Source organism: Ahaetulla prasina, chromosome 9 (genome assembly GCF_028640845.1).
Source record: "Ahaetulla prasina isolate Xishuangbanna chromosome 9, ASM2864084v1, whole genome shotgun sequence".
NCBI lineage: Eukaryota > Metazoa > Chordata > Lepidosauria > Squamata > Colubridae > Ahaetulla > Ahaetulla prasina.
Genome location: NC_080547.1, coordinates 3,823,561 through 3,895,649, shown reverse-complemented (window position 1 = coordinate 3,895,649; position 72,089 = coordinate 3,823,561). Strand labels below are relative to the sequence as shown.

The 72,089-nt window shown below is 43.6% G+C and overlaps 1 protein-coding gene across 3 annotated transcripts; it reads left to right on the top strand.

Annotated features, from left to right (window-relative positions):
- The first annotated feature begins 14,094 nt into the window (after window positions 1–14,094).
- Window positions 14,095–41,429, top strand: LETM2 (leucine zipper and EF-hand containing transmembrane protein 2). 3 transcript variants are annotated; one of them, XM_058194789.1, is made up of 12 exons: window positions 14,095–14,128; window positions 17,951–18,041; window positions 20,279–20,717; window positions 23,565–23,708; window positions 27,216–27,353; window positions 29,255–29,458; window positions 32,167–32,286; window positions 33,866–33,976; window positions 34,570–34,656; window positions 35,804–35,905; window positions 38,201–38,278; window positions 40,320–41,429. In XM_058194789.1, exons 2-12 carry the CDS (start codon window positions 17,995–17,997, stop codon window positions 40,368–40,370), a joined length of 1,521 nt encoding a protein of 506 aa, XP_058050772.1. In that variant the 5' UTR covers window positions 14,095–14,128; window positions 17,951–17,994; the 3' UTR covers window positions 40,371–41,429. The 3 variants fall into 3 exon arrangements, with proteins under 3 accessions (XP_058050772.1, XP_058050774.1, XP_058050773.1); XM_058194790.1 differs by having other exon boundaries at window positions 14,114–14,209; XM_058194791.1 differs by lacking the exon at window positions 34,570–34,656 and having other exon boundaries at window positions 14,096–14,128.
- The last annotated feature ends 30,660 nt before the right edge of the window (window positions 41,430–72,089 follow it).

The following is a 72,089-nucleotide window of genomic DNA, read 5'->3' as shown; positions in this document are numbered from 1 at the left end:
GAGATTCACACTTTAGTAAGACCAATGCAGTTTAAAGAGTGCTGTGCGGTCTTAACTCCACTCTTCTTCCAGCTAGATTGAGTCAATTCCTTCCAAGTTTTTTCAGAGCGCTCATTTTCCATATTTTGACCAATTCTACTGCCCTCCCTGGAACCCATTTATCTTGTTGAAAAGAGTGGCATTAGGGTTTGACAACTGTATTCCAGGCGGAAGTCTGGCTAGAAGGATTAAAGGTAAAGGTAAAGATTCCCCTCGCACATGCGTGCTAGTTGTTCCTGACTCTAGGGGGTGGTGCTCATCTCCGTTTCAAAGCCGAAGAGCCAGCGCTGTCCGAAGACGTCTCCGTGGTCATGTGGCCAGCATGACTCAACACCAAAGGCGCACGGAACGCTGTTACCTTCCCACCAAAGGTGGTCCCTATTTTTTCTACTTGTATTTTTACATGCTTTCGAAACTGCTAGGTTGGCAGAAGCTGGGACAAGTAACGGGAGCTCACCCCGTTACACGGCAGCACTAGGGATTCGAACCGCTGAGCTGCCGGCCTTTCGATCGACAAGCTCAACGTCCTAGCCCCTGAAAGATTACAAGGGAACAATTATTTGTACTGGCTTGGAAGCACATTATGGTATCTACCATGGCATGCATTCCCCTTTACCAAATCAAGTTGCCGATTTCATATAGATATGGAACTTAACAGAGCATCCTAAAACCTCATTTGTCCTGTATGGTTCTAACTTGCACATTTTTTGATGGACAGTTTGAAAGAAGCTAGCCTGTTTATGGCATTCCCTACTGAGTGCTGGCAATGGAATAAAAGACAGGAAATTCAAGCAGGTGCCAACTTCAGTGTGTATCTCTGTGCAGGCATCTCTGAGTGGAGGCAGCTGATACGCTGGGCAAAAATATTTAGCACCGCTCTCATGCGGTTATTTATTACTGGCAGGGAGATTTTTTTCCACATATGGCATAGGAAAGAATAATGCTGTAATTTTTTCCCCACATTCTGGAATCACTTTAAGAAGCTCTTTGTTATCATCTATGAGGTTTTACAAGGAGGCCGCATCTGAATTTAGAAAAAAAAAAGGTTTTAGAGGTAAAAGCTGGATTGGAAGAAGTAACAACGACAAAATCTGTTGCCTTCTCATAACATCAGGTTTCTTATATATTGCCTTTATTCTAACTTCCTTAAAGCCCCTGACTTAAGTCCTGGATCTGAGAAATGCAAAATTCTTAACCGAGCTGAACAAAACATTCAGGAGTAATGCTCAATGCATATTATTCTGAAACAGAGATTCAAATGGCTGAAGGTATGAATCAGAGTTTTTAATGGTTTCTTTTGAAAGAAAAAGAAAAAAAAACACCCACCTACAATAAGATAGAGAAGGACAGGACACAGATAGTCTTATCTGTTTACATTCAGTTTAATTTCCAACACATAAGAGTACACATAACTGTGAGATATAAAAAGGTATCTTTAATTACAAATTAGTTGGTCTTAATTGCCTTTGCCTTGCCCAAAAGCAAGTATAAAAAGTCTAGTATTTGTATCTGTGGGCTTGGCATTTGGACAAGATAAGTTTTGCATGGAGAAATATACAGGAAATCATTTGCAATTCGGTCTAGGGTAAATACTGTAAATGTTTGGGGGATTCAAATCGCTTGCATCAGAGCCAAAAAGAAAAGAAAAAACAATAATAAAGCCAGAAACAGCAATAGCTTAGTAAACAAATAAATGTGATATGGATTTGGAGGAGATGTGAAAGCAATCATAATCAGCTAACGATGCAAAAGTAACAGGAAGACAGACACGTTCTGATGAAAGTGAAATAATCTTATCTGCTTTCAACAGTAGCTGAACAAGGGTTTTTTTTTTGTTGGTTTTTTTTCTACTGGTCAGCCACTAGGATATTTTTTTCATCTCTCTAAAATTTGTGGTGAAATCAATCTCTGCTGAGATGCATCTTGAAGCAGTACTTCTATTTAAATTAACCGTTTAGCTATGGAAAAGGATAAGTTACGATGTTCGGGGGGGGGGGAATTTGCTTGCTCTCTCTACTTTTTGGGAATTGTCAAAATGTTTTTGCCTGAGCAAGTGGCTGAACTAATTTGAAGGGGAAAAAATTGTGAGAACGGTTTTATTTTATGTTGGAGGAGTCAATCTAATTAAATGTAGTTGGGCTTCTCATTAAACCTGCATCAATTTCAGGATCATTTTCCAAGCGCATTTTTTTTCTGGCTATATTTCCAAAATGATATATATAACATACTACACAATCTGGAATCCTTAACCAGATTTCTCAATGCCTTCACAACAACAGCAGAGCTTCTAATGTGCTTGCAAAGTTCTTAAAAATTCAGAGAGCTATCTTGTCTTGCAAGTAGCCCATGTTGAAATATATAGCTCGGTCAAACATCAAGAACTGACCTCTGGAAATGTTTTATTAACAGGGGTCTCCAACCTTGGCAACTTTAAGACTTGTGGACTTCAACTCCCAGAATTCCTCAGCCAGCTTTGCTTTGCTGGCTGAGGAATTCTGGGAGTTGAAGTCCACAAGTCTTAAAGCTGCCAAGGTTGGAGACCCCTGGTCTAGGATGCATTGCTTTACAATTTAGAGGTTGCAGACCCAAGAATTTTAGCAGTATGTAGATGATACTATAAATGTGCACAGACATATGCAGGTGTGAATATATTCATCAGATTAATTTCGCTTTTCTTCCCAGATGACTAGGAAGCTGTTATTTAAAATACAAATCATATTCAAATAGTATGTAAAGTTTACATACACATTATGCACAATACAAAATACGGTTATGTAAAACATGCACCATAAAAATTCTGGATTGTGCAGAGATGGATGAATTAACAAAAGAAATAAAAGAAAAGGAAGAGACAGAATACTATCAAGTATGGACCAAGCCGTACGATTGGTTAGAGAACAGGAAAACTAAATATGAATAAATGATGGAGGTGACAAATGTATAAAACATTGTAAATGACTGAAACTAGATATAAAGGGACGATAAAGATAATAAAAGAGGGGGAAAGGGGAATATATTAAGTAGAAAGCATGTGGAACAAAACTGACATGTAAAAAGAAAACACATATTATGTGTTTGTGTTAGGTTTGTGTTGTGTTATGTTGTAGTAAGATAAAGGTAAACGTTCCCCTCACACATATATGCTAGTCGTTGCCGACTCTAGGGGGCGGTGCTCATCTCCGTTTCAAAGCCGAAGAGCCAGCGCTGTCCGAAGACATCTCCGTGGTCATGTGGCCGGCATGACTCAACGTCAAAGGCGCACGGAACACTATTACCTTCTCACCAAAGGTGGTCCCTATTTTTTCTACTTGCATTTTTACGTGCTTTCGAAACTGCTCGGTTGGCAGAAGCTGGGACAAGTAACAGGAGCTCACCCCATTACACAGCAGCATTAGGGATTCGAACCGCCGAGCTGACGACCTTACGATCGACAAGCTGAACGTCCTAGCCCCTGAGCCACCCTTCTATGTTGTAGTAAAATCAATAAAAAAAAATTGGACTATAAAAAACATGCACAATAAAATAGTAACACACGCAGCAATGATGTATCCCATAGGTTTTAGAATGTTTATTTTAGGTACATATATATTAGTTCGATAATAGTTTTCGGTGCCTGCACTCTGATCTTAAAACACTTCAACTGTGGTTAGAAAAACCTATCCCATTTGATTCTCCTGTTTTAAACCATTTAGAGTCATTTCCAAGCAAAGGGCTGTCATTGCATTCCAGCACATCAGTTGCGATTGACAGATACTACCCTCCCCATCAGATCAGGGGTGAAATGCTCCCAATTCGGACCGGATCACCCAATCCGGTAGCGATGGCGGCGGCTGGTTCGGAGAACCAGTAGCAAAAATCCCTGCCCGCCCTCCATGCCCAGCTGAGCCGCTTGATCATCAGAGTGTTTTGTTTTGTTTTACTTTTAAAAGCATTTTTTCTTTGGCCGAAAAAAATGCTTTTAAAAGTAAAAAAAAAAAAAGCCTCTCATGATCACGCGGCTCAGCTGGGATCGTCAGAGGCTTTTAAAAGCATTTTTTTTTACAACCTCTTCAGCCAAACAGGCTGTAGAAAAAAATGCTTTTAAAAGGCTCCTCTGGCGATCCCAACTGAGTTGCCTGATCACCAGAGGCTCTTTTTTTTTCTTTTAAAGGCAAAAAAAAAAAATTTTAAAAGAAAAGAAAAGCCTCTGACGATCAGGCAACTCAGAGGGGCCTTTTAAAAGCATTTTTTCTACCACCACTTCAGCCGAATAGGTTGTAGAAAAAATGCTTTTAAAAGTTAAAAAAAAAAAAGTTGGCTACGCCCACCCAGTCAAATTACCGGGGCCTCCCCCCACCAAGCCACGCACACAGAACCGGTAGTAACAAATTTTACATTTCAGCCCCTGCATCAGATGCTTCGGTTCACACTTATCAATGGCAAGAGGGAACAGAGGGGGACTTGAGAGACTTATGAATTCATTAAAAATTAAAACGATGAGCTTATAAAGCCTCCTTTCTAAGCAATCCAGTTCAGTGTTTCTCCGTTGAATGAAGAATTTACAATGATGCACTCCGAGCAGTTTGTAAATATGGGTAGTCCTTGACTTAGGACCACAACGGAGCCCAATTTTGTTGTTAAGCGAGACATTTCTAAAACTGAGGTTTGCCCTCATTTTTACTATCTTTTCTTGCCGCAGTTGTTAAGTGGATCACTGCAGCTGATAAATTATTAACCCGGTTGTTAAGTGAATCCACCTTCCCCGCTTGTGAGAAGGTCATAAATATGAGTCAATTTGCCAAGCATCTGAATTTTGATCACATGACCACTGGGGATGTGGCAACGGTCGTGAGTGTGAAAACTGGTCATAAGTCCCTTTTTTTTCAGTGTAACTTTGAACAGTCACTAAACAAACCGTTGTAAGTTGAGGACTACCTGTAGAGCATTCAGTAGGACTCAATCAAAGCCAAAGCGTATTTGCGTAGCCCTTTCTGATCGTTTTTAAAATATGACAGGACTTAACGGTCAGCCTGCTCTCCCTTCCTAGAATTTCAATTATCATTCTAAAAAAAGATACTGAGAAATGCACAATTCTTCTGTTTATCCCGCTTCCTATTTATGTGTAATCATCAGGCCATCAGCAAAAGGTAAAAAGCAAGTTAATTGTAAGCCAAGGAGGAAACAAATGTGAACAGTCATCAACAGAAGGCATTTACTTATCAATTCATATGCCCAAGGAGCTGCTGATCTAGTTCTACAGAGGAATGATTGAATCTGTCATCTGCACCTCCATAACTGTCTGGTTCGGTTCTGCAACCCAACAAGACAGACACAGACTTCAGAGGATCATTAGAACTGCAGAAAAAAATAATTGCTACCAACCTGCCTTCCACTGTCAAACCATTCACTAATTCTGCACTACTATTAATCTTCTCATCATTCCCATCACCCATCTCCTTCCACTTATGACTGTAACTTTGCTGCTTGAATCCTTACGATTTATATTGATATTGATTGTTTCCTGATTGCTTATTAGTAGCCTATGACTATCATTAAGTGTTGTATTATTAAGTGTTAAATTTGTACCCTATGACTATCATTAAGTTTTGTAAGTGTTGTACCTTGATGAAAGTATCTTTTCTTTTATGTACACTGAGAGTCTATGCCTCAAGACAAATTCCTTGTGTGTCCAATCACGCTTGGCCAAAAAAAAATTATATTCTATTCTCTATGTCTTTAATTGGCATGACTGGTCAAAATGTATAATGAGATCCCTGTTGCCTTTCAAATGAGTATTAGAAATTCTTTAAAGTTTTCAATTCAAATGTTTCAATGTTACATACTTCAAAAACCAAAATGGTAAAACATACGCAATACATCGCACTAAATGATTTTGCATATCATTTATACCAGAGGTCTCCAACCTTGGCAACTTTAAGACTTTATGGGAACTTTAAGACTAACTTTAAGACTAATGGGAAAAGCAGTTCCCTGCCTCTTAATTGCGACCGGAATCCTTATGATCCATCCCATAGATCAGGAGGTTCCCAAGCTTGGCATGTTTAAGATATGTGGACTTCAACTCGTGGACCTGCCAGCTGGTTTTTGGGGAATTTTCAGGCTGTTTTCCAGGCTGCTTTTGGCTTGAAAACGCCCAAAACAGAACATTTCTGGCTAGACTGTGGCACCAGCAACCTTTTCAAACTGAATTAACTGAGTAAACTCCCATTTTGATTAACCGCTCCTGATTGCAGAATCCGACTCTTTGCTCACATATCTGTTTTTACATAACTTGGGAGATGGCACAGGGCTGTGGTGGCAAACCTAGGGCACACATGCCAGAGGTGGCGCGCAGAGCCCACTCTGTGGGCACGCATGGTGTCACCAGCTGCTCTTCCGGTTTTTGGCGCACCTGCCAGCTGGTCTTCGCAGGAGCCAGGGTGCCTGAAAACGGCCCAAAAACAGAACATTTCTGGGGCCATTTTCCAGCTGTTTTTTGGGCCGTTTTCAGATTGTTTTCTGGGCTCTTTTTAGGCCATTTTTTGGACTATATTCAGGCTGCTTTTGGGGACATTTTTAGGTTGTTTTCCAGGCTGTTTTCAGGCTGGTTTTTTTGGGGGGAATTTTCAGGCTCTTTTTGGGCCATTTTCAGGCCGTTTTCCAGGCTGCTTTTGGCTTGAAAACGGCCCCCAAAACGGCCAAAAACTAGATCATTTTTGGGGCCAATTTCTAGGCTGTTTCTAGTTATTTTTGGACCATTTTCAGGCTGTTTTCCGGGCTGTTTTCAGGCTGTTTTGGAGCCATTTTCAGGCTGGTTTTGGGCTGTTTTAAGGCTGTTTTGTGAGCTGTTTTTCAGGCCATTTTTTGGGCTGCTTTTGGCTTGAAAACGGCCCCCAAATGGGCAAAAAACCAGATCATTTTTGGGGCTGTTTTCCAGGTCGTTTCCGGCTGTTTTTTGTGCCATTTTCAGGCTGTTTTTGTGCCATTTTCAGGCTGTTTTCTGGGCTGTTTTCAGGCTGTTTTACGGGTCATTTTCAGGCTTGTTTTTGGCCTGAAAACAACCCCCAAAATGGCCAAAAAAACCCCCACAGGATGCTTTTTGGGACTTTTCAGGGCAAAAATGGCCCCAAAATGGCCTGAAAACAGCCAAAAAACCAGCCCCCAAAACAGGCATGTGTGTGCCAGCCAGCTGGTTTTTGGGTTTCCGGCGCTTTGGCCGGTATACATGCACACATGAGCGCCCAATCTGGTTTGGGCACTCAGTGCCCAAAAGGTTCACCATCCCTTTAGTGAAATACTCGATCGAATCTATAGGTTGCAATCTGGGGCTTCAAACCAACCCAGAATTTCACTGACCTAGCTGGAATGCTAGCTGCACACTCTAATTTCTTTCTAAGATCTCCAAGGCAACCTGCGCTGTACCACAGCAAACAAACGGGAACCTAACCAAGGGAAAGGACATTACTTCCCTCCAGAGATTGCCTTCCCTATAAATGTCAAACGTCGTTTCAAGGCAAATTTGCAAAATTGCATTAACCTCTTGCAGCAAAAACAAATTAATAAAAGAGAGCAAGACAGAAGACGGGAAAAAAAAAACCTGATTCCCACAACACCTAGCCAGAGCTCTAACTCTGGCCAAAACTAGGGGCCTCTGTGGCTCAGACTGGTAAGACAGTCTGTTATTAACAGCAGCTGCTTGCAATTACTGCAGGTTCAAGTCCCACCAGGCCCAAAGTTGACTCAGCCTTCCATCCTTTATAAGGTAGGTAAAATGAGGACCCAGATTGTTGGGGGCAATAAGTTGACTTTGTATATAATATACAAATGGATGAAGACTATTGCTTAACACAATGTAAGCTGCCCTGAGTCTTCGGAGAAGGGCGGGATATAAATGCAAATAAAATTTAAAAAAAACTCCATTCCTGGGTCAAAAATAGCCCTTTACGAATGGAGAGTCTCCACCCGCTTTCTTCAGGAAATGATTGACAGTGCTTCTGGCAGTTACAAAGCAAAAAGAAAACTGTCTTCCACAACTTCCAAGATTGGAACCCTGACAGCTTCTTTATATCAGGGGTCGCCAAACTTTTGGACCTCAGGGACCACTAAATTCATAATTTTAAATCCCGTGGATCACTAATATGATCCGCCTGATGATCAGCTGGAGTAGACGTGGCTAGGTGGTCATGTGACTGGGTGGGTGTGGCCAACTCGATGTCACTCATCTTGAGGGGTGTCCTGTGGGACTCTACTCGCCCCTCCCAGTGCTGGGTTTCAAAATTTTTTACTAACGTTCTGTAGGTGTGGCTTGGTGGGCATGGCCAGGGAAGGATACTGCAAAATCCCCATTCCCTCCCCACTCCAGGGGAAGGTTACTGCAAAATCCCCATTTCCTCCCGATCAGCTGGGACTTAGGAGGCAGAGAAAAGATGGGGTAGGGCCAGTCAGAATTTTTACTACCAGTTCTCCAAACTACTCAAAATTTCCGCTCCCGGTTCTCCAGAACTGGTCAGAACCTGCTGAAACCCACCTCTGGCCCCTCCCCTCCCAGCCCTTCCTCACCTGCCCGCCTGGGCTCCTTAGGACCCCAACAGGAAGCAGTTGTTGGAGCTAAGCAGCCACATGAGAAAGAGTTGGCAAAACAGCTCAGTTCAAATTGGATCTGACCGAGAAGGAGGCTCAGCAGAAGCACCTCACTGAGGACTAGGAGCATAGGCTTTCCAAGCAGTGCAAGGAGTGCAAGGCCAGGTATCGGCGCTTGGAGGCTCAGCCGGCTGAGATGGTCAGCCAGTTCCAGGCCATGATGCAGTCCCAGTGGAACAAGGCCCTCTGGCTCTTCGCCACCAGCGGCATTTTCCTCCAGCCTTTACCCAAAGCCCTCCACCAGGAGGCTGAAGCAGACCCTGAGTCGGAATTTCTTGCCCCCCTCCAACCTGCACAAAAAGACCCCGAAGGGGGAGACTCTCTGCATTAACACAAGCGTTCATTGCATATATCCAGCCCAGGGGCCATAGTTTGAAGACCCCTGATTTAGTGCAATATAAAAAAATGGAAATAGTTTTTCTGTGGACCACCAAAATTTTCTCGTGGACCACCAGCGGTCCACAGACCACCAGTTGGTGACCGCTGCTTTGTATCATTATTCCTTTCTCACATCTTTATCACTGCCACAGTCAAAAGATTCTCAGCAGCCTGCAACACAACTGACAACAATTCAGAGCACACATGGTAATTAGTAAAATCAACCACCGCCAAAAAAAAAAAAAAAAGGATCTGGAGCCACATACAAAGGAATCAATCTAACCGGAGCATCAATCTGCTAATTAAAGGCGCTTTTCAAAAGAACTTTTTTCATCAGCCTCTGGAAAGTAATTTGGGGCAAACTTCGTCTCTGCAGAGCACAGGGGACGGAAAGACAATGATTTCTCAGGAGCAACAAACCACAACCAACTTTTCATATCCATGTGAGCCAGGATAATTCTAGTCCAGGAGGGCAGTCTGGCACATATCTCAGCTCCAAGGCCTCCTTGCCCTGTGACTGTGTGGATGTGGCCAACTCAATGTTACACATGTTGATGGGTGCTTTGACTTAGCTGTTACAGTGTAATAAGGGTTAACTAGAAAGGCTGTTTCTGTAAGCAGGGCAATAAAGATTAGGCTAGAAATACCACCAGAATGTTGCCTTCCTTACAGGATTAGCCCTGTAAAATGGAAAAAAACAGTTTTCTTCCAACAACCATTTTTCTTAACTGCTTAGGAAATTGACAACCGGTTCTCCCGCATAGGTGCGAACTGGCTGAATCCCACCACTGGAACAGGGCTCTCCAACCTTGGCAACTTTAAGCCTGGTGGACTTCAACTCCCAGAATTCTGGGAGTTAAAGTCCTCCAGGCTTAAAGTTGCCAAAGTTGGAGACCCCTGGATTAGAAGACCTCCAAGGTCCCTTCCAACTCTGGTAAGGCCAATTTGGATTAAAATCCAGGAGCATTCCATTGGCCAAACAGAAGAAAAGATACTGAGGGGCAAAGCAAAGAGTGCTGGTGCCGCTGCTAGTAAGTAGAAAATTAAAGAATAAAATAGGGATACTTCATTTTCTTCAGTTTTATCCTCTATCAACCTTAGCTCTGTTTCCCTAAAGCAGTGATGGCTAAACTTTTCCGGACCGAGTGCCCTAAGTGTGCGCACGTGCCCGAAACCCCCAAAATGCAATGAGTGTGTCCCCGTGCATGTATCCCTGCCAGTGGTGAGTTTCAAACTTTTTTACTACCGGTTCTGTGGGTGTGGCTTGGTGGGTGTGGCATGGCTTGGTGGATGTAGCTTATTATTTATTTATTTATTTAATTCGATTTTTATACCGCCCTTCTCCCGAAGGACTCAGGGCGGTGTACAGCCAAAAGTAAAAAACAAACAATACAATATACAATTTAAAATACAATTTAAAAAACTTATTTTATAATTGGCCTAAAAACTTTAAAATATATAAAACTAAAACCCCATTAAAATTTGTAATAGAAAATTTAAAATCGATAAAATTTAAGCCAGCCCCGCGCGAATGAAAAGATGTGTCTTCAGTTCGCGGCGGAAGGTCCGAAGGTCAGGTATTTGGCGTAAACCCGGGGGAAGCTCGTTCCAGAGTGTGGGAGCCCCCACAGAGAAGGACCTTCCCCTGGGGGCCGCCAGCCGACATTGCTTGGCGGACGGCACCCTGAGAAGTCCCTCTCTGTGAGAGCGTACGGGTCGGTGGGAGGCATGCGGTAACAGCAGGCGGTCCCGTAAGCTTGGAGGGCTTGGCAGGGGAATGATACTGTAAAATCCCCATTCCCACCCCACTCCAGGGGAAGGATAATTTATTTATTTATTCATTTATTTATTCAGTCACATTTTCATACCGCCCTTCTCCGAAGACTCAGGGCGGTGTGTACAGCAAGTAAAACGACAATAATCCAAAACCCTTTAAAATATCATAACAAAGTTAAAAATCTAATTAGACTGCTGTAGGCTTAAAACTATTAGGTTAAAAATACAAAAGATTAAAAACCCCTGTTAAGAAACTCGCTAAAATCCCCAAATATTAAAATCAATCAATCAATCAGGCCAGCCCCGCTTGGTGGAAAAAGAAAGTCTTGAGCTCGCGTTTAAAGGTCCGAAGATCAGGGAGAAGACGGAGTCCCACCGGCAGCTCGTTCCACAGAGCCGGGGCCCCCACAGAGAACGCTCTTCCCCTGGGGGTCGCCAGCTGATATTTATCGGCTGACGGCACCCTAAGGAGGCTCTCCCTGTGAGAGCGCACTGGACGTACCGGACAATGGGAGATAACTGGCGGCAGCAGGCGGTCCCGTAAATAATGTAAACTCTCCATTCCCACTCCACTCCAGAGGGAGGTTACTGCAAAAATCCCCATTCCCTCCCGATCAGCTGGGACTCAGGAGGCAGAGAATAGATGGGGAATAGATGGGGGCGGGACCAGTCAGAATTTTTACTACCGGTTCTCCAGAACTGGTCAGAACCTTCGCCAACTTCCCGACCTCCGAACCTTTCGCCGCGAGCTTAAGACACATCTATTTATTTGCGCAGGACTGGACTAGATTTTAAATTCAAATTGGTTTTAATGGGGGTTTTATTATTTTTATTATTATTGTTATTTTAATTATTTTAATTATTCGACCAATTATAATAAGTTTTTTTTAATGGATGTTTTATTTGTATTTATATGTATGTTTTTATCTGGTTGTGAACCGCCCTGAGTCCCTAGGGAGATAGGGCGGTATAAAAATATGAAAAATAAATAATTAAATAAATAAATAAACCTGCTGAAACTCACCTCTGGTCCCTGAGCATGCACATGCACCCCCCGCATGCGCCCCACCCCCGCGCATGCGTGGCAGAGACCTGAAGGCCAGCTGGCCAGGGGAGGCACGTGTGCATGTGCAGCGGAGCTGAACTGGGGCAACGTACCATCAGCGACAACACTGCGTGCCATCTCTGGCAAGCATGCCATAGGTTCGCCATCGTGGCCCTAAAGTATGACTCCAAAACACAGCTGAACCTCTGTATCCCCTTGTTAGCTGGCCATTCTCTCTCAAGTACATCATACAAGGATTGTTTTAAAAATTTAAAACTTTTAACGTTGAACAAGCGTAAACATACTGCATTTATCCAAAGCCAGGCAAAGGCAAAAAAAAAAAAAAGTGTTCTTCGTGGCCCTTCAGCTTAAATGAGCTCCCACAACAGGTTGAACAGATGAGATCACATTAACCTCAGTATGGCCAAGGGGCAAGAAACATCTGCATTTTAACGTGATGGGTTGACTTGGGAGTTTACTCTAAACTGAATTCCCATCTCTGGACCTGCAGTATTAAAAAGCACAACAAAGACTGTTCTTTCTGCGCCAACTCAGAAAGCTCAAACTGCCCAAGGAGATGCTGATCCAGTTCTACAGAGGAATTATTGAGTCTATCATTTGCACCTCTATAACTGTCTGGTTTGGTTCTGCAACCCAACAAGACAGACACAGACTTCAGAGGATCATTAGAACGGCAGAAAAAACAATGGCTACCAACCTGCCTTCCATTGAGGACCTGTATACTGCACGAGTCAAAAAGAGGGCTGTGCAAATATCTACAGACCCCTCACATCCTGGACATAAACTGTTTCAACTCAAAACGACGCTATAGGGCACTGCACACCAGAACAACCAGACACAAGAACCGTTTCTTCCCGAATGCCATCACTCTGCTAAACAAATAATTCCCTCAACACTGTCAAACTATTTACTAAGTCTGTGCTACTATTAATCTTCTCATCGTTCCCATCACCCATCTCCTTCCACTTATGACTGTAACTTTGTTGTTTGTATCCTTATGATTCATATTGATATTGTTTCCTGATTGCTTATTTGTACCCTAGGACTATCATTAAGTGTTGTACCTTAGAATTCTTGATGATGTTTTCTTTTATGTACACTGAAAGTTTATGCACCGAGACAAATTCGTTGTGTGTCCAATCATACTTGGCCAATAAAAAATTCTATTCTATTCTATTCTATTCTATTCTATTCTGACTATCATTAAGTGTTGTAAGTGTTGTACCTTGATGAAGGTATCTTTTCTTTAATGTACCCTGAGAGCATATGCACCAAGACAAATTCCTTGTGTGTCTAATCACACTTGGGCAATAAAAAATCCTATCCTATCCTATCCTATCCTATCCTATCCTATCCTATCCTATCCTATCCTATCCTATCCTATCCTATCCTATCCTATCCTATTTATTCTATTCTATTCTATTCTATTCTATTCTATTCTATTCTATTCTATTCCATTCCATTCCATTCCATATTTATTATTCTATTCTATTCTATTCTATTCTATTCTATTCTATTCTATTCTATTCTATTCTATTCTATTCTAACCGGGGGGGGGGGACATTGGAAAGCCGTTACTCACCTCTCTTGTCGTTAGAACAGCCTCCAATCGGAAGGTGAGAAACTATAGAGTTTCACTTGGCAAAAGTAAGTCTCTTTTAAAAGCTGCGTGCATTCTAGGAGACAGACATCCCCACCCACCCCCTCGCCCAGCACTCAAGCCTCTTAAATTGAGACTAGTGCATTTAACTGATGCTGTTGCAGGCTTCAAAGCTTAAAGGCATAACAAATGCTTAAAGGTGCACATATGCTCGTTCGATATAATATTTTAATTTATTTTTTTTTTTTACTCCTGCTCTGGAGCAAACCCCACCCTCCCACCGCAAAAAATAAAAATAAAAAAAAGTCCTGCAAAAGAGCCCCCCTCTCTATTATCAATTTAGCTTTCATTTAATAAAGCATCCAAGGACCGCCCCGCCCCTCTCCTGTCGCTCCAAGTGGAATCCCCGCCCCCTTTCTCCCCACCACCACGCCCCTGCGCTTTTATTGGCTACCGGCAAAAAGCAAGGGCGGCCCAATCGAGCGAGAGGGAAGGAAAAAAAAAAAGCCTCGCCGGCTAGAGCGGCTTGTCGGTTGCACTTCCGGAGAACCGCGGGGGCTGACGGGAATCCCCGGCTACACCCGGAAGAAGGTGGAAGCCCCGGTTTGCGGGGGGTGGGGGAGGGGAGGGGCGGGGGAAGCCGCGCTCAGGTGAGGACCCCCACCTTTAAAAAAAAGACCCCAAACATGCAAATTTGCAAGGTTGACCACGTGCATCTACATCGGCGTGACGTAGGTGCGGGGGTAGCATTGGGTGTACCTGGTGGGCAGGCAAGAGAGGCACACCTGGGCACAGGTGGCATATAGAGGGGATGGGTGCAAAACGGGCGCCCATGTTGGGGGCTGAGGGAGCGAAGGAGGAGGGCCCAGGAGAGACGGGCCAGGGGTGAAGGGGACTCTCGGGGGGGGAACTGGGGAAGACCCTTGGGGAAGAGAGAAGGTGGGGAGGGTCCTCAGGATGAGATAAAGGGGGTGGATGTGATTTTACAAGGGGGGGGGGCGTGGGTGGGGGGGGTTGCAACCCATTGGAGCCCTGCAGCTGGTAGCTCCAAGCTCACCACCTTGGCTGATCCCATCTGGGAAAACAGCAACCGAACTGAAGGGGTTGGATCCCTTCAGGGTCAGGGTTTGGATGGGAGTTCTGGGGGGCTCCAAGCTAAGAGTGGAAATTGGGTGGGTGGGCGGGGAGGAAGCCGTCGAAGGCAAACGAGTACTATAAGGTAGCTAACAACAACAACAACAACAATATTGGTGTGTAGGTTTTTTTTTTCCTTTGGGCATGGAGCTTGACAACTGACAGTGTTGGGGGGAGAGGGTGTTACTCCCGGTACCAAGACCGAGTGGGCATGACGGGTGGTTTATTATTATTATTATTATTATTATTATTATTAGCATTATTAGCATTATTATTATTAGCATTATTAGCATTACTATTATTATTATTACGATTATTATTATTTATTTACTTTATTCATTAAACATGAAACAGTCAACTGAACATTCAAAAATGCATCACAAACACCATTGACTGGTGCTGATGGTTGATAAGGGTTGCTACCAGCGTCCTAGGTTTTAATTTTTTTTTTATTTTTTTTTTATTTTTTTTATTTTTTTTTTGCATTTATATCCTGCCCTTCTCCGAAGACTCAGGGTGGCTTACACTATATTAGCAATAGTCTTCATTCTATTTGTATATTATATACAAAGTCAACTTTATTGCCCCCAACAATCTGGGTCCTCATTTTACCTACCTTATAAAGGATGGAAGGCTGAGTCAACCTTGGGCCTGGTGGGACTAGAACCTGCAGTAATTGCAGGCAGCTGCTGTTAATAACAGACTGCATTAGCAGTCTGAACCACAGAGGCCCCTTTATTATTATTATTCTTGTTGTTGTTGTTATCTTTATTCATTAAACATGAAATTCAGTCAACTGAACATTCAAAAAGGCATCACAAATTCCATTGACTGGTGTTAATGGTTAATTATTTATTATTACTATTATTTATTATTATTAATTGTTACTATCAACTCTTTTATTCATTAAACATAAAACTCAGTCAACTGAACATTTAAAAATGCATCAAAATACCATTGACTGCTAGTAGCTAATAAGGATTGCTGCCAGCATCCTAGGTACCAACCAAGTACCTTCTTAAAATATACAATGTTCTGAGTAGCGGAGGTTTTTTTGCAGTTCTGCTGGTGTTATTGCAGGAAGCTGCAATTTGTTGATGTATCTTATAAAATTCTTGGACATGGTACCAAGTGCCCCGATGACAATGGGTATCACTGTTACATGTTTCATCCATAGCTGTGTAGTTTCGATGGCCAGGTCGCAATATTTCATGATTTTTTTTCCGGTTCTTTTTCTTTGACTCTGGCATCTCCTGGTACAACGATATCAATAAACTGTACACTTTGGCCCTCAACAACCATGATATCTGGCGTGTTATGTTCCAACAACACTATTATTGTTATTGTTGTTTTTGTACGCTTTGGCCCTCGACAACCATGATATCTGGCATGTTATGTTTCAACAATATTGTTGTTATTTTTGGTGGTGGTATTATTATTCTTTTACACCTTTGAGGCAGTGTTTACTCCTGGTAACTTACTCCAGTCACTGTAGGGTTTTTTTAGCAAGATGTCAGAAGTAGTTTGCCATTGCTGGTTCTTCCTAGGGCTGAGAGAGGGGGACTGGCCCAAGGTCATCACCCAGCTGGTTTTCTGTCTTAAAGGTGGGGAATAATCTCACACTCTCTCAGTTTCTAGCCTAACTGATACACCAAACAGACTCTCCTTTTATTATTTTGCTAATAAATAAATAATAAATATTTCTGTAACAGCTTTGTCCCCTATGCCATCCGTCTGGTAAACTTGCAAGATTCATTTTTCTCGCCATGTACATCTATACATCCAAACTAGACTGTGTTGTTTCTCTGTGTCGTATATTTGGGTATACTAACTAACTAACTGTCTGTCTGTCTGTCTGTCTGTCATGTTTATGTAGAGTATATTAGAGGTGGTGACCCTTTGAGAACTGTATGCAACGAAATTTCGTTTTAATGTATGTCGATTAGTGTACATTTGAAGTGGCAATAAAGTTATTCTAAGTCTAAGTAAATAAGTGGTTACTTTACTTGCATTCCAGTTCTATATATTTCGTTAATGAAGACTTGATCCATATAGGGGGACTCCATTGCTTGGAATCCAATTATTCATGAGTCTAATTCTGTTATTAAACATTTCCCCTTATAGGGTCTGAGCTAATAGAAAGGATATCCAAACTTTTCAATATTGTAGCTAGATTTGTATTCCATTAATTATAGAATTATAATTATATAATATATAATTATATAATTATAATTATATAATTATAGAAGGGGACGACAGAGAACGAGGTGGCTGGATGGAGTCACTGAAGCAGTAGGCATGAGTTTAAATGGACTCTAGAGGATGGTAGAGGACAGAAAGGCCTAGAGGAATGTTGTCCATGGGGTCGCGATGGGTCGGACACGACTTCGCAACTAACAACAACAACAAAAATTATAGCATGTTGGATAAATCATCATTGGTTAAGGTTTTTTTACTAACCCAAAACTCAAACCATCACATTCTGGCTTAGTACTAGGTAAAAAAATATTGTCTATTTACTTAAGGATTCTTAGAATCATACTGCCCATCCCATACTAATATCTTTTGAATGATATTTTAATTGGCAATATAGAAAAGGTTTTATAGAATTTTATGCTGAAAAAAAATCAATTGTTCAACTTCCTTATCTAGTGACAAGGGAAAATGGTGGTAATAATAATATTAAAACTATGTGCTTAGAGTAATTATTTAAACAGCTTTTGGCTCATGTACAAAACATCCACATTTCATTTTCTTTTGGGGGTACTTAATTACTTACAAGAAATTACTGAAAGATTACATAAGGTATTTAGTAGTATGTAACTTTTGCCATACCAACTTCAATCAGGACCAGGAGTTTTATTATGATTTCATTATATTAATTTATTTGATTCTTTTTTTATTGGTTTTATTGCTTTAAATGCCATGTGTGAATAGGCAGCAATGTAAATTCAATCAATCAATAAATAAATGTGACTGAATCAAGAATGGACATTTTTGTTATATAATACATCTGAAATGAACTTCAATCCTATATGTATGACTAAAGATTTATAATGGATAGAAGTTGTATTTACTAATACTTCCTAGATCAGGGGTCTCCAACCTTGGCAACTTTAAGCCTGGAGGACTTCAACTCCCAGAATCCCCCAGCCAGCAAAGCAAAGCAAAACATAAAGCAAAGCTGGCTGGGAAATTGTGGGAGTTGAAGTCCTCCAGGCTTAAAGTTGCCAAGGTTGGAGACCCCTGTCCTAGATGACTGTATCTGTAGTTAAATATTTCAAAACCATTTCTTTATTTAACTGGCATATGTTTAAATTTTTTTACCGGTATATTAGATGTCATCTGACCATAGATGAAGTAAACAGGTTCCAGCCAAAGCATGGCCATCTACAGCTGCAACATATTCCTTGCAGTGGCTAGGACCAGGTAAGACATGAAATCTTGATATCTGTGAAATATATCGTTATTTTAGATCTTTGAATATCATCCCAAAAACGGTACTGATGTTGTTAAGGAAGTTCATAGGTTGTCAGCTTTGGAACGCTGACATTGGTTTTTATTTGATTGCTAGCTTCAGTCCAAATGACATGGCATTGTATTAAACATTCTGTAAGTGTAAAATAGGGACCACCTTTGGTGGGAAGGTAACAGCGTTCCGTGTGCCTTTGGCTTTGAGTCATGCCGGCCACATGACCACGGAGATGTCTTCGGACAGCGCTGGCTCTTCGGCTTTGAAACGGAGATGAGCACCGCCCCCTAGAGTCGGCAACGACTAGCATGTATGTGTGAGGGGAACCTTTACCTTTACCTTTAAGTGTAAAACAGTTGTATCGATTTCAGTTTAATAGAAAAAAAAGCATTATCAGTATTGTTTTTGTTCACCATTGGGCCCGCTGATAGCATTCACCTCTGTAGTTTTCCATTTTGTAAAATATAAAAAATGAGAACTGGACTAAATAAACATAAGAGCTCCTACATTACACTGTCTGATTGGATAATAAAAAAATCCGTAATTTCCTCAGTCATCCAGAGCTGAGAAATTATAACCTGTGTCCAGTTGTAAGCATGGTAAATGCAATAGCTGTGACTGGGGTTAAGAAATGCAATTCTTAAACCAGTGGTGAAATGCAAAACTTTTTCTTACCAGCTCTGTGGGCGTGGCTTGGTGGTGGTGGGGTCATGTGACTGGGTGGGTGTGCCCAGCTTTAAAGAAAAAACTTTTTAAAGCATTTTTTACTACCTATTCGCCTGAACCGGTAGTAAAAAATGCTTTAAAAAAATAAAAAAAAAGTTCCGACGATCACAGCTCTCCTGCGCGATCTTCGGAACCTTTTTTTTAAACTTTTTTAAAGCATTTTTTTATTACCGGTTCGGGCGAATAAGTAGTAAAAAAATTCTTTAAAAAAGTAAAACGAAAGGTTCCGACGAGTGCGCGGCACAGCTGTGATCATTGGAATCTTTTTTTTACTTTCTAAAGCATTTCTTTTACTACCGGTTGGCCCGAACCCGTAGTTTTTATCACCCGAATTGGAGCAAACTGGTAGCATTTCACCCCTGCCTTAAACCCTGTATATCTCTCATGTAACCTACATCTTCTTAACCACTTTGCTTTCCCTTCCCCACCCCATTACCCCACCACCCAGTTTCAATCCTACATCAGTTTAGCCGGGTAATTCTCAAGTTTAGCAACTTTTAAGATGGGTTCAACTCCCATGCTGCATGCTGGCTGTGGAATTCTGGGAACTGAAGTCCACACATCTCATAGTTGCCAAGTTTGGAAAACACTTCAATGCTTCTAATGATAGAAGCTGCAGGTCATAATGCCTTTGTGACTATAGGTAGTCCTCGACAAGTTTGTTTAGTGACTGTGTCAACCCTGAAGCTGACCTGACTGGAACCATATTGGAGCTTCAGCGTTGCCACACTGAAATTCAGGGGAAGGGAGGGGGGATTAGAGATAGAGGGGTTTTTGTAGCCAAAACAAAATACTTTCTCTTGAGAACCAAGGACATTCTCACACCTGGACTGGGGAAGGAGAAGGAAGGTCTCCAGAGAACAAGACGGCATCATGTGACTGATTGTTTGGGGTTGTGGGAAATCTTTCTCTTTTAACTATCGTATTTTTTGGAGTATAAGATGCACCTTAGTTTTTGGGGAAGAACATAAGAAAACAGCTGATTGGCAGGTGGATCAGCCTCCCGGAATACCCCCAATCAGCTGTCCCAGAGGTGAATTTTAGCAATAGATTCCTTGGTTGTGAGCTCTGTACCTTGTTTATTTTTTTGCTTTTTTTTTCTGCCTCTGAAACTTCGAAACTCTGTTTCAGAAAAAACTTTTTTTTTATGCCTCTGAAAGCTTCCGAAACAGCTTCAGAAAAAAAGCCTCTGAAGCTCTGTTTCTGAGGCTTTTTTTCTGAAGCTCTATTTGGGGGCTTCTTTTCTGAAGCTGTGCTTGGGGCTTCTTTTCTGAAGCTCTGTTTGGGGGCAGAGCTCAAGAGCCGGTTTTCACTGGCAGAGACACTGTGGCCCACCACAGGCGCCCCTGATGCTAGTGACGTCAGGCTGTCCATCCCCACCCCGGCCCCCTGAGGTAAAACACAACCTTGATGCAGCCCTCCATGAAATCAAGTTTGACGTGCCTGATTTAGACTCTTTCTCTTCCAGAGGGTCATCATGCCTGCTTGTACACTCCAGTTGTTCCCTGTTCTCCTCGTCAGCTGCATTTGCTCAACTGTTGGATTTCCACCATAACGGAACATTCCTGAAGGACTCTGAAAGCCACCAGCTCCTCTCCAGTTCACCGCAGGGCAACGGTTGGCCTCACTTGCTCATTAGACCGATGCGGATGTTTCGCACGTCAGCTTATTGGCATCAGGACAAACCTCACCCTGAGCCAAGTACTGTAAAAAAAGACCCCACTCCGGCCAACCTTCCAGACAAAGCCGCAGAGACTGTGAGGAGATCTCTCTGGCAGAGGATTGTAGATGAACTGAGACATTATTACAATGGATTCCACTTGCTTTGGATCGACACGAAAGTAGCTGCTCGGATGGTCTGGAGACTGTTACACGGACAAATCCTCACCAGGCGGGAGAGACGAAGGGTGAGCATTGGTTGGCTTTGAGGAGCAGCCAGCAAACTAGCCACTGCCCATGGCTAATTGCTTTCTCCTCTTGAATGGACAGCATTCAGCAGCGGATTCTTATTCGCTGGACAAAAGCAAAACAAATCTGAAATAAGGTGACTCGATCACTCAGTTGATCGACGGGGTGAATAAGAGAGAGCCAAACATTTGGCTTTGACTGTTTCTACATTCTTGTTCATTTCCCTCATAAGAGCTGTGGTGGTGCGGTAGTTAGAGTGCAGTACTGCAGGCTACTGCTGCTGCCTGCGGGCTACCTGCAGTTTGGCAGTTCAAATCTCACCAGGCTCAAGGTTGACTCAGCCTTCCGTCCTTCCGAGGTTGGTAAAATGAGGACTCAGATTGTTGGGGGACGAAGTGCTGACTCTGTGAACCACTTAGAGAGGGCTGTCAAGCACTTACTGTATTTTTCGAAGTATAAGACGTACCGGAGTATAAGGTGCACCTTAGTTTTTGGGGAGGAAAATAAGAAAAAAGCTGATTGGCAGGTGGATCAGCCCTCCGGAATACCCCCAATCAGCTGTTCCCAGAGGTGAATTTTAGCAACAGGTTCCTTGGTTATGAGCTCTGTGCCTTGCTCTTTTTTTGCTTTTTTTCTGCCTCTGAAACTTCTGAAACTATTTCAGAAAAACTTTTTTCTGCCTCTGAAAGCCTCCAAAACAGCTTCAGAAAAAAAGCCTCTGAAGCTCTGTTTGGGCAGTTTTTTTCTGAAGCTCTGTTTGGGGCTTTTTTTCTGAAGCTCTGTTTGGGGGCTTTTTTTCTAAGCTCTGTTTGGGGGCTTTTTTTCTGAAGCTCCGTTTCTGATGCTTTTTTCAGCCTCTGAAACCTCCGTTTGAGAAGCTGGGCGGGGCTACATTCGGAGTATAAGATGCACCCAGATTTTCCCGCCTTCTTTTTTGGGAGGAAAAAGGTGCGTCTTATAGTCTGAAAAATACGGTATGTCCTAAGGGCTATTGCTATAAGAGCAAAGCAACTGCTGGATTAGAGCATCAGGACCAGCAGTCGGTTTCACAGGTAATTTCCCCTGGGATTCTGGAGCGAAGCTTTCAGCTTGCTTCTCAACCTGAATGCTCATTCATTGGTGTCATATAAGCAGTCCTCAAATTACGGTCAAAGTTATGATGAAACACCCACCTCCCCAAAGCTACTGAGAAGCTGAGACGGTCACGCAATCACATTTTTGGTATTTGGCAACCGACTCACATTTACAACCCTTTCCATTGGCCTGTAGGCATGCGACTGCAATTTATGATGGTTTTTGCTGGAAATCAACATTCCTTTCTGGTTTCGGGCAAAACCCACCCCATAGAGGACAGGGAGTTCACATACCGACTGTGGTGTTCGCTAAATGACTGCTGCAAAAAATATCATAAAATCAGTTCCAGTTATATGGCATCCTGCTTTATAACGTTCACAGCTTAATGACCGTACTTGCCAAGCTCAATTATGGTCGTAACTCAAGGACTGCCAGTATTTGCTTCTAGCTGTGAATTTGGAATCCTTACTGGCTGATAACTCGGGTGTCCTCTTCGTGTGTGACTTGTTGCATGGTATAAGAGAGTGCGTGTCTTTGTGATAAGCTCCCAAATGTTTCAAGATCTAATCTAGGTTGGTCATCGGGACCAGAGGTTTAGTCTTCCGAGCTTTTGGAATCGCGCTGTAGCCCACCCTCAGGGAACTTCTCTTTTACCAGAATGTGTGCTTTGGGCTATTCTATGCATAGTATTGATGTGGTGCCTGGTTGCGTTTAGTTGTGTGATGTCGGTCAATAGGAGAGCTGATTTACCACCAGCTGATGAGGGACTTAGCAGCTGAGGACTTGGCAGCAAATAACAGCCAGCAACTTAATAGCCGGCCATCAACACCCCTATCAACAAATAAAAAGCTACACACAACCGGGCAGCACATAAGGTAAAGGTAAAGGTTCCCCTGGCACATATGTGCTAGTGGTTCCCGACTCTAGGGGGCGGTGCTCATCTCCGTTTCAAAGCCAAAGAGCCAGTGCTGTCCGAAGACATCTCCGTGGTCATGTGGCTGGCATGACTCAACGCCAAAGGCGCACGGAACGCTGTTCCCTTCCCACCAAAGGTGGTCCCTATTTTTCTACTTGCATTTTTACGTGCTTTTGAACTGCTAGGTTGGCAGAAGCTGGGACAAGTCACGGAAGCTTACCCCCGTTACACGGCACTAGGGATTCGAACCGCTGAACTGCCGACCTTTCGATCGACAAGCTCAGCGTCTTAGCCACCAAGCCACCGCGTCCCTCTATACTCTGCATAGAATAACCCAAAACAGTCCATTAGAGAGAAGTTCCCTGAGGATGGGCTCCAGCACAAGTCCGAAAGCTCAGAAGACTCATCTTCTGGTCCCCGTAACGGATCCAGATTGGATCCTGCAACATTATCTTGGGACACGCGTATAATTTGCCTTCGCCCAAACGTTTGATTGCACGTAACAGTCAGACCTGAACCCTGAACCCACCTTCTCATACAAAGCCCAGAAGAGTTGTTGAATAAAATTGTTTCGACTTATTCCTTGAAACAAGCAGGGCTTATTCCTTGAAACCTTGGCACCTTCAAATTAATTTGACAAAGTGCTTGCTTGGAGCGAGGCTTCTCCCTGGTCTTTTGAGTGGAAAGGGGAGAGATTCAAGGGAGGGTTATAAGCCATTTGGTTTACTCGGTTTTGGTTTGAGTAATGTTACATGATTCTAGTATCGTGGCTTATTGAAACATGTTTACGATCAACCATACCTTAGGACAGTGTATGAACAGTGTCACGTTTTGGCTTGTGTTCCTTTTTCCGCAGCTGATGAGAACATCAGCAGATCTTTTCCGTCTGGTTCCTTTCTTGGTGTTCATCATAGTTCCTTTCATGGAATTCCTGTTACCTGTATTTCTGAAACTCTTTCCCGAGATGTTGCCTTCAACCTTTGAAACGGAATCGAAAAAGGTCAGTTTTTCCAATGTTGAAAAAAAGCTCAATCTTTGTGTCGCACACGGTGACGTGACGCCTATATCTTAGGAATTTCTTTGCCTCCAGCATGATACAAATCTACCTGTCTAGAAAAATTAATCTCCGCAAGAAGTGGAGGAGGACAAAAACCTAGGATGACCTTTGTTCAAAACCCCTCATCAAGATACAAAGCTCTTCAATAACTTTGATGAAATTTTTCTCTTGCTCAGACAGAGAGGATACAAGGCACATCATAACACACACTCCCCCAGGCAGCAGGGAGGAAGGGGGCAAGGAAAGGATTAACAAAATAGGCAGTCTGGGCTCGCATGGTCAAGAGAGTAGCATATCCCAGGATTATCTTGCTCTGCCATTTGCATGAGAATATTCTTCGCTTTCCCCATCTTCTTCTCGTCCTTCCTACTACTTTCTCCCATTGGTTTCTTACGATTTATCACTTGTTTATGATTTATGAGGGGCTATCACAACAAAGAGAGCTCCAGAAGGCCTCCAGAGCCTGGGGAGACCGTTTTCACCTTCCCGGAGGCTCGAGGAAAGCCTCCAGAGCCCCAGGGGGGCAAGCACGCCCCCACCACCCCGCCCGTGCTGTGCTGCAGGAAGCTGACTAGGCCACGCCCCCCCAAAGCCACGCCCCCCAAAGCCACGCCCCCCCCCCAACAACCGTGCAGAGAACCCCTTGCTAAAATTTTTGAAGCCCATCCCTATCCGGAAGAATTTTAAACGTCTTTAAAGCATTTGTGCGTATATGTGTGTGAAATTATTCTCCAAAGCGCCAGAGGGCAGGACAAGAAACAATGGATGGAAACTAACCAAAGAGAGAAGCCGCCTGGAATTAGGGAGAAACTTCCTAACAGGGAGGACAATTAACCAGTGGGACAGTTTGCCTCCAGAAATTGTGGGCGCCCCAACACTGGAAGCTTTTAAGAAGAAACTGGACAGTCACTTATCTGAAATAGTATAGGTCAGTGATGGCTAACCTTTTTCTCATTGTGTGCCGGAAACATGCGTGGGCGTATGCAACAGCGCGCATGTGTGCCGGCACCCATAATGCAATGCGGGGGTCCCTGTGCATGCGCTCACAACCCCCCACTCCCCCGCCCCCCACACACATATGAGCATGTGACCACCCCAAGCTCCCCCCGCCCTCCATGCACATGCAACCCCCCCTGCCCCCCGTTTTGGGCCTTGCAGCCTTCTGGGAGCAAAAATGGGCCATGGGGGGGACACACCGCCGCCTCATGCTCCCCCCCACGCATATGTGTGTGACCCCAGCCCCTGCGCATGTGCCCCCCACGCATGCACCCTTGTCTCCTGCATGTGCCCCCCCACCCATCCCAAAAATCAGTTGGCTGGCGGGAGGCGTGTGCGCATGCACAGTGGATTTGAGCTGTGTGACAGCTCGCATACCTCAAAAAGTGCTTGGCGTGCGAGCTGTGGCACACGTGCCATAGGTTCGCCATCATGGGTTTAGGTTCTCCTGCTTGAGCAGGGGGCTGGACTAAAAGACCCCCAAGGTCCCTTATGTTGTGTCCCACTCCTCCCGCTGATGGCCGGGTCAGGGAAATCCGAATCAGGCGTGCCTCTGCAGCTCTGCCAAAGTCCTAGCAAAGTCCTCAGGGCAGGCAGGAGACCAGAAAGTGACTTCAGCAAGATATGTTTAGACTTTGCCTGACTCAGAGAATGCCAGAAAGCAGATCCTTTATATAGGCCATGGGGTGTGGCTCCATGACTCAGCACTTATCCAGGCCTGCCCCTCCCTTCCTTCTGTTGCCTTCGCCTATCAAGTCTTCTGACGCGAGGGTCACTCCAGTCGGCAGCTGTTGGCAATTGACCTTCCTCAGGCTCACATGCTGTGGAGGAGGGGGAGGGGTCTAGTTGCTCCGTTTGCCTGGGCATGGAGCCAGAGCTGGGGGTTGGAGGTATTTCCTCCTCTTCAGCCTGTCTGGGCATGGAGCCAGGGCTGGGGCCGGGAGGCATACTAGAACATTCCTCCGTGTTCGGAAGCAGATAAGAAGACCCCGGCTGAGGTGAGATTGGACGAAACACAACACCTTCCAGCTCATTCTATTCTATTCTAGGATTGTATCTATTTATGATCTATGACTTACCAGTTGTATAAATGTATAACATAACAAGTGTTGTTGCTATGTACACTGAGAGCGTATGCACTGGAGACAAATTCCTTGTGTGTCCAATCACACTTGGCCAATAAAGAATTCTTTTTTCTGTTCTCTATTCCCGTTCTATTCTAAAATCCCAGAGATAGTTTGGAATTAAGATTGTACAACAGTGGCATATGCTGTACCCTCCAGGACAGCTAGAGAGTGTAGGATGACACTGGCAAATGCAAATAGTCTTCAACTTGCAACCATTCCTTTAGTGACTATTCAAAGTTACAACAGCACTGGAAAAAGTGAGTTGCGGCCGTTTTTTCACACTTAACAACGGTGGCAGCCTCCCTGTAATCACCTAATCAAAATTGGGACGCTTGGCAACTGGCTTGTACTTAACGACGGTTGCGGTGTCTCCGGGGGTCACGTGATCCCCTGTTGCGACCTTCTGACAAGCCAAGTCAACGGAGGCGCCCGATTTCGCTCAACAACCGTGTTACCAACTTCACAACTGCAGCGATTCACTTGACCACTGGCGAGAACGGTCGTCAAATGGGGCAGAACTCACTTAACAGCTGCCTTGCTTAGCAACGGAAATGTTGGTCTCAATTTCGCTTGCAAGTTGAGGACTACTTGTACTCTTGGAAAAAGGACCCTGGGCTTTGGGAGAAACTCTAGCTAAGATTCTGTGCAGTTCGGAGAACCCGCAAATCCCACTCCTGGGTGGCCCCGCCCACCCCGTCCCTCCCTTCCCAGGAGTCCCCACACGGCCTAGTTTGGATGCAGGTAAGCGCAAGGCACATGTGAAGTCTCCGGAGGGCAAAAAACAGGCCTACTAGAAGTAGGCCTCCGGAGCTCCAGAAGGCCTCCAGAGCCTGGGGAGGCTGTTTTCACTTTCCCAGAGGCTCGAGGAAAGCCTCCAGAGCCCCAGGGGGGCAAGCACGCCCCCACCACCCCGCCCGTGCTGTGCTGCAGGAAGCTGACTAGGCCACGCCCGCCCAAAGCCACGCCCACCAAAAAACTGTGCAGAGAACCCCTTGCTAAAATTTTTGAAGCCCACCCCTGTTTTAAAGAGTTTTAAACGTCTTTAAAGCATTTGTGCGTATATGTGTGTGATATGAAAATACACATTGCCTTGAAGCGGAACAGTTTGAGTCTGCCTGCGGATAGGTTTGAAGTGCAGAATAGGTAGCAGTATATTAAAAGAAACATCGGCGGCTCTTTGGCTCTTCCTTTTTCTTTTTTTCTTTTTTTGATACTTTTTTCTCTCTCCCTTTAGAAAATTCTATTTTTTTTCTTCTTCCAAGAATGGCAAGCAGCTTGTTGCTTTGTGAGACAATTCCTTACCTTTCTCGTTATTCTTTGCACCAAGGAAGAAAAGCAGAGGAAGAAACTGAGCGCGAAGTTGGAGCTAGCCAAATTCTTACAGGAGACAATTGCAGAGCTGGCGAGAAGAAACAAAGCCAGCACGGGAGCAGCTACCCAGCTCTTCTCTTCCTATGTCCAGAAGGTAAAACATCCCTCGGTGAATAGAAAAATGGGAGTCTTGGAGCTTTAATGCTTCATTTTTAAAAAATTGTTGATAAGCTTCAAAAGTCTCCCGTAAGATGGAACTGTTTAAATCAGTGCGACCCCTTTAACACAATTCCCCACGATGTGGCGACCCCTTTAATACAATTCCCCACGATGTGGTGACCCAACCATAAAATTATTTTCGTTTTGAATTTATCGCGCCTGAAGCCGTATTGGCTAGCGATCTGAACTGCTTGCGATTGCCTTGAGGACGGAGGCATTAAAGCGGAGACTCCTCCCCTATGAAGTTCATCGCGCCTGAAGCCAGATTAGGCTAGCGATTGGGAGTGATTGCAGCTGGCTTGAGAGGGAGACATCAGGGCAAAGATTTCTCTCTTTTTTAATTCATCGGGCCTGAAGCCGAATTCGGCTAGCGATTTAAAGAACCTGCAGCTGGCTTGTGGAGTCAACCATTGGAGCGCGATTCTTCGACTCGCAAGTATACTTCCCATATTTCCGATGGTTGTAGGTGACCCCTGGCAAATTGTCATTCAAACCCCAACGGGGTCGCAACCCACAGGTTGAGAACCGCTGGTTTAAATCAAGACCGTGCAACCTTGGAAACTTTCAAGTCTTTTTGGACTTGAACTCCCAGAATTCCCCCAGCCAAGAAAAAAAGCAAGAAAATCCATCTGTCTTTTTGAACAAATGTCTATGGAGATTTATCAGTCATCCAGGTCATGGTTGTCCTAAAGGTGCTTTTTCAAAAGGCAACTGGTTTTTCTTTGAAGGCGTTCCTTTGAAAACGTTTGTTTGAAGAAGCTGAAGAAGCTTCTTGGGTGAGAAGCGAAGTGTCTTCACAGGAAAAACCAGAAAGTCCAGTTGCCTCGTGAAAAAAAGCCCCTTTGGGACCACCATGACCTGAATGATTGAGAATCTCCATAGACATGAAATCAATTGATTGATCTGAGCCTCTGGTGGCTCAACAGACTAATGCAGTCTGTTATTAACACAGCTGCTTGCAATTACTGCAAGTTCAAGTCCCACCAGGCCCAAGGTTGACTCAGCCTTCCATCCTTTATAAGGTAGGTAAAATGAGGACCCAGATTGTTGGGGGCAATAAAAGTTGACTTTGTATATAATATACAAATGGATGAAGACTATTGCTTAACAAAGTGTAAGCCGCCCTGAGTCTTCGGAGAAGGGCGGGATATAAATTCAAATAAAATAAAAAATAAAAATAAAATATGTTGATCGAACTTTGTGGGTCTTAAAGTTTCCAAGGTTGTGCACCCCTGGATTATATAAAGCAAAATTGAAACATCAGAAATAATCATTTTAAGAGTTTGATGCAGCCTCAATCAATGCAGTGATAATTTTAATTGAATGCGCTTCTTAGAAACACTGCATTTTTGTTTAAGACGGCCTTCTTGTCCAGTTTTCTGAACAAGGATGAAAAATAACAATAGAGCCAAATAATGAAAATATATTTCTTGCTGCCAACAGCCTTAGATTTTCTACAACTCTAATAAAATCAGGAAAATGCAAAATATTGAAAAACAATATGAAGAATTAAAAGAGGAAAAATATTAAATACGTATCATTAAAATCAGACAAGACAGTTTTTGCTCTCTGTCTTAAGGTAAGGTGATTGTACCAGACTTTTCTGCCTGTGAGGGAAAAAGTCTTTAATTTGGGCAGCCTTATTATAAAGCAGGGGTCTCCAACCACGGTCCCTTTAAGACTTGTGGACCTCAACTCCCAGAGTTCCTCAGCCAGCTTTGGTGGCTGAGGGACTCTGGGAGTTGAAGTCCACAAGTCTTAAAGGGACCAAGGTTGGAGACCCCCGTTATAAAGCAAGCTAGCAATTCTGAAGTCCTCATTTATCGTTATGCGTAGGTTCGACATAGCGGCCAACAACCCAGCACCCAGGAAATTGTACAGTTTTCCAAACTGTTTGAGGATGAGCTGACGCTGGAACACCTGGAGCGGTCCCAGCTGGTCATCCTTTGCAAACTGCTGGAGTTACAACCCATTGGCACCAACAACCTCCTCCGCTTCCAGCTTTTGATGAAGCTCAGATCCATCAAGGCTGACGACGAGGTAAGGAGATGCATCCCGCCTTTCACCAAGAGCTTGGAAAAAAATCGCTCCTTCAATCTAGTTATCTTGCAACTGTTCTCAGCGAGTTTAAGGATCTTTCCTCATGTTAACCCACGATAACAATGGTAGGTTAAGCTGAAAAACTATGATGGGCCCAGAACCCCCTGATCAGTGCAGAGTTGAACCAGGGTCTCTAGCTCAGTGCCAAGTTTGAAAACGGACATCCAAACAGTGAAATTTAATACTTTAATTGTAGGTGGATATTGGAGCTGCAGGTTGAGATCTGCAGACAGTTCTTTGAGATATAACAGGAATGATATAACAAGGCAGGAATTCCCAACCCCTGGGCCTCAGCCCACACCTCCGGGCTGTGGGCCGTTTGAAACCAGGATACCCAAGCAGTGGGTGAGTTCATGCACGCAGCTCCACTTGCGCGAGTGGCGGGCAGTCATGCTCAAACATGAAGCTCCATTTGTGTGAGCAGAGGGCACGTCTGCTGCTCACACAGAACCATCTCCTCTCACACACACACCCGCCTTGGCCGCTGGAAAGGTTGGGGATTGCTGGATTAAGGTCTTTAAGGCGTTGGTTACTGATGCTTTGTAAAGGAACTATAAAGATCATCTGGTCTGACTTTCTATCAGTGCAGGAAAAACCAAATAAATAAAAATCTGCCTACCAGGTATCCATCTGGCTAGCATCCTTGGTCTGGTCAGCTTCAGCACATTAGTTTGCTGGTTTTGAGCGCACACGGGGCATTTTATCCCCTGCTTGGGAATAAAAAAACAGCTTCTAAAGCACAGCTGATCTTTGGAGAGAAAAACAATTAGAAAAGCAGGCAAAGCACTGAGATCGCTTCACTCGCTAGCGCCTCGTTAGGGCTGAAAAAAAGCTTTTAAAGCACAGCTGATTGTCGGAGAGAGAAGCAATGAGAAAAGCAGGCAAAGCACAGAGATTGCTTCACTTGCTAGCGCCTTGTTAGGGCTGAAAAAAGCTTTTAAAGCACAGCTGATTGTTGGAGAGAGAAGCAATGAGAAAAGCAGGCAAAGCACAGAGATGGCTTCACTCGCTAGCGCCTCGTTAGGGCTGAAAAAAAGTTTCTAAAGCACAGCTGAGAGTTGGAGGAGCAGGCAAAGCACAGACTTTGCAGGCAAAGCACTTGCTAGCGCCTCATTAGGTCTGAAAGTTTATAAAACAGCTGATTGTTGGAGAGAGAAGCAATGAAGCAATGAAAAAAGCAGGCAAAGCGCGGATGCTTCACTCTCTAGCGCCTCGTTAGGGCTGAAAAAAGCTTCAAAAAAGCTACATTCAGAGTATAAGATGCACCCAAATTTTCAACCATTTTAAGGGGGGGAAAAGGTGTGTCTTATACTCTGAAAAATACAGTAATTGCGACAAGGGGAATCATGAGAAGTACGAAATAGGAAATTTGCTCAACAAATGATATAAAGAAATAAGGTAGGAGAAAGCAGTTTAATATCAAGGCAGATATCGCAAGAGGGAAAATAAAGGCTTTTAAGCTAATTAATTAGCCTGTCTATGGATTCTCTGAGATTGATTTAGTATTGTTGGGTTGAGTCAGCCAGTGAATTTTGATTGCGTTTTCTCCCTTGTCATCTATGACCATAGATGCAGTTTATAAGTTTTCATTAATTTATTTGATGTGCTTATCTTAAGATGATTGAAACTAGGCTCATAACTAAGCAGGATATTGTTAATCTGTCATCTGCCTTTTAACCAGTTGATTGATTAAAAACATGTACAAGACTGAAATATCAGCATATGTGTCTTCTGAGCGGGGCTGTGAATGTGCAGATTTAATGAAGCAAAGCTATGTTTTGCAATTTAAAACCTTTGTTGTTAAAATGAAAGCTATCTTTAAATTCTGGGCAAACTGGCCGAGAGAATGATGTTGGCTAAGTTTTGCATGTTTCTGGCAGGAGCAGGTTTATTTAGATCCCTTTTAAAATGGCAGTAGGCTGAATGAGATGGGATCCTTGATTTTGTTAAACGTTCTAAGTGATAGCAGAAGCAATAGTTCTTAGACTTATATACCTCTTCACGGTGCTTTACAGCCCTCGCTAAGCAGTTTACAGAGTCAGCCTCTTGCCCCCAACAATCTGGGTCCTCATTTTACCCACCTCGGAATGATGGAAGGCTGAGTCAGCCTTGAGCTAGGATCAAACTGCTGACAGTGGGCAGAGGGAGGGAGGGAAGGAAGGAAGGAATAGCACTTAGACTTATATACTGCTTCACGGTGCTTTACAGCCCTCTCTAAGCAGTTTACAGAGTCAGCCTCCTGCCCCCAACAATCTGGGTCCTCATTTTACCCACCTTGGAAGGATGGAAGGCTGAGTCAACCTTGAGCTAGGATCAAACTGCTGACAGTGGGCAGAGGGAGGGAGGGAGGGAGGAAGGAAGGACAATAGGAATAGCACTTAAGTCTTACATACCACTTCACAGTGCTTTCCGGCCCTCTCTAAGCGGTTTACAGAGCCAGCCTCTTGCCCCCAACAATCTGGGCCCTCATTTGACCCACCTCGGAAAGACGGAAGGCTGAGTCGACCTCGAGCCTAGTGAGATTTGAACTGTCAGATTGCAGGCAGCCGGCAAGGCAGCAGAAGTAGCCTGCAGTACTGCACTCTCACCACTCCGCCACCGTGGCTCATAACCGTATGATGCTGAGTTTTGCTCTTTCTTGCCTGCAGATGATAGCCAAGGAAGGCGTTAATGGCTTGAGCGTGTCTGAGCTCCAGAGTGCATGCAGGGCAAGAGGAATGAGGTCACTGGGCCTTACGGAGGACCAGCTCAAAGAGCAACTGAACCAGGTACGTTAGGGATGAGGGAGGGAAGGGAATTGAATCCGAGGGTATCTTGGGTGCCTCGTCATCCTTAATGGATGGAAACCACAAGTCACATGTTATCTCTCCCTCCGAGCATCTGTTTGGGCCAGGCCAACCTTTTTATTTATTTATTGCAAAAGGCCCATGGGGTATTTTAACACCGCCTCTACCGACCTCTTGTTGCCTTACCGAAAGGCAATAATTTCTCATTCCAAGCCAACATCTGCAAAAATGGGAGACGTTCAATGGTTCTGAAGAACATCCCATTGGAAAAGATTGCTATAAGAGAGGGCCGGTCTTAATTTTGAGGCCAAATTTTGTTGTTGTTGTTGTTGTTGTGGTTGTTGGCCGATTGATTCGGGAGGAGATGCGAAAGTATTCTAATTTTAATTTTACAGATCTAAGCAGTTGTTCCAGCTGAGCTAAGGACACAAATGGAGCAGATAGGAATGAGAGACTTGTTTAAGTAGGCATCATTGGTGGCTTCTCAGCAGGTTCTGAAAGCAGCTCCTTAGGATGGAGGATAGAGTGCTGGGCTGCAGGAAGCTCACTTCCCATTCTGAGCCGTTAAATCTCAAGAGTGTAGCTCAAGCTTGGCAGCCAGCAGCTTTAGAGTCATACATGGTCTCGCCGCACAGGCAGCCAGTTCAGTCTTTCAACAAGAGTGTGTGGCTTTCTTTGGGGCTTTAACTCCTCTAGCTGTTGTGACCGAGGCCGAAGTAGTGATTACCAAACACAATTTAGTCCTGAACAAACTTATTTTATTAAAACAGCTGAGAATTAATTCATTCTCAGCTTAGTCCAAAACAAATTCTTCATAAACAGTCCTTCGGCCTTATAACCTTTGAGGTCCTTGGCAACCTGCCAAAGGCTTTTCTTGGCAAAACCCCTACAAAGTTCAAGAGACGCTGACAAGAAGCAATGGAATCAATGTTGCTTTTCCACAAAGAACTGCTTGCTGCTGCTCTTTTAAGCCTTATGGGAGGGGCCAATCATATTCTGGCCTTACTCCCGAGTTGTCCTTTTTGCTTCACCTGCTCTTGCCTTCTGGCAGCTCTTCTCATGCATGCACTAGGAACAGGGTCCTCCTGTTCCTCTGCCTCTGCTGTCTGCCTCTGGAGGCTCTGGAGTCTGCACATCACTCCCAGATGGCCCTGGCCCCATCTCTGCCTCCAATGCAGAGCCCTCGTCCGGCCTTCCCCTGACTCCAGGACTGGCTCCAGGCTGGCTCCCCAGCCTCCTCACTGTCTGACTCCACTGCCAGGTCCGCAAGCTGCTGGTGGACCACAATTCTAGCATACCTTATGGTTGGAGTTCTTGCAACCTAAAAGGTAAAGGTGAAAGTTTGTTCTATCTCTCCCCTGCTCTGCCCAGCCTGACTTTGCTCTTCCCCAGTTTCTTCCACAGCCAATGGATCCACTCTCTCAGCCGTTCCTCTTCCCCTTCGGATTCAGACTCCGACAGGAGCATGACATCTCACCTGTGGAAGTTTCAGATTTGCCAAAGTTTTTAATTTCCCAGGGAATTGCTCTGACCGATCTTTCTCCTCGTCTCTGCTGTACAGTGGCTGGATTTGAACCTCAAAGAAAAAGTCCCTCCTTCTTTGCTGCTGCTTTCTCGTGCCTTGTACCTGACAGATGTGAGTCCCAAACCGATGGTGGTGAACACAGCCAAGGTGAGCAGGTTTTGTAGCAATGACTGTCAAACAAACTCGGTCTGTTTCCTGATGGGAGAGCAAGACTAGGAAGGAAGGGTTGTTAGCAGCTTCTCCTTGCTTAGCCTTGGAGGAGCCGTGGTGGCGCAGTGGTTAGAATGCAGTATTGCGGGCTGACTCTGCCCACTGCAAGGAGTTCGATTCTGACCAAGATTAAGTCAGCCTTCCACCCTTCCGAGGTGGGTAAAATGAGGACTCAGATTGTTGGGGGGCAATAGGCTGACTCTGTAAACCACTTAGAGAGGGCTGTAAAGCACTGTGAAGCGGTATATAAGTAAGTGCTATTCATTCCTTCCTTCCTTCCTTCCTTCCTTCCTTCCTTCCTTCCTTCCTTCCTTCCTTCCTTCCTTCCTTCCTTTCTTCCTTCCCTCCCTTCCTCCCTGCTTCTCTCCCTCCCTTCCTCTGCCCATTGTTAGCAGTTTGATCCTAGCTCAAGGTTGCTTTTTGTAGTCAGATGTCCCTGGAGGGTACATTCACTGCACTGCAGTGGGTTTGAGAAGGAAGGGAAAAAAATCTGTTAGAATAACAGATTTCCTTCCTTTGCTTTAAACCAGCAGTATATTTCAACCAACGTACACACAGTACAACACAGTACAACAAATCCCATGAGGCTTTTATGTTTACCATCAGCATGGCAGAAGGTAAATCCCGAAATTTATCCCTCTCGTCCCCCATAAAGGACTTTGCCCTGGGGGAAAAAAAGGGGGATATGGGTGGAATCATAGGCTCAGGTTTTGCTTTATTGTAACTTTAACGGAGATAATCGTATTAAATTACACATAGCTTTTTTTAAAACCTTTTCTTGAAGGGTTAACTACACACAGTAGAGCTTCTGGGAGCTCTTGTTCTTGCTAAATGTTTAATTACAGCATGTACAGTTTGAGCTTCGTTGATAACTTAAGTAGCCTAAAGAAGATCACGCTTTGTAACCCCATATGGGTTGGGTTGGGTTGGGTTGGGTTGGGTTGGGTTAGAATAGAATAGAATAGAATAGAATAGAATAGAATAGAATAGAATAGAATAGAATAGAATAGAATAGAATAGAATAGAACAGAACAGAACAGAACAGAACAGAACAGAATTCTTCATTAGCCAAGTGTGATTGGATACACAAGGAATTTGTCTTTGGTGCATAGGCCCTCAGTGTACATAAAAAGGCAAGATACATTCGTCAAGAATCATAAGGTACAACACTTAATAATAGTCATAGGATACAAATAAGCAATCAAATCATTCTAGGAAACAATATAAATTGTAAGGACACAATTTCACCAGTGCACTTAATGATAGTCATAGGGTACAAATAAGCAATCAAGAAACAATATCACTATAAATTGTAGGGATACAAACAACAAAGTTACAGTCATACAGTCATAAATGGAAGGAGATGGGTGATGAGAACGATGAGAAGATTAATAGTAGTGCAGATTTAGTGTTGAGGGAATTATTTGTTTAGCAGGGGATGGCATGGGGAAAAACTGTTCTTGTGTCTAGTTGTTCTGGTGTGCAGTGTTCTATAGCTTCGTTTTGAGGGTAGGAGTTGAAACAGTTTATGTCCAGGATGTGAGAGATCTGTAAATATTTTCACAGCCCTCTTTTTGATTCATGCACTATACAGGTCCTCAGTGGAAGGCAGGTTGGTAGCCATTGTTTTTTCTGCCGTTCTGATGATCCTCTGAAGTCTGTGTCTGTCTTGCTGGATTGTAGAACCCAACCAGACAGACAGTTATGTTGTGCTTTGGTGTCATCTAGGTTTGTCTTAACCCAGGCATTTCATTTGTTCTTTAGCCTCTGAAGAGTGAGGATGCCGAAATGGAGGATGATGATGATGAGGAAGAAGAAGAACAGGAGACCTTGTTGGATTCTGCCCCCAGCGTGCAGGAAAGGAAGGTGAGAATTAGGGTGTATGTTTTCCAGCTGTGCCTATTTTGAAGTCCTTGGTGTTCTCTGACCTTGGAGACATTTCGTTACCCATCTAGATAGCATCATCAGTGTTAGAGAATGTGGTGTTTGTTCCCTATTTATAATAGCTTACTCTGCCTGTGTTGGTGGGAGTGTGATTTCTCCCCTCCACCCCCAGTAGTTCCTTGATTGTCAGAGCCTAAGAGCCAAGAAAGACACATCACATGGCTTCTGAGCAGTTTCCTTGTTGTTTTTTTAATTATTATTTTTTATTTGAATTTATATCCCGCCCTTCTCTGAAGACTCAGGGCGGCTTACATTGTGTTAAGCAATAGTCTTCATCCATTTGTATATTTGTATATAAGTCAACTTTTATTGCCCCCAACAATCTGGGTCCTCATTTTACCTACCTTATAAAGGATGGAAGGCTGAGTCAACCTTGGGCCTGGTGGGACTTGAACCTGCAGTAATTGCAAGAAGCTGTGTTAATAACAGACAGACTTAGTTTGCTGAGCCACCAGAGGCCCTTACCTAGAGAGAGAAATCTTGCCAAACTAAAACAAAACTATTGACATCACTACAGATAAACTCTGGGAACAGTTAGGGAGCAGCCTTCTTAACCCTCTTTTTCCCAACCCCTACTTTCCATGTTTCATTGACTCTTTGCCCTCCTGAATGCAGCCCCTCCCTCCAGGGAATCCATACTACATTCCACTTCGATTGGTATTATTTTCTGCTTGATAGTTTGTTCTCCTTCGTAGTTTCCTTACCACATTGTTTTCTGCTTGTTTCTTTGTCTGGTGTTATTCCCTGCTTATCTGGGTGTTGGTAGATATAGAGAACGTGTTCTCGTCTTTTGGTTTCCTCCTTAGCTTTGTCTCTTTTGAAGGGCATATAAATATAGTTTATCTCTATGTGTCTGCTGTGGAAGAATGTGGTCCATCAAGAATTAGCTCATAATTCTTCTACCAAATCCAGATTGTAGTAGAAGTGAGTAGCCAAGCTCTAAGGGGTCTTTGCTGCTCTCTCTTGTCTTTGAAGACATTTCATGACCCAAATCAGTGCGGTCGGTACCACACTATAGCCAAGCTCTTTCTGATAGCGAAGGAAAGTTGATATCCTCCTTTATCTTAAGAATGTGGGAATTTGGAATATGGCAGTGACGGCTAACCTTTTTCTCGGCGGGTGCCGGAAGGCCGCGCATCCGTGTGCGACAGCGCACGAGTGCCGGCACCCATAATACAATGCGGGGGTCCCTGTGCATGCGTGCACAACCTCTCCACTCCCCCCGCCCCCACACACATGCGCACATGACCACCCCACGCTCCCATCGCCCTCAATGCGCATGTGTGCGCAACTCCCCTGCCCCCTGTTTTGGGCCTAGTAGACCCCCCTGCAGCCTCCTGGGCCCAAAAATGGTCCATGAGGGGGCACACCGCCCCCTATGCTCCTCTCACACAAATGCACATGACCCCAGCCCCCATGCATGCGACTCCCCACGTATGGACACTAGGCTCCCGCATGTGCCTCCCCATCCCAAAAATCGGCTGGTGGGAGGCATGCAAGCATGTGCGGTGGATCTGAGCTGGGTGATGGCTCGCATGCCTGCAGAAAGGGCTTGGCATGCCAACTGTGGCACACGTGCCATAGATTCACCATCACGGGAATATGGAATAATTCAGTCAGTTGGTTCTGATTTTGGAATAGTCTATAGCAGTGGTAGTCAACCTGGTCCCTACCGCCCACTAGTGGGCGTTCCAGCTTTCATGGTGGGCGGTAGGGGTTTTGTCCGATACTGAAGCACTTCCTTTTTTTAAATTTAATTTGACTTTTTAAAAACTTTTCATAGCATTATTTAAAAACATTTTCATTAGGTTTTCATAAAATTCCCCGTGACAATTTAAATTTCAGAAAATATACTATTTGGTATCGCCCGTGCATAAGTTTAGTTCACATTACATAAGTGAAACTAAATGGCGCTATAGTGCGACCGCAAACAAAAGAGCCTCGTCCCAGAATAGCTCGCACATCTCCCCCCACACCACCCAGCTGTAACAGACAAGCAGAGCTGGTAGCCGGCGTTCCCCCCCCCCAACCCAATCCATGATGCACGAGAGGCATGCGCAGACAACGATACACGGCGCATTACTGTGGAACCGGTGGGTGGTTAGAAAATTTTACTACTAACAGAGATACAAAAGTGGGCGGTAGGTATAAAAAGGTTAACTACCCTGGTCTATAGAGCGTGTTTGATGTCATTTCTTCTTTCCCTCTGCTTTGAAGAATGAAGAATTTATATTGCCTCCAAAAGACAAATTACCAGTTCCTGAAATGTCAGTCAAGCCTCCAGTGGGAGAGGAGGTGAGTTTTATGTTTGGACCCCTACTGTGCAAAAACAAAAACCTGGCAGAAGGTCCATGGATGGGGAGAACCTACATCCCTTTCTACCTACTCTAATGCCTTTTGGTCTGGAGAGCAAGCAAATGCCGCTGTGTTGCATTCTATAACGGAACATTCATTTAGTGACTGTGAAATTTTATTTATTTATTTTTATTTTTTTATTTTATTTGCATTTATATCCCGCCCTTCTCCGAAGACTCAGGGCGGCTTACACTATGTCAAGCAATAGTCTTCATCCATCTGTATATTATATACAAAGTCAACTTTTGTTGCCCCCAACAATCTGGGTCCTCATTTTACCTACCTTATAAAGGATGGAAGGCTGAGTCAACCCTGGGCCTGGTGGGACTTGAACCTGCAGTAATTGCAAGCAGCTGCTGTTAATAACAGACTGTCTTACCAGTCTGAGCCACCAGAGGCCCAGCGACTTGTGATGTTTTTCACACATCCATTGCAGCATCCCCACGGTCACGTGACCAAAATCTGGTTGCTTGGCAACTGGCATTTATTTATGACGGTTGCAGTGTCCCGGGATCATGTGATCACCCTTTGTGACCTTCCCACTTGGCTTCCAAACAGCAAAATAAGTGGAGGGAAGCCAGATTCGTTTAACAACCGAATGATTCGCTTAACAGCCATGGCAACAAAGGTCGTACAATGGGACACAACTCACATAACTGTCTTGCTTAGCCACGGAAATTTTGGGCTCGGTTGTGGCCGTAAGTCGAGGACTATCTGCCTTGTCAAGTGAAGTGCCATAAGTTACAAGATAGCTCAAGAAAGTGAAACTCTTACGCTTCACGAGTTGACACACTCGCCCCATAAACGTGTGCGAACCTTCACACTCTTTCATTTTTACGGCAAGAGACAAATCTGAACTCTGCTGCTAGAAATGTGGAAACAGTTGTAGTGCAGTAGTTGCCGAGTGTGAGTCATTTTCTGCTCCTATTATAAAGTTCTCCTCCGCTTAGAAGAACATATAGATCCCACTAGATCCGAAGCCCTTATCTTGTCCAGATCCTGTTTCCAATTTAGGTTCCAGTAAAAAGTCTACAAAAAAAAGGGAGCAGGATGGCTCAGTGGTTAAAGACACTGAGCTGGGCAGCTAGAGACCTGACAGCCCGAGTTTGATACCCGAGCTCCACGCAACGGGGTGAGCTCCCGTTACTTGCCTCAGCTCCTACCCATCCAGCAGTTTGAAAGCATGCAAATGCGAGTAGATTAATAAGTACCACTTCGGTGGGAAGGTTCTGTGTGCCTTTGGCGTATATAGCCATGTTGGCCACATGACCACAGAAGTGTCTTCAGATAATGCTGGCTCCCTCGGCCAAAAAACAGATGAGCTCCATGTCCTAGTGCCAGGTACAACTGATTTAAAAAGTCTACAAGGAAGAGTAGGAGGATGTGAGGCAGCCTAAATTGTTGGATTACCGAAATTTGTGACTATGGACATAACTACAACAACAACAACAACAACAGAGTTGGAAGGGACCTTGGAGGTCTTCTGGCTGAGGAACTCTGGGAGTTGGTCCACAAACCTTAAAGTTACTAAGGTTGGAGACCCCTGGCCCAGACCTCCCACACCCCAACTCCTGTCACACCGTTGCCCGACGTCTTCTGTGGCAGCTCGCAGCTGGATATCCCATGGCGCATCGCGGGTCAGTGCTGTCACTCATGGCAGCATGCCGCACGGCTCATTGCGCCAATGTCAGCAGGCCTCGAGCAGTAACACCGGTGCTTGATCGCAAGTTGCCGCAGAAGTCAGGCAGCGGCGCGACAGGTGTCAGGACGTGGGAGGCATGGCTGCAGTGGTCCTAAGGTAAACGGATAAGATATCCCTCGAAAATAACACCTGATGCTTATTTTGGGACCCAAAAGAAAATAAGACCGGGTCTTATTTTCGGGGAAATACGGGTACATATGAAAAGATAAAAACGCAATAATTGTCTCTTTTTTATCTCCGTTACCTCATATTTGCCCATTTGTTCCTTCCTTTTAAAAGACTAAAATAGGAGCGCCCCGGAGCAGCAAAGCCAGTGCCAATGGCGTCTAACCGATTTCCCATAAAAAGAAGCTGGACCCTCAGAAAAGGAAAATTAAAACCCGGAAGCACTACCACATCACCATGTGCAAAACGTCGGCAGCTTTCATCGCCCATCTCCTTCGCAGACCCAGCCCTGTGAAATCCGGTTCTCCGGACTCAACGACCGTCTTATCTCAGCCAGGTGAAAAGCTCACTTTTGCATCCCAGGGTGAAGACTTGCATTCGTGAGACATCTGCGTAACTTATTTTGTTTTGTAAATATGTACATAATTCAAAGACTAGTCCAGGGGCCTCCAACTTTAAGACTTGTGGACTTCAACTATAAGACTCGTGGACTTCAACTCCCAGAGTTCCTCAGCCACCAAAGCTGGCTGAGGAATTCTGGGAGTTGAAGTCCACAAGTCTTAAAGTTGCCAAGGTTGGAGACCCCTGGACTAGACCAGTTGTAATTCAATGCAAAACGGTTCCCATGTAGGTGTATAATTCCTTAAAACTTCTTTTGTGTTTAACTTAAATTTCCTAAGAAGGGGCCTCCTTGCCACCCTGAGCCATTTTTTCTGTCAGAAATTGTAGAAAGGCGGCCTCCTCTCCCCTCAGCAGACAAGACATGAATTGATTAATGGCCCGGTTCTTCAAAAAGACTTACTTAAAAGTAGGTCGGGGAGAAGGCCCTTCCAAATGGTCTTGCGTAAAATTGCAGTCCCTGCTTCTCAAAATCAACCGAGAAGAATGGAAGATGGACAGCATTTTCCTCTTAGTATGCAAGTAAAATGGAAGCCATCCGTGGTGCAGCTGCTTTCCTCCTGTCACACAGTTTTCCCCTCATTTTTTAACCCATTGGTGAAAAGACCGCACACTCCAATGTGTTTTCCTGTTGTTTCAAAAGGAGCAAATGTTGCACAAAACACACAGAATTGGACCCTAAACCTTATTTAAACCGAGTAAGGATGAATTGAAGTATGGATTAAGTTATTTACAACTCGCTCAGGCAGACGCTATCAATAATCCAATTATTTGTAATTTTATTGTCTCTGTTAATTAAATTGTGGGTGTTGAATTAACCTGTAACCAGTGTCTGTCTGAATTGGGGTTCTGAAAAGAAGATCATGGAAGATCTTTCTGTCGGGCCATACTACGAAAATGTCTTGTTTTTCTGCCAGGTTTTGCCTATTCTCGGGTGGGCTTCAAAAATTTTAGCAAAGGATTCTCTGCCTGGTTGCTAGATGGGTGTGGCCATGGTGGGCGTGAACTAACCGGCCTCCTGCACCACAGGGTGGTGGTGGCATTTTTGCCCTCCCCGGGCTCTGGAGGCTTTCCCGCGGCTCTGGAGGCCCTTTGGAGACCAGAAACAGGCTTATTTCCAGCCTTCCCAAACTTCTAGTAGGTCCATTTTTCACCCTCCCCGAGTCTCCACGTGTATCTTGCACTTATAAAGGTAAAGGTTCCCCTTGCACATATGTGCTAGTTGTTCCTGAGTCTAGGGGGCATTGCTCATCTCTATTTCTAAACCAAAGAGCCAGCGCTGTCCCAAGATGTCTCTGTGGTCATGTGGCTGGCATGACTCAACGCCAAAGGCGCACGGAACGCTGTTACCTTCCCACCAAAGGTGGTCGCGTTACTTGTCCCAGCTTCTGCCAACCTAGCAGTTCGAAAGCATGTAAAAAATGCAAGTAGAAAAATAGGGACCACCTTTGGTGGGAAAGTAACAGCGTTCCATGCGCCTTTGGCGTTGAGTCATGCTGGCCACATGACCACGGAGACATCTTCGGACAGCGCTGGTTACTCGGCTTTGAAACGGAGATGAGCCGGGAACGACTAGCACGTATGTGCGAGGGGAACCTTTACCTTAAAAAATTTGTTGTTTGCACTGAGAGTACCAGAGTTTCTAAAAAACATTCTAAAATAATTCAGTGCAAGATCAGTTTCAACCGTGGGGAGCCTGATACGTGAGCTATATATATTTACCCATGTGTATGCGCACACACACATACATAAACATTACTGAAATGAATGCTGGAATAAAGGAGCCACCGGAGATAGCTTTGAGGAATGAAGCTCAAGGCTTGCAGGCAGCTAAGCTTCTATCTTAACGTTAACTCGTAGCTGATTTAAATTGTGTAAAAATCCCCATGGTGGAGTTCCTACCACAGGCTGAGCCAAAACAAACAGATGTCGTTTAGTACAAAATATGGAGCCCGGGCGTCAGCTAATGGGAGAAAAAAGATCTGCAAACGAGGGAAATCTTCAGTGTCAAGAAATAACCATTAACAGAAAAACACAGATTCAGTATTAAAAGGCCTAGAGATAAAACGAACAGGAGTGATGGGAACGGAATGATGTACTGTTTCCTTGAAAGTTCCTGATTTATTTATTTTTATTTCATATTTCTTAATTGCCCAGTTCCCTCAGAAGAGTCTTTGAGTGATATATGATATAATAAATGGTTGGTTATCTAATGTTAAGTAAAGGTTCCCCTCGCACATGCATGCTAGTCGTTCCCGACTCTAGGGGGCGATGCTCATCTCCGTTTCAAAGCCGGAGAGCCAGTGCTGTCCGAAGACGTCTCCGTGGTCATGTGGCCGGCATGACTCAACGCCAAAGGCGTACAGAAGGTTGTTACTTTCCCACCAAAGTGGTCCCTATTTTTCTATTTGCATTTTTTACATGCTTTCGAACTACTAGGTTGGCAGAAGCTGGGACAAGTCATGGGAGCTCACCCCGTTACGCGGCACTAGGGATTCAAACCGCTGAACTGCCGACCTTTCGATCGACAAGCTCAGCGTCTTAGCCACTGAGCCACCACATCCCTACCTTCCCACCAAAGGTGGTCCCTATTTTACTACTTGCCTTTTTTATGTGCTTTCCAACTGCTAGGTTGGCAGAAACTGGGACTGACCCCGTTATGCGGCACTAGGGATTCGAACCGCTGAACTGCCGACCTTTCGATCGACAAGCTCAGCGTTTTAGCCACTGAGCCACCACTCAGTGTATGTATGTGTGTGTGGTGTGTGTATATATATATATATATATATATATACACATATTTTAATATAATATATATATACATTATATATATTATATAAAATAATAATATATATTAGATATATTAGTCTATATCTAATGTTACAGACTTTCTAAACTAGACCCAGTTTCCTAGTTCATACCAAATGACGCTTCGTAGCCCTCACTGCCTTCGTGGCAACTGGGCCCTTGGGGGTTCTCTCCAGGGACCGCCAAGCAAGTCCCACCTATTGATGGAACTGTCAGATGCCGTACTTGGCTTTTGACAAGCAAGCCCAGCTCTTTCCCGATTCTCCAGCGATCAATAGCTGACATAACTATTATTGTGGAACAAATGTTTTCCGCCACTATGTGTGTGTGTTTGTGTGTCACTTAAGCCCAGCCTGTGCAGCTTTGATCACTGTTAATTCTTTTGAAAATTTCTGTCAAAACCTACTTCACCAAGCTTTCCGATTACAACATAGAATCCTTGGCAGTATATATATATGTATGTATGTATGTATGTATGTATGTATGTATGTATGTATATGTATATTTCCCTCTGTTGTGACCCAGGCCCAAGTAGGTAGTAATAAACTTAGTCCATGGAAAAACAAACTGTATTCGAACAGCTGGGAATTACTTCATTCCCAGCATCGTTCAACTCAAAGTAAAACAAATGCCTCCCAACACAAATTCCTCAGTTGTCTCACAAACCTTAGCCCAATTAGGCAAATTGCCAAAGGCCCTTCCTGGCAAACGTCCAGAAGCCACAAAACAAAGATGTAGACGAAGCAGAAGACGCAGCAGAAGACGCAGCTACAACGTTGTTTTCTGGCAAAGCTGAAACGCCAGTGCTGGTCTGTTTTAAGCCTTATGGGAGGGGCCAATCATCTCTTGGCCTTACTCCCGAGTTGTCCTCTCTGCTTGAGCTTCTCTTGTCTTCTGGCAGCTCTTCTCATTAGGAACAGGCTCCTCCCGTTCCTCTGCCTCACTATTATCAGTCTCTGGAGGCTCTGGAGTCCGCACCTCACTTCCCTATGGCCCTGGCCTCACCTCAGCCTCATCGCTGTCCGACTCCGATGCCAGCTCCACAAGGCTGCTGGTGGACCACAACACTATATCTATCTATCTATCTATCTATCTATCTATCTATCTATCTATCTATCTATCTATCTATCTATCTATTACATCTATTCAAAATAAGAACCTGCTGTTTGTTTTACTGTACAAATATTTCTAACATGGAACTGTAACCATTGCCTTGAAGACTTGCTGGAAAATGGGGCTGAATAAGTTGTGAAATGCTCCTGGTTCGGACCGGATTGGCCGATCCGGTAGTGATGGTAGCGGGTGGTTCAGAGAACCGGTAGCAAAAATCCTTGCCCTGTCCACCCATGCCTAGCTGAGCCACGCTTAGAGAGTTTTGTTTGTTTGTTTTACTTTTAAAAGCATTTTTTTAACAACCTCAGTTCTTCCGCTGAAGAGGTTTACAACCTGATCCCAGCTGAGCTGCCTAATTGTCAGAGTTTATGATAAAATTACAGTTTATGTCCAGGATGTGAAGGGTCTGTAAATATTTTCACAGCCCTCTTTTTGACTCGCGCAGTATACAATCAAGAAGAGGGCCGTGAAAATATTTACAGATCCCTCACATCCTGGACATAAACTGTTTCAACTCCTACCCTCAAAACGACGCTATAGAGCATTGCACACCAGAACAACTAGACACAAGAACAGTTTTTTCCCGAAGGCCATCACTCTGCTAAACAATAATTCCATCAACACTGTCAAACTATTTACTGAATCTGCACTATTATTAATCTTCTCATCGTTCCCGTCACCCATCTCCTTCCACTTATGACTGTATGATTGTAACTTTGTTGCTGGCAATCCTTATGATTTATATTGATATATTGACCATCAATTGTGTTGTAAATGTTGTACCTCGATGAACGTATCTTTTCTTTTATGCACACTGAGAGCATATGCACCAAGCCAGTAAAAAATTCTATTCTATTCTATTCTATTCTCAGTGGAAGGCAGGTTGGTAGCCATTGTTTTTATAAAGACCAACAACAGTACCAGAATGTTAGGACAAACAAAATACACACACAGGCATGCAGGCACACGAATTTGAAAAGCCAGTTAATTAATCGAACTCCATGCATCCGTGGCTCTGCCTTGGTTTATTGATCTATATCAGAATCTAAACATGGCAGAAAGTTCAGAAAGCGGTTTCAGCTGCTGTTCCTGCAAATTCCACCAGGGGGCAGCAGAAGCCCAGCAGCCAATTCTAAGAAAAATGGAAAAAGGTGCTATCTATTTTTTTTATTTTTTATTTTCTTAATGTAAAAGATTTGCAACGTGTCACTGGTAGAAGTCAGGGGAGGGATATTCGGTCCAAAACAAGACAAGATTATTAAAATATTTTGTAGCTCATAGGCTCAGGTTATGGACGATGCACATCACATTTGTGTACTTCAACAATTTTCATGCAACTTGTACATTGTTGAGATTGCCAGTGTGATTTTTTTTTTAAAAAAAATGTCCTGCTTTCTCTCAAAAAACTTCCTTTGGACTCTTATTAGGAACATCTGGCTTTATTTACTTGGTTCTTAGGAGTTCAGCTGGGCCACTTTTCTGCCCGAAACAGCTGTGATGCAAATGTACAATACGCTCCAATTTTGAAATCCAATTGCAAAATGTCACTGATGCAAGTGGACATGAAAATGGCTGGTTCTGCACAGTGCTGAACCAGAAATAAACCAAGCACATCTTTAACTTTGCTGTCAGGCCAATCCAGTCTGCGTGAACAATTTTTTTTTATTTGCATTTATATCCCGCCCTTCTCCGAAGACTCAGGGCGGCTTACACCATGGTAAGCAATAGTCTTCATCCATTTGTATATTATATACAAAGTCAACTTATTGCCCCCAACAATCTGGGTCCTCATTTTACTTACCTTATAAAGGATGGAAGGCTGAGTCAACCTTGGGCCTGGTGGGACTTGAACCTGCAGTAATTGCAAGCAGCTGCTGTTAATAACAGACTGTCTTAGCAGTCTGAGCCACCAGAGGCCCTATGATTTATGATGCGTCTCCCAACAACCGCAGAAAGTTAAGTAAACTACAGTTCTTAACCATAGGCAAGCTGTCCTGCGAACACAGCTAATATCTAAAAATGTTGTGACTCGTCCTCCCTCTCCTCAGCCGGGCCCCTCCCGTCTCCAACCGGGCCTTTTATCAGACTCCGAGTCTGATAATGAAGATGAACGGCCTGTCATGACTCCAGCCCCCGGCCCTGGCCCCATGTCCGGAGAGGATTCAAGGAGTGAAAGGAGAAGCCCAATAAGCCTCACTCATACAGCGTGTGTTCCTTTGGCTCAGCCTTCAGAGCAGGAAGCCAGCCAGGTGGTGGAATTACCCGGGCCTACTCCCTCTGACCCCTCCCTTTCCCAGACGCTGACAGCAGATCCAGCTGAAGACAATTCAGAGTAGGTGGACCCTCGCTTCTGGAGATCTGAGAGGCGATGCCATTAGAAGGAAGGGTGGGGCAGGCCTGGATAAATGCTGAGTCATGGAGCCACACCCCACAACCTATATAAAAGACCTGCTTTTGGCATTCCAACCTTGAGTCAAGCAAAGTCTTAGCTAGTTTGTTGATATCGGACTCTATCGCTGAAGTCACAACTTGGACTCCTGCCTGGCCTGATAAACCTCGAAAGAACTTGGCAAGCTGCAGAGGCTTCGTTGCCAAGTTTGTTACGGACTTCCTTGACTCGTTCGTCGGAGTGAGGGTGGGACACGACAAAAAATATTTTTTTAAGTTTACCCCTATTTCATCAGTATATTTTAAGTTCTGTGCTTATATATGTCTGCAAAGGATTTAAAGCTTAGTTGAATCCATCCTCACTTAGTAGTTTGTTCACACTGTATTAAATAGCACTGCTGCTGCATCTTACTTGATTCAGCCTCTTGCGAATGAAGACTCTAAGAATAATATGACATCTATTGAAAAGCAAATAGAATAAAGGTAAATAAAGGTTCCCCTCGCATATATGTGCTAGTCGTTCCCAATTCTAGGGGCCGGTGCTCATCTCCGTATCAAAGCCGAAGAGCCAGCGCTGTCCAAAGACATCATTAAGTACATATATTAAGTACATATATTCTTTTTAACAGAATAACAGAGTTGGAAGGGACCTTGTAGATCATCTAGTCCAGGGCTCTCCAACTTTGGCAACTTTAAGACTTGTGGATGAAAAATGGGCCTTCCAGTCCCACCGGAAGTCAGCAAACAGGCCGTTTTTGGCCTCCTCAGGCTCCTAGTAAGGCTCTGGAGCCTGGGGAAAGTGAAAAATGGGCCTTCCTCACCACCCTCCGGAGGCCCTCTGGGGGGGGGAGACCGTTTTTGTCCTCCTCGGGCTCCTAGAAAGGCTCTGGAGCCTGGGGAGAGTGAAAAATGGGCCTTCCTCACCACCCTCCGGAGGCCCTCTGGGGGGGGGAGACCGTTTTTGTCCTCCTCAGGCTCCTAGAAAGGCTCTGGAGCCTGGGGAGAGTGAAAAATGGGCCTTCCTCACCACCCTCCGGAGGCCCTCTGGGGGGGGAGACCGTTTTTGTCCTCCTCAGGCTCCTAGAAAGGCTCTGGAGCCTGGGGAGAGTGAAAAATGTGCCTTCCTCACCACCCTCCGGAGGCCCTCGGGGGGGGGGGGAGACCGTTTTTGTCCTCCTCAGGCTCCTAGAAAGGCTCTGGAGCCTGGGGAGAATGAAAAATGGGCCTTCCTCACCACCCTCCGGAGGCCCTCTGGGGGGGGGGGGAGATCGTTTTTGTCCTCCTCAGGTTCCTAGAAAGGCTCTGGAGCCTGGGGAGAGCAAAAAATGGGCCTTCCTCACCACCCTCCGGAGGCCCTCTGGGGGGGGGAGACCGTTTTTGTCCTCCTCAGGTTCCTAGAAAGGCTCTGGAGCCTGGGGAGAGCAAAAAGTGGGCCTTCCTCACCACCCTCCGGAGGCCCTCTGGGGGGGGGGGAGACCGTTTTTGTCCTCCTCAGGTTCCTAGAAAGGCTCTGGAGCCTGGGGAGAGCAAAAAATGGGCCTTCCTCACCACCCTTCGGAACCTCTCAAAAGACCTGAAAATCAGCTGGCCAGTGTGTGCATGCGCACGGAAATGAGCTTGTGTACCCACTGGCATGGCTCCGCGTGCCACCTGTGGCACGCATGCAATAGGTTCATCATCACGGATATAGGCTCTCCTGCTTGAGCCAGGGGTTAGACTAGAAGACCTCCAAGGTCCCTTCCAACCCTGTTATTCTACGTTCTATGAATATATCTGAAAGATGCTACTTTGGAGATGAGTCAATAGATGAGATTTGAAGATAATCTTAGGGAACCCGCTGGCCTTAAAAAAAATATCAGATCCCTAATGATAATCAGCAACTCTTTTTAAGCACAAACAAGGGCAAACCTGTTCTCAATTAAAAGGAAAAAGAACACATTTCATTGAGCCATCGTTTTAAAAGCGACATCCAAAACTTTATCCACCCACCTTCCACTTCTCTTTTCTTTTTCTTTTTCTTTTTTTTAAATTTTCCTGGAACGGAATCACGCTCAAGAATTCAAATCTGCAAAGCTAAGCTGATCATTAGCGGGCACCGTAATGAAATGTTTTCTGTCCCAGCAAAACTTCAAACGTTTTTTTCCTCTGTATCAGCAGCCTAAGCCGAAAGCTTCAAAGCTTTGGACCACGAGCCTCCATCGTTCCAGACATGGCCCGGCCAAATAGAAATTAACAGAGCCTGAACAACAAATCCCCTACTTAAACTGCCAGCAAGAGTTTTTCAGAAAAAATAAAATCTGGCAGGAGAAAGGTTGCAGAGATACACATTTAAATGTGCTGCTTGTGCGAAAGGCGCCCTTGAGAATTTACAAGCCAAGATTTAGCCGAGTCTTCCTGATTGCCTGGCTTGAGTAAAATGGAAGAGGCAACCAGGCGTTCAGAGCTCGCAAAGATCTGGTGTCCCAATCTCATCCAACTGGATGGTCATAATGACACAGGCCAGGTTGACCTGTTCATTCAGAACCAATTCTTGTGTTATTTTCCCCATTCATAAAACTTGTCTTTTAACATGGTGGACAACCATTTAGATATGAGCCAGAAGTGTGCAGCAGCTGCCAAAAAAGCCAACACACTTCTGGACTGCATAAACAGGGGGATAGAATCAAGATCACGTGAACGGTTAATACCACTTTATAAGGCCTTGGTAAGGCCATACTTGGAATATTGGATTCAGTTTTGGTCGCCACAATGTAAAAAAGATGTTGAGACTCTAGAAAGAGTGCAGAGAAGAGCAACAAAGAGGATTAGGGGACTAGAGGCTAAAACATAGGAAGAACGGTTGCAGGAACTGAGTATGTCTAGTCTGATGAAAAGAAGGACTAGGGGAGACATGATAACAGTGTTCCAATAACTTAGGGGCTGCCACAAACAAGAGGGAGTCAAACTATTCTCCAAAGCACCTGAAGGCAGGATGAGAAGCAATGTGTGGAAACTAATCAAGGAGAGAAGCAACTTAGAACTAAGGAGAAATTTCCTGACAGTGAGAACAATTAATCAATGGAACAACTTGCCTGCAGAAGTTGTAAATGCTCCAACACTGGAAATTTTTAAGAAAATGTTGGATAACCATTTGTCTGAAATGGTGTAGTAGGGTTTCCTGCCTGGGCAGAGGGTTGGACTAGAAGACCTCCAAGGTCTCTTCCAACTCTGTTATTATTATTAACATCTCTGCTTCCGACCCGAATAAGACCGATTCTCAAGAGCTGTAGGAGCTGCAAAACAAAGAGTCCCAAGTTCTTACAACGTGCTAAACCGAGGTTTCTCATCTTTCTTGGCAATTTAAAGAGGCATGGACTTCAGCTCTCAGAATTTCCCAGCCAGCATTGCTGGCTGGAGAATTCTGAAAATGGAAATCCACACATGTCTTAAAGATGCCAAGCTTAAGAAACACTGTGCTGAGCTGCAAAGTAGCTTTGGTTTAATGGGCTATATGTGAACCGAGACACTGTGATCCACAACCTATGGATTATGGCTTAAGCATGCTGTATGGATTCGGTCCATTTAAGTTCTTGCAATCAACACACGATTCAATAAGTGTCCATGGAGATTCTCAGCTATCCGGGTCATGGCTGTCCCAAAGGTGCTGTTTTAAGAGGCAACTGGACATGGGCCACATACAGCCCTGGACTGCTAGTAACAACACAGGATTGTAAACTTTTATGTGCGTTTAGATACGTTAGACAGTTAATCCTTGATTTACAACCATTTGTTTAGTCACCAAAGTTAAACAGCACTGAAAAAAAAAAACCTGACTGATGACCTTTGCAGTATTCCCGCGGTCAAGGGATCAAAATTTGAATGCTTGGCAATTGGCTCATATTTATGACAGTTGCACTATCCTGGGAACTGACGTCCGCCTATCTTCAAGTTACTGTTGTGGTCCGCCGGCAGTCTGCGGAGCTGGCAGCAGAGTCTGACAGTGAGGAGGCTGGGGAGGAACATGGGCCAGTCCTGGAATCTGGGGAAGGCTCTGACGAGGGCTCTGCGTTGGAGGCAGAGAGGGGGCCAGAGCCATCTGGGAATTATGAGCTGACTCTGGAGCCTCCAGAGTCTGACGTCAGTGACGAGGCAGAGGAACAGGGGGAGCCTGTTCCCAGTGCGCATATGCGCAGAGCTGCCAGAAGGCAAGGACAGTTAAGACAAAAAGGGAGACTTGGGAGTAAGGCTTGGAGATGATGGGCCCCTCCCATAAGACATAAAGGAGGAGCAAAAGCACGTGAGCCTTTGCAGGAAGCAACTTTGTTCATTCTGGTTGGCTTAAAATTCTGAAGCTCCGTTTTGACTCTGTGCTCAGTGTGGCCTTGCAAAGCTAATTGCCAATTCGGTCTTTGGCAGCGTGTCAAGGGAGATAAAGGTGAGTGCTTATCAGCCTTATCCCGAAGGACTGTGGGACTCTTTACAAACTATTTGTGACTCTCACAGGCTGTGAATGAACAGAATTCACAGCCGTTGAAATAAAAAGAGGGTTTTTGGGAGGGTGTGTTTTTTACTGGCTCAGGAAGCCTAGGTCAGAACAGCTGCCAAGTTTGAGAAACACTGGTATAATGTATATGAATGCACATCATGATCTTAAAAGTTTACAACCTTGTGCATTACTAGCTGTCCCAGGGCCACATGTGGCCTGTTAACCGCAGGTTGGACATGCCTTCTCTAGACCTCACGCTAGTATTTGCTGCTGTTGACAAAACGGTGCCCCCACCCCCGGAATTGAGATCCTTGTTTCTACAGGAATTATTCCTAGGCACAAAACCCTCCCAGACAAACGTTGATTGGAATTTGTTTCTTCCCATCACTTTGGGAAAAGATCACATTTTCCAGCGTGTGGGCAGAAGTTGTGGTGTTTGCTCCCTCCGTACTTCCTTTGCCACGCTCTGTTGGCTTTCTTTTGCGGTCGCCTCTTCACATTCCCAGCCCACATGCGAAAAACATTGTCATCGTTACTTGTTGATGTTGAAAATGCAGAGGATTTTGTGTTATTATTTTTTTTTGCCTCTGTCTGCTAACTCGGTTTTCCAGCATTGTGTGTGTCAAAAGAACTGCCAAGCAGGTTGGAAACCGTATGGATGGAGTTCAGCAAGTTTGTGGGTTGGCTTCCCTCATTTCACTAACATATTTTACTAGAGGGAGTAAACTGGGAGATGTTAGTTGGTTATTCAGTGTTGCATTGGGAATCCAGCCAATGCAAAACTGCATTACGCAACTTATGAAGTTGTGGGAACTTTAGGTAGTCCTCGACTTTAGAACCATTAATTTTTTTGTTCAAAATTACAATGGCAGTGAAAAGAGTGACGCACGACCGTTTTTCACCCTTACAATCATTACAGTGACCCCATGATCGTGTGATCAAAATTGGACACTTGGCATGTATTTATGATGTTTGCAGTCAGTGGTGGATTCAGGCGGTTCAGGCTGGTTTAGGCGAACCGGTTGTTAAATTGCTGGCTCACCCCTCCTCTCCCCACCCCTTCCAGGAGTCCCCACGCACCCCGTTTTGGCTCCCAGGTAAGTGCAGGGAGGCCTACTAGGCCCAAAATGGAGCATGAGGGGAATGCAGCGGGACACCCCTCCCCCTGTGGCCCATTTTTTCTCCCAGGGGGGGGGGTGCAGGAGGCTGAGTGCTGTCTGTCATAACCCTGGCCATGCCCATGCTCCCACATTTATGGCAAGTCCCGGAGCAAAACGCTCTCTCTCTCTCTCTCTCTCTCTCTCTCTCACACACACACACACCCCTCCAGCACCCTCTGGCTGCAAGTAGTCCAGCAAAATGCTGTTCACACAACGGCTTCAAGGCAAGAAGTCCAATGAAGCAAAGAAACAAGGCAGCATTAAAGCAAGAAGTCCAGCGAACTCCAGACGTCAGCAACGGCACACAAAACTCCACAAATTCAGTGTTTGTTCCAGACAAACGCCCCCTCCCTACAGCATCTCAGTCCCCAGGTGTGCCTTGTGAACAGGGGCAGGGCAGTCTCCTCCCGAGTCAACGGGTCGGCCTGCGCTGTTCCCGCCTCCTCTCCACTCTCCTTGCTCTGGGATCAGGAGGGGGCAGTCCTTGTTTGTTGCCTGAGTTCCGTCACTCCTCATCAAAACACTCTACAACAAAACATTATCTTTTTTTCCCCCCGACTAAAGTTTGATGGTTTGGGCTCAGCTTGGCTCGGACAAAACACTCCTTCTGGATCTACACCAGGGGTCTGCAACCTTAAACACTCAAAGAACCATTTGGACCCATTTCCCACAGAAAAGAAAACACCGGGAGCCACAAAAACCCTTCCCGTGCCTGACTATTTCCTGAGCCGCCACAAAACTAACATATGTAGTTGAATGAAACGTTCTGTTTGCTTCTGAAACTTTTCTTTTCTTGGATTTATCCATGGTTGGCCTACCGGGGGTTGAAAAGCTCAATAAATTGTGTGCCACTGGGTATCACACATTGGCAGTTGTGACACATATTTTGAGTGACAGGGAGCCGCAGCAGAGGGATGGAAGAGCCACATGCAGCTCCAGAGCTGCAGGTTGCTGACCCCTGATCTACACAAAGCTGAAAAAACACTTATTTAGTTCAACAACAACAACAACAACAACAACTTCTCTTCAATCCAAGAGCAATTATGAAAGAGCTTTGAAGCTTCATTTGAGAGGCCAAAGACAAACATTGAATGTTTATCTAGCCATTCTGTTCTCTTCCATTATCCTGTATTAAAAAGGGTAAGATGTTCCCTTAAGATAGCCTTTTTAAAAAAATCACTAGGGAGTAGTTTTCACAGGAACCTTATCCCTGTGCAGGAATTAAGGATATTATCTCAGTAATTTTCTACTGTTGCAAAGACACTCTTGAAAAACAAGTCCCCATGGTCTGAAATTGAAATCCCAGTTCTCTGGTATTCTTAAAATATCATTTTTATATCCGAATAACATTACCCTTGTTCAATTGAAGCACACAGCTCACTAAATAGATCTCTCCCAGCTGGGAATTGGTTGCAAAGTAGCTACTGTATTGCGTGACAAAGCGTGGACTGGCAGAGACGACTAAAATCGGGACATTTCTAAACGACGAGAAATTCTCAGTAACTTCTTATCAGTCCTAAAGTTTGAGCTTATTCTCTTTTATTGGCAAAAAAAGAAAAAAAGGAAAAGGAAAAAAAAAGAATTTTGCACGTTTTAAAATTCCTTGTATCTCCCACCTTCCTTATGCTGATCTTTGACTAATAAAGGTTTATGGAACATATTATTATCTTTGGTGGACATGTCCGGCCGCAAAAAATGTATTGGGCCAAAATCAAGAAATGATTGGAAAAAATAATGGATCAACCTATTGATTGGAAACCAGAGACGTTTTTGTTAGGAATATTCACTAGAAATTGTACCAAAGAAATAAAATACTTAATCTTACATATAATAAGGGAAGCGGTGGCTCAGTTGGCTAAGGCTCTGAGCTTGTTGAGCGAAAGGTTGGCAGTTCAGCGATTTGAATCCCTAGTGCTGCCGCGTAATGGGGTGAGCTCCCGTGACTTGTCCCAGCTTCTGCCAACCTAGCAGTTCGAAAGCACGTAAAAATGCAAGTAGACAAATAGGGACCACCTTTGGTGGGAAGGTAACAGTGTTCCGTGCGCCTTTGGCGTTGAGTCATGCTGGCCACATGACCACGGAGACGTCTTCGGACAGCGCTGGCTCTTCGGCTTTGAAACAGAGATGAGTACTGCCCCCTAGAGTCGGGAACGATTAGCACATATGTGCGAGGGGAACCTTTACCTTTACATATAATAATGGCCGCAAGAATATCACATGCACAAAATTAGAAAAAAGAAAATACGCCAACAGAGGAAGAATTGATAAAAGAAAATTTTAGAACAGGGGTCTCCAACCTTGGTCCCTTTAAGACTTGTGGACTTCAACTCCCAGAGTCCCTTAGCCAGCAAAGCTAGCTGAGGAACTCTGGGAGCTAAAGTCCACAAGTCTTAAAGAGACCAAGGTTGGAGACCCCTGTTTTAGATTATGCTGAGATGGACAAATGAACAAAGGAAATTAAAGAAAAGGAAGATACAGACTACTATGCAATATGGAGCAAATGGTATAACTGGCTGGCTGGAGATTAGAAATAGTGAACAATAATGAAAGGGGAGAAATCATCAGCGTAAAGTAAGATCATGCATAAAATCAATATTATGAGTGATAGAAGTTATAGAGTAATAAGGGATAACGGGACAAGAAGGATATAAATATTATAAGGGGAAATGGGAGAAAATGTAAATATTAGAAGACTACTGCTACGAAACAGTTGTAATAAGGGAATATATGTTACGTGTTTTGTATTTGTTATATTGTGTTCTTTTATAAAAAAATAAAACAAAAAAAAAGTCAGTCTGATTTTTCTATATCTTTCCAAGCTTCACAGCCAGGTACAGTATCAATGCAGTACCTTCCACTTATGACTGTATGACTGTAACTTTCTTGCTTGTATCCTTACGATTTATATTGATATTGTTTCCTGATTGCTTATTTGTACTCTATGACTATCATTGTTGTACCTTATGATTCTTGATGAAGGTATCTTTTCTTTTATGTACACTGAGAGCCTATGCACCAAGACAAATTCCTTGTGTGTCCAATCACACTTGGCCAATAAAAAATTCTATTCTATTCTATTCTATTCTATTCTATTCTATTCTATTCTATTCTATTCTATTCTATTCTGTTCTAGATTAAACTAGACTAGACTAGACTAGACTAGACTAAACTAGACTAGACTAGACTAGACTATCATTAAGTGTTGTACCTTAGGATTCTTGATGAACGTATCTTTTCTTTTATGTACACTGAGAGCCTATGCACCAAGACAAATTCCTTGTGTGTCCAATCACACTTGGCCAATAAAAAATTCTATTCTATTCTATTCTATTCTATTCTATTCTATTCTATTCTATTCTATTCTATTCTATTCTATTCTATTCTGTTCTAGATTAGACTAGATTAGACTAGACTAGACTAGACTAGACTAGACTATCATTAAGTGTTGTACCTTAGGATTCTTGATGAACGTATCTTTTCTTTTAGGTACACTGAGAGTCTATGCACCAAGACAAATTCCTTGTGTGTCCAATCACACTTGGCCAATAAAAAATTCTATTCTATTCTATTCTATTCTATTCTATTCTATTCTATTCTATTCTATTCTATTCTATTCTATTCTATTCTAGATTAGACTAGACTAGACTAGACTAGACTAGACTAGACTAGACTAGACTAGACTATCATTAAGTGTTGTACCTTAGGATTCTTGATGAACGTATCTTTTCTTTTATGTACGCTGAGAGCCTATGCACCAAGACAAATTCCTTGTGTGTCCAATCACACTTGGCCAATAAAAAATTCTATTCTATTCTATTCTATTCTATTCTATTCTATTCTATTCTATTCTATTCTATTTGTAGCTCAGGATTGAATATTTGTAGCTCAGGATTGAAATGAGGAGTCCTTGATGTTCTCGGAGGTTGGTTAGAGGTTATGCAGACATTTCATTACCCAAACTAGGTAACATCATCAGTGCTCAGAGAGCATCAAGGAACCCTCAAAGCCGTGTTTCTGGGTCCCAGACAACAGATAAAGATCGGAAGTCTCCGACTTTTAATATTCGCCTGAATTCTTCAGAAGGGGGAATTGATTCAAGTCATACGATAATGGGCAGTTTGGCTGGTCATCGGGTGTGATTATTTTTGCTGTTGCTGTTGTTGCAAGGATTAACTGAATAACAAAGTTGGAAGGGACCTTGTAGGTCATCTAGTTCAGGGGTCTCCAACCTTGGCGACTTTAAGACTTGTGGACTTCAACTCCCAGAATCCCTCAGCCAGCAAAGCTGAGAACGAGGTAGCTGGATGGAGTCACTGAAGCAGTTGGCATGAGCTTAAATGGTCTCCAGAGGATGGTAGAGGACAGGAAGGCCTAGAGGAATGTTGTCCATGGGGTTGCAATGGGTAGGACACGACTTCGCAACTAACAACAACAACAACAACAACGACTTGTAAATTAAGGTTCTTTGTTTGTACCATGTTAATTGAAACGTACAAATTTGAGTCAGAGCTAATGTATTGGACTTGATTTTGGAACAATGGAGCTAGTTAAATACATTTGCATCTGAAACAAACAAGCAAAACCTCAACAACTTTAAGGATTTTGCTCATTCATTATTGAATGTCACAGTGCAAGGTATTTTCATGCGTCCTTTAGCAAACTGGTCTTAATGGTTATTAAAAACCATTTGGTAGGATGGAACTCATTTAATTTCAGGTCATGCATAATATTCTAGAAGTGGCTAACTGGCCAAGAAACTTTGGTGTGTGTGTGTTCTTTTTTAATGTTCTCAAAGATAAATTCTAAGCTATTCAGCACAATTTTGAATAACACTTTCTAATTAACAGGGAAAGGAGCCAGAATTCTGACTTTTAAGTAGAACAGGATTTTTGAGATCAAAAGAATCTAATTTCCTTTCTTTGGAGTTTTATCCAAGCAAGGAGACCCAACTCCAGAGAAAGCAGATTAGATTCTTTTGATCTCAAAAATGCTCTTCTTAAAGAGAATTTTCGTTCTAAAATTATACTCCATTAGGAACACAAGCTGAGTTTTTCCTCTAATTAATTAGGTCAGATTATGCAACCTAATGACTGGAGATTGACTCCTTTGGAACTATGGTGTCTGCGTAAATCCCATTGGGGTCTCTGAAGGAAATCTTTCTCATCCCACAGTTGATGCATTTACTAAAGTGAGCGGATTTCAGCGATGGCAAAGCGGGACACCATTGACGGGGGGCGGGGGGGCTGCGCATGCGCGCTGAGTCTCGCCACCTGGCTGAAGGAGGAGGAGCGGCTGCTGCTTCTCGGCTCTTCCAGGCAGGCTCGGCTCTCCTCTCGGCTCTTCCAGGCAGGCTCGGCTCTCCTCGGCTCTCCTCACGGCTCTTCCAGGCAGTGGGTGATCTCGCGCCCCCTTCTCCGCCACTCTCCCTTCTCCGCCATTCCCCCTTCTCCTTCTCCTCCTCCTCCTCTTGCGTTGCTGCATCCCATTTTCAGAATGGGAGTGGGGGAAAAAATTGGGACTTTTTTGAAATGCCGCGGGACGCGGGACAAATTATTAAAAAGCGGGACTGTCCCGCCAAAAGCGGGACGTCTGGTCACTATTTACCTTCTTAGGTGGGATTTGGAACATCATGCTATCATGTCATCCCTAGTACTTCTTTTCATTAAACTAGACACACCCAATTCTGCCAGCCAGGTTTAGCAACTGTTATTTTACTCCATGGGCGCAGCAAAGGCAGCGGCCATGCTCCTTCCTTCCTCCTACTTCCCCAGATTTAGAACAGAATAAACGGAGTTGGAAGGGACCTTGTAGGTCATCTAGTCCAACCCCCTGCTCAAGCAGGAGACCCTACACCATTTCTGACAGATGGCAGTCCAGTCTCTTCTTGAAAGCTTCCACAGATGAAGCTCCCACAATTAATTAATTAATTCGTCAACAAATAGAAGAAAACAAGTAACAGAGTAGACAGACACAGACATGGACACATGAAAAAATTTTGGCACCAAAAAAAAAAGGATATAAATTGGCAAAACATAGCACATAGAATGATTACATATAATTGGGAACAGTAGGATAGAGATGGTAGGCACGCTGGTGCGCTTATGCATGCCCCCTTAGGGACCTCTTAAGAAACATGAAAGATCCACGGTAGACAGTTTACGGTAAAAGGTGTGGGGATTAGAGAGACTAACAACAGGATCAAGTAGAGTGTCCCAGACATTTACTACTCTATTGCAGAAGTCATATTTCCTACAATTAAAGATTAGAGCAAATTACATTGAGATTGAATCTATTGATGGCCCTTGTGTTATTATGGTTGAAATTAAAGTATTCATTTACAGGTAGAACGTTTTGGTAAATAATCTTATGAACTAAGCATAGGTCAGAACATAGACGGCATAGTTCGAGGCTTTCTAGACCGAAGATTTCAAGCCTGATGGGATAGGGAATTTTATTTCAAGCAGAAGATTTGAGAACTCTCCTAGTAAAATATCTCCGGACCCTCTCTAATGTATTGATGCCTGAAATACAGTGAGGGTTCCAGGCAGGTGAATAGTAATCAAGGATAGGCCTGGCAAAGGTTTTATATGCCCTAGTTTGGAGTACAGCATTACCAGAGAGAAAACTTTGTAAAATAAGATTTACAACTTTTAAAGCCTTTTTTGCAATGATTTACAGTGAGCTCTGGGACTTAGATCTTTAGAAATGCATACTCCTAAATCCTTGACAGAGTGTGGGTCAATTTCTGAAGGTAACTGATTGCTCTCACTGTCAGAAAATTTCTCCTTATTTTCAGGTTGAATCTCTCCTTGTTCAGTTTCCATCCATTATTCCTTTTCTGGCCTCCGGGTGCTTTGGAAAATAGCTTGACCCCTTCCTCTCTGTGGCAGCCCCTCAAATTTTGGAAGGCTGCTATCCTGTCTCCCCTGGTCCTTCTCTTCACTAGACTAGCCATGCCCAGTTCCTGCAACCGTTCATCGTATGTTTTAGCTTCCAGTCCCCTAATCACCTTGGTTGCTCTTCTTTGCACTCTTTCTAGAGTTTCAATGCCTTTTTTATAGTGTGGTGACCAAAACTGGATGCAGTACTCTAGGTGTGGCCTTACTAAGGCTTTATAGAGTGGTCTTAGTACCTCTCGATTTGCTCGGCTGCTGCAAAAAGCCAGGAGCAAAGAGTAAAAGGCATTTCTATAAATCAGGCAGGATGAATCATCTGGCTAGTTTTGCATAGAGCCATTCATCTTTTGCAGCCACCCTGCGTGGATAACCCCAGTGCAATTCAGTCCGCCTGAAGAATTCCCCTCAGATGTGATCTGAATGCGGCTAATCAACCTCCAGGCTAATATTGATTTTATTGACGTTCCCAGTGGCGAGCAAGACCTTCACTTCTGTTCTGGTGACTCCATAAACCCTTGAGTTATTATCACACAGGCTGTAATTGATAACGATCTGTGTCACCGATCCCTATTGTTTTCTAACAAACTGGGGGGAGGGGGGGAGGAACTGTCATTGACCTGTGGTTTTTCTAGTCCTCCATCTTCAGCAAAGCCATTCACTATGTTACGCTCTCAAAGTGCAGGGTGTGTTTGAAAGCGTCATCAAGACCAGTGGTGGGTTTCAAATTTTTTTACTACCGGTTCTGTGGGTGTGGCTTGGTGGGCATGGCAGCGGAAAGATACGGTAAAATCTCCATTCCCACCCCACTCCAGGGGAAGGATACAGTAAAATCTCCATTCCCTCCCCAACTCAGGGGGAGGTTATTGCAAAACCCCCATTTCCTCCCGATCAGCTGGGACTTGGGAGGCAGAGAACAGATGGGGGTGGGGACAGCCAGAATTTTTACTACCGGTTCTCCGAACTACTCAAAATTTCCGCTACCGGTTCTCCAGAACTGGTCAGAATCTGCTGAAACCCACCTCTGATCAAGACTTCAAATTCCTGTCTGAGGAGACGAAAGGTGGACAATGAACCCAAACAGATAAAACTCTTCCCAGTTGAATATACTTAAGGCTTCGTTTCAGTAATGGGATGAAGATTATGGCATTTCCAACAGACAATTTAGGGGCGTGCGGTGGCTCAGTGGCTAAGACGGTGAGCTTGTCGATCAAAAGGTCGGCAGTTCAGCAGTTCGAATCCCTAATGCTGCGTAACGGGGTGAGCTCCCGTTACTTGTCCCAGCTTCTGCCAACCTAGCAGTTTGAAAGCATGTAAAAAAAATGCAAGTAGAAAAATAGGGACCACCTTTGGTGGGAAGGTAAAAGCGTTTCATGCGCCTTTGACATTGAGTAATGCTGGCCACATGACAAAGATGTCCAAAGGCATCTTTGGGCAGTGCTAGCTCTTCGGCTTTGAAACGGAGATGAGCACCGCCCCCTAGAGTCAGGAACGACTAGCACGTATGTGCCAGGGGAACCTTTACCTTTAACAGACAATTCTTCCTTTTGAAGAGTACTATTATTCTGATCTTCATTCCAGAATGAAGTTATAGATAAGAGGTGTATTTTAAAAAATAGGAAATACTTTTTAAAAAAATAAAATAAAAGGAAAGCACATTGGGAAAATCTAGGTGAGCAACATATGAGAGACAAAGAGGTTCTGAATCTCCATTTTGTCCTAGCTAGATGAAAACCCTAGAGAAGTTGGTGCCAAAACCCTAAGGTAGGGGTCTCTAACCTTGGCAGCTTTAGGACTTGTGGATTTCAACTCCCAGAGTTCCCCAGCTGAAGAATTCTGGGTGTTGAAGTGATAAAGTTGGCAAGGTTGGATATCCCTGATCTACAATATACCTTTCTCCATTTCTTCAAGTAATTCTTCAGAAATCATTGCGATATTAAGTCTCCATTCTACCTATGACTGGTGTATGTAGATAAAACCATCAGAAAAATTGAAACGAAAAAGATCGGAGAATACTCCTCAATGCAAGAGCACCAAAGCTCTTCATCACAGGACCAATACAGGTACTGCTCAATTGAGCCCCAAATTTCTGTGATTAAGTGAGACATTTCTTAAGTGAGTTAATTTGAGGAATTCTGGGAGTTGACGTCCACAAGTCTTAATGTTGTTGGAGACCCGTGATTTAAAAGCAGTTATAATTAGATTTCATATTGCCTTTGACAGTCTTCAACATATTGATCAATATTCTTATCTGGCACAAGTAGACTTGGGTTATGTATGGGAACGGCTGAGATTGGGTGGAGGCCTAAAGCCTTAAAACCTTGAACCTCTATGTGCTAACTCCTTGGCTGGGATATCTCACAGCTGCACCCTCCCAAACCGCAGTTCAAACCTCTGCGCTCAACATCTGTGTGTGTATTGGAAGAAAAAAGAAGTACCCACAATAGAAGAATGGATATTGAAAGTTGCTAAAGATGGCAAAAATCTCAGCCTTTTTGAAAGACAATACGCAAGAAAGATACTTAAAGGAATGGAAAAAATGGATTGACTATATTCAAACCAGATATCAGACTAAGAGTTATCAGACTGCCTTTGAATGATTAGGATGTATTATTTCGGATTGTTTTGGGGGAAGTTAGGAACTGATGAGAATTGTAGGAGTATAACTGAGTTGGGAGGGAAAATTTTTTAGCATATGTTTGTTTTATTTTTAACTATACCTTGTGTTTGTTCCGGGAAGTCGGGGGGGGGAGGGGGGTTGTGAAGGGAGGGGGGAGGGTGGGTGGGGGGAAAGGGGAAAAAATTTTTTGTAAAACTTTTTCAATTTAAAAAAAAACCCCATCTGTGTGTGTATATGTTTCATTTCAGGGGTAGGTGGATGGGGGATATATATATATACAACACAATCTACCACCCAGGATGTTACAGCACAAGACTCAGGAGGTCACAAGCCCAGAACTCAGGACGTTTCCAGAAAGCCCATTACCACTACAGGAGGTCACATTCCCAGAGCTCAGGATGTTTCCACATAGCCCATTAACCAGGTCGTTACAACACAAAAGACTAATGGGCACACAACTAGGACCCCACCCACACAGGATGCTACAAAACAGCCGACTAATCTGCAAACACCCACTCCACCTACTAATCAAGATGCAACCACACAGCCAGCTGACCCACTTACAGCAACACTCCCCACCTCCCCACCAGTATTTATAGAGAGACAGCAGCTCCGACCACGCTTTGCTCGCACAAGCATGAAGCCATAAGCACCAGCCTGAAGAGGACGAGTGAGACCTTGTCGAAACGTCGCCAAGATACTCTCAACCTTACATGGGAAAAGACCCGAATACGCCAAGACCTACACACACACACACACACATATTGTTGAGTATTTTACATTTTTAAAACCAAAAATATAATGAAAAAAGACAAAAACCGAAAAAAGAAAAAAAAAAGGAAAGAAGACATACACATACATCAAACATTAAAATACAAAACAAATATAACAACATTATATAATATATTACAACTTTCTGCAATAACAGTTTCCTTGCTGTTAAATTCAGTCTTTCTAAATAATCCCCTATTCTTGTATAACCATATTGAGAATTTTTATATACAATTTTGTTATATATACTTACATCCAGTGGTGGGATTCAAGTAATTTAACAACCGGTTCTCTGCCCTAATTATTTCTTCCAACAACCAGTTTGCCAAACTGCTCAGAAAGTTAACAACCGGTTCTCCCGAAGTGGTGCGAACTGGCTGAATCCCACCACTGCGTACATCCTGTATATTGATATAGTCAGTATTTTATCCTTACCAATATTCAATATTCTTAGATTTCAGTTAGTCAAAATTTACATTCTTATTGCTCATTTTGATTTCTATTTTCTAGCCACGCATAAAATCTGTTCCATACTTTGTAGTAATCAAAATCATCTTTTTCTTTAATCTCCATTTTCATTTTATCCATTGTAGCACATTCGAGGATTTTTTTAAAAATTACTATTTCTTCCGGTGGTGTGTTAATCTGTTTCCACATTTGTGCCAGAACAATTCTGGCCGCTGATAATATGTGCAATGTTATATAGTACAGACTTTTTTCAGTTTTCTTATCAATCATTCCTAGAAGAAAGACTTCTGGTTTAAAATCAATCTTTTGGAGTGTAATCTCTTCTAATCATCTCCTGATCTTATGCCAAACTTTTTTAGCACTGGGGCACATCCACTACATATATATATATGTAGGTCTTTGGTTATTCGGGTTTTCTCCCGCGTAAAATTGGAAGTGTCTTGGTGACGTTTCGACGAAGTCTCATTCATCATCTTCAGGCTGGTGTTTACGAAGCACGAAGCTGTAAACACCAGCCTGAAGATGATGAATGAGACTTCGTCAAAATGTCACCAAGACACTTCCAATTTTATGCGGGAGAAAACCCGAATAACCAAAGACCTACATACAATCACCCGCGAAAACCTCAGAAAACATGATTATGGGACTGGAGGCTAAAACATATGAAGAACGGTTGCTGGAACTGGGCATGTTTAATGCTTAATGTAAAGAAGGACTAGGGGAGACATGATAGCAGTGTTCCAATATCTCAGGGGCTGCCACAAAGAAGAAGGAGTCAAGCTATTCTCCAAAGCACTTGAGAGTAGGACAAGAAGCAATGGGTGGAAAATAATCAAGGAGAGAAGCAACTTAGAACTAAGGAGAAATTTCCTGACAGTTAGAACAATTAATCAGTGGAACAACCTGCTTCCAGAAGTTGTGAATGCCCCAAAACTGGAAATTTTTAAGAAAATGTTGGATAACCATTTGTCTGAAGTGGTGTAAGGTTTTCTGCCTGGACTTCAACTAAAAAAAAAAATTATTCTGGAATATTCTAGGCAGTGCTGGCTACATGTTTCTTTTTAAAACTGACAGAAATGTGCATGCCAAAGAATATTTAGGAACCATTTGCCTCCCCCTCCGATAACTGTCACCACTTGACATTGTAGAAAACAACGGCCTTCATAACAACACCAAGAGATGCTTTCACTGCGTCTGACAGGAATTTGGAAGAACATGAAGTTTTGAGCGACATGATGTTGGATGGAGTGCCAGGTCCCCCTTCATGTCAGTGTGAAAGACAGACTCGGTCTGTGATCCTGGACTTCACCTCACCCTTCACATGTACTTGCCCTAGCAAGACCCTGTCAATTAGCAGGTCTCCCTACTGAGAAAAAGGCCGAAGGCTGAGACAGAAGAATTGAATAATAATTTAAAGTTTGGAGACAGCGTAGGAGGTGGATGCTGATCATCTTTTTCCTACTAGGAGTTACTACAGTTAAATATTGCAACTAACCTGCCTTCCATTGAGGACCTGTATACTGCACGTGTCAAAAAGAGGGCTGTGAAAATATCTACAGACCCCTCACATCCTGGACATAAATTGTTTTAACTCCTACCCTCAAAACGACACTATAGGGCACTAAACACCTGAACAACTAGACACAAGAACAGTTTTTTCCCGAATGCCATCACTCTGCTAAAAAAATATTCCCTCCACACTGTCAAACTATTTATTAAGTCTGCACTACTATTAATCTTTTCATTCTTTATTTATTTATTTTGTCATAACAATATATGTAGGTATCATACAACAAGATTATATAATATATAAACACATATATGGGTAAATATAAGGAGGTATAAGCATATATGTATATAGGATATAGTATATGTATATAGTATATGTATATAGTATATGTATATAGTTCCCACCACCCATCTCCTCCCACGTATGATTGTATGACTGTAACTTTGTTGCTTGTATCCTTACAATTTATATTGATATTGATTGTTTCCTGATTGCTTATTTGTACCCTATGACTATCATTAAGTGTTGTACCTTATGATTCTTGATGAACGTATCTTTTCTTTTATGCACACTGAGAGCCTATGCACCAAGACAAATTCCTTGTGTGTCCCATCACACTTGGCCGATAAAAAATTCTGTTCTGTTGTTCTGTTCTGTTCTATTCTATTCTATTCTATTCTATTCTATTCTATTCTATTCTATTCTATTCTATTCTATTCTATTCTATTCTATTCTATTCTATTCTATTCTATGACTGTCAACCTTATGATTCTTGACGAATGTATCTTTTCTTTTATGTACACTGAGAGCATATGCACCAAGACAAATTCCTTGTGTGTCCAATCACACTTGGCCAATAAAAAAAAATTATTCTGGAATATTCTAGGCAGTGCTGGCTACATGTTTCTTTTTAAAACTGACAGAAATGTGCATGCCAAAGAATATTTAGGAACCATTTGCCTCCCCCTCCGACAACTGTCACCACTTGACATTGTAGAAAACAACGGCCTTCATAACAACACCAAGAGATGCTTTCACTGCGTCTGACAGGAATTTGGAAGAACATGAAGTTTTGAGCGACATGATGTTGGATGGAGTGCCAGGTCCCCCTTCATGTCAGTGTGAAAGACAGACTCGGTCTGTGATCCTGGACTTCACCTTCACATGTACTTGCCCTAGCAAGACCCTGTCAATTAGCAGGTCTCCCTACTGAGAAAAAGGCCGAAGGCTGAGACTGAAGAATTGAATAATAATTTAAAGTTTGGAGACAGCGTAGGAGGTGGATGCTGATCATCCTTTTCCTACTAGGAGTTACTACAGTTAAATATTGCAACTAACCTGCCTTCCATTGAGGACCTGTATACTGCACGTGTCAAAAAGAGGGCTGTGAAAATATCTACAGACCCCTCACATCCTGGACATAAATTGTTTTAACTCCTACCCTCAAAACGACACTATAGGGCACTAAACACCTGAACAACTAGACACAAGAACAGTTTTTTCCCGAAGGCCATCACTCTGCTAAAAAAATATTCCCTCCACACTGTCAAACTATTTACTAAGTCTGCACTACTATTAATCTTTTCATTCTTTATTTATTTATTTTGTCATAACAATATATGTAGGTATCATACAACAAGATTATATAATATATAAACACATATATGGGTAAATATAAGGAGGTATAAGCATATATGTATATAGGATATAGTATATGTATATAGTATATGTATATAGTATATGTATATAGTTCCCACCACCCATCTCCTCCCACGTATGATTGTATGACTGTAACTTTGTTGCTTGTATCCTTACAATTTATATTGATATTGTTTCCTGATTGCTTATTTGTACCCTATGACTATCATTAAGTGTTGTACCTCATGATTCTTGATGAATGTATCTTTTCTTTTATGCACACTGAGAGCCTATGCACCAAGACAAATTCCTTGTGTGTCCAATCGCACTCGGCCGATAAAAAATTCTGTTCTATTCTATTCTATTCTATTCTATTCTATTCTATTCTATTCTATTCTATTCTATCTGTCAACCTTATGATTCTTGACGAATGTATCTTTTCTTTTATGTACACTGAGAGCATATGCACCAAGACAAATTCCTTGTGTGTCCAATCACGCTTGGCCAATAAAAAAAAATTTCTATTATATATATATAGAATCAATTCAACAGGTGAAACCTGTTTGAAAAGGAGAACTTCCCTGTTTATTAGTGGTTCTCACCTTAGCACTTACAATGCCCATTCATTTTATTTGAAGCTTGTTTGTTTACTTATAATGGGGGTGTTAGTGTGTTGTGACGACTCAGCAGGTTTGGCTTGTTAATGGTCCAAGGCCGTGTGCAAACTCAGAACATTAATTCAGTCTCCTGAATACTTGTGTTCTGCAAACATAGCAAAAAGAAGCGGTTTAGACATAACACGTCGTGATTAAATCACAAACCGCCCCCCCGCCCCTAAGTTCTATTATGCTTTGTAGATGACTTCCTATTCCATCTGCCCATCCTTTATTCTGCTGCCAAATAGATTTTTCTAATTATGTCGTTCTAATCCACCCTGGTATGAAGCCACCTAGTTGACCTCGGGCCTGCCATTTTCTCTCGGTCCTAGGAAGGAGGCAATGGCGAACCACTTCTGCAATCTTGCCAAGAAAACGGCAGGAAATTGTCCAGGTAGTCTCCGAGAACTGGATATAATTGAACAGAAGAGGGTTTTTTTTAAAAAAAAAAGTTGCAAAATCCAGATGACAGCAGAGAGCAATGGGAAATTCTAATTCTCCCTTGCTTAAAAAGGGACGCGGTGGCTTAGTGGGTTGCCAGTCGAAAGGTCGGCAGTTCAGCGGTTTGAACCCCTAGTGCCACGTAACGGGGTGAGCTCCCGTGACTTGTCCCAGCTTCTGCCAACCTAGCACTTAGAAAGCACGTAAAAAATGCAGGTAAAAAAATAGGGACCACCTTTGGTGGGAAGGTAATAACGTTCTGTGCGCCTTTGGCATTGAGTAATGCCGGCCACATGACCACGGAGATGTCTTCGGACAGCGCTGGCTCTTTGGGTTTGAAATGGAGATGAGCACCGCCCCCTAGAGTCGGGAACGACTAGCACATTGTACCAGGGGAACCTTTACCTTATCTAGCATTTAACGTTTTTGCAACATAGGTCTCATAGTCCTACTCTTGATGCCTAACCCTGAGACAAATGCGACACCCATTTTCCATGAGTGACTTAATGTCTATGGAGATTCTCAGTCACTCAGATCATGATTGTCCCAAAGGTTCTTTTTCAAGAGGCAGCTGGACTTTCTGTTTTTTTTTTCTTTGAAGATGTTTTGCTTCTCATCCAAGCAGCCTCTTCAGCTGTGACTTGGATGGGCCATTTCCCACCATCCAATCAGAGCTGAAGAAGCTTCTTGGATGAGAACCAAAACATCTGCCACAGAACAATTAATCAGTGGAACAACTTGCCTACAGAAGTTGTGAATGTTCCAACAATGGAAATTTTTGAGAAAATGTTGGATAACCATTTGTCTGAAATGGTGTAGGGTTTCCTGCCTGGGCAGGGGGTTGGACTAGAAGACCTCCAAGGTCCCTTCCAACTCTGTTATTCTATTCTATTCTATTCTATTCTATTCTATTCTATTCTATTCTATTCTATTCTATTCTATTATTTATTTATTTATTTATTTTATTTGCATTTATATCCCGTCCTTCTCCGAAGACTCAGGGTGGCTTACATTGTGTTAAGCCATAGTCTTCATCCATTTGTATATTATATACAAAGTCAACTTATTGCCCCCAACAATCTGGGTCCTCATTTTACCTACCTTATAAAGGATGGAAGGCTGAGTCAACCTTGGGCCTGGTGGGACTTGAACCTGCAGTAATTGCAAGCAGCTGTGTTAATAACAGACTGTCTTAGCAGTCTGAGCCACCAGAGGCCCCTGGCCCCCTATTCTATTCTATTCTATTCTATTCTATTCTATTCTATTCTATTCTATTCTATTCTATTCTATTCTATTCTATTCTATTCAAAGAAAAAACAGCCTCTTGAAAAAGCACCTTTGGGACCAGAGGTGGGTTTCAAAAAATTTTACTACCGGTTTTGTGGGTGTGGCTTGGTGGGCATGGCAGCGGAAAGATACGGCAAAATCCCCATTTCTTCCCGATCAGCAGGGATTTGGGAGGCAGAGAATAGATAGGGGCGGGGCCAGTCAGAATTTTTACTACCAGTTCTTTGAACTACTCAAAATTTCCGCTACCGGTTCTCCAGAACTGGTCAGAACCTGCTGAAACCAGAACCTGCTGAAACCCACCTCTGAAAAGCATGTTTACAATATATTGAGCGTATTACAAGTGTGAATACACACGTAAGAACTATGCAAGAATACAAAAGGAGCACCATATAAGGTAGCTCTCCAAAGCTTGAAAAAGAAATAATTCGAATCTATGAGTAGCATGAGGAAAAATAAAATGAATAGCAGATATAGAGATAACCTAGCAAAATGAAAGCACCCCAATATTTGCTGCCTACATTAGAAGAATGCCTGCCATTTTGCACCTGACCGCTCACCTACACAATTAAAAATTATGCTAAAAATCTGAAGACATCACAAATTAGCAGGAATTGCTGTCCTTGAGAACATGGAAGCCAATGCTAATTAAGGCAAGCTGTACAAATGACACCAAACAGTGCAGAATGCATAACAAAGCAGACACAACACAGCCTATTCTAGAGAAAACAGTAGTTTTCTCTAGAAAAGATAGTAATATAGATTCAAGCTTAATGTCAACCGCTTCAAACTTGATTGCAGAAAATATGACTTCTGTAACAGAGTTGTTAATGCTTGGAACTCATTACCTGACTCCATAGTCTCTACTCAAAATTTCCGCTACCGGTTCTCCAGAACTGGTCAGAACCTGCTGAAACCCACCTCTGTTTGGGACCAGTGGTGGGCTGCAACCAGTTTAATAACCGGTTCTATGCGCCTAAGATGCTTGCGCGCAGCGTTCAAAATGCAGCAATTTGAAGCTCAGCTGCTTACCTTCTAAGGCATCCCCAGTAAGTAGAACAGCAGAGGGCGGAAATCAGCTGTGCTGCGCGAATCAGCTGAGCCAGAAAGAAGGGAATACAGGACAGGATAGGGCTGGAGCGGGTGGGCGGGGCCACCTGATCATCGGAACTACCAGTTCTCCCGAACCAGCAGCAGCTGACCACTGGGTGGGTGACTCAGTCAACCTAATTTTCTGGCTTTGAATGAAATATTGCGCTGTGTGTTAACCGCAGGGATAGAGTTAGAGAACAAGGTCCTCTAAAGTTTTTATTCAGCAAATTGTGGAAATGCAACCACAAGCTAGCCGTGTGGTTGGCCTTCGTATCTATTCCTGCCTCCAAAGGGAACCAGAGAGATTTCAGTGGCTTCTTGAGCAAACTTCACCTTCAGATTATCTACGATTGAGAGGAGAGCGGGGTGCCAGGCCATCTCTGCAGGAAAAGGGAAAAGAAATACCAACCGATGGTCACCTGGATTTTTGCAGCCCAGCCAAATCGGATGACAATAAGGAGGACATTCTGAACAGGTGGCAAATGTAAGGGAGGTTATCATCATTGAGTGCCAACTAGGGGTGGGCTCCTGGGGTTTTGGTAGGCGATCCTCTAGTGAAGGATCGCTGGGGTTCAGTGAACCCCCAAATACCACCCTTGGCTGGCCACGCCCACCCCACCACTCCCAGGAGTCTCCATGTGGCCTATTCATCATTCCAGGTAAGTGCAGGGGCCACGCAGAGGGTCTGGGAGGGCAAAAAATGGGCCTACCAAAGATTCTGGAAGACCAGAAGCAGGCCTGTTTCCGGCCTCCTGAGGGCCTCCGGACCCCTGGGGAAGCAGTTTTTGCCCTCCCGGAGGCTCAAAAGAAGCCTCCGGAGCCTGGGGAGGGCTAAAAACAACCCTTTGCTGTGGTGCAGGCAGCAGACTAGGCCACGCCCACCATTGCCATGCCCACCCAGCAACGGGGCAGTGAACCCGTTGCTAAAAGATCTGAAGCCCACCCCTGGTGCCAACCTATTTCCAGGAGATACCCCCTTGCCACAAGATTTTAAAAAAATAAATGAAAAGTAATATCAGTGGTGGGTTTCAAATTTTTTTACTACTGGTTCTGTGAGTGTGGCTTGGTGGGTGTGGCAGGGGAAGAATACTTTAAAATCTCCATTCCCTCCCCAATCATAGCATAACATAACATAATAACAGAGTTGGAAGGGACCTTGGAGGTCTTCTAGTCCAACCCTCTGCCGAGGCAGGAAACCCTACACCACTTCAGACAAATGGTTATCCAACATTTTCTTAAAAATTTCCAGTGTTGGAGCATTCACAACTTCTGAAGGCAAGTTGTTCCCCTGATTAATTGTTCTCACTGTCAGGAAATTTCTCCTTAGTTCTAAGTTGCTTCTCTCCTTGATTAGTTTCCACCCATTGCTTCTTGTTCTGCCCTCAGGTGCTTTGGAGAATAGTTTGACTCCCTCTTCTTTGTGGCAACCCCTGAGATATTGGAACACTGCTATCATCTCTCCCCTGGTCCTTCCTTTCATTAAACTAGACATACCGAGTTCCTGCAACCGTTCTTCATATGTTTTAGCCTCCAGTCCCCTAATCCTCTTTGTTGCTCTTCTCTACACTCTTTCTAGAGTCTCAACATCTTTTTTACATCGTGGCGACCCAAACTGAATGCAGTATTCCAAGAGTGGCCTTACCAAGGCCTTATAAAGTGGTATTAACACTTCACGTGATCTTGATTCTATCCCTCTGTTTATTTATGCAATCCATAAATAATTATGGATTATGCAATCCAGGGGAAGGATACTGCAAAATCCCCTTTTCCTCCCTATCAGCTGGGACTTGGGAGGCAGAGGACAGGGGCGGGGCCAGTCAGAATTTTTACTACCGGTTTTCTGAACTACTCAGAATTTCTGCTACCGGTTCTCCAGAACTGGTCAGAACCTGTTGAAACCAGAACCTGCTGAAACCCACCTCTGAAAAGCATGTTTACAATATATTGAACGTATTACAAGTGTGAATACACACGTAAGAACTATGCAAGAATACAAAAAAGGAGCACCATATAAGGTAGCTCTCCAAAGCTTAAAAAAAAGAAATAATTCGAATCTATGAGTAGCATGAGGAAAGAATAAAATGAATAGCAGATATAGAGATAACCCCTAGCAAAATGAAAGCACCCCAATATTTGCTGCCTACATTAGAAGAATGCCTGCCATTTTGCACCTGA

Bases quoted from the DNA above. Each gene is read 5' to 3' on its own strand.
- LETM2 (XM_058194789.1), top strand. From the start codon at position 17,995: ATGGCCATCTACAGCTGCAACATATTCCTTGCAGTGGCTAGGACCAG. The intron at 18,042-20,278 runs GTAAGACATGAA...TTTCTCTTCCAG, and splicing joins CTTGCAGTGGCTAGGACCAG to AGGGTCATCATGCCTGCTTG. The intron at 35,906-38,200 runs GTGAGAATTAGG...TCTGCTTTGAAG, and splicing joins CCAGCGTGCAGGAAAGGAAG to AATGAAGAATTTATATTGCC.